The sequence below is a fragment of the Tenrec ecaudatus genome, chromosome 3 (assembly GCF_050624435.1).
Source record: "Tenrec ecaudatus isolate mTenEca1 chromosome 3, mTenEca1.hap1, whole genome shotgun sequence".
In the NCBI taxonomy this organism is placed as follows: domain Eukaryota; kingdom Metazoa; phylum Chordata; class Mammalia; order Afrosoricida; family Tenrecidae; genus Tenrec; species Tenrec ecaudatus.
In genome coordinates, this window is record NC_134532.1 from 40,138,182 (window position 1) to 40,210,270 (window position 72,089).

Genomic DNA, 72,089 nt, shown 5'->3' on the forward strand with positions numbered 1-72,089 from the left:
AGTAATTCCTCTTGGATACATTGCACTTGATCAAACGCCATCAGGCCTCTTGCGCCTTCCTCACCATCAAGTTTACATCACTTGTTGCTCTCCTATCCTGCTTTTGTTGGCTCCCCCTTTCTTTCCCCTGCCTCCCCATCTCCTGTGTCCCTTCCGGAACCATCAGTCCTGTTGTTTTCTCCTCAGGATTGTTTACCCCGCCTACCTTATCTACAAAGACATGCAAGAAAAATATTAAGTACAAAAAGAAACCAACAGCAAAAAAGAAAAGTCTATAAACAGTTCCCGGTTTGTTTGTTGACTTTTATGAGTGTTTGCCAGTTGAGTCTCATGGGATGTTACACCCTGGCTCCAAAGTCAATTTTTTGGATTCCTCAGGGACTTCATTGCTTTACTCCCCTTTTTGTTCTGTCGAACACCCTTAGTGTTTCTGCCCGGTATGGTGTGGTCACATTGGAGACAATGCTCACACCGTGTCTTCGGTGTTATGCCCTGTAGCGCTATGGGTCAGTGATGGAAATCGTGCCTCGTGCTGAGGCCAGCCCTATGGTCCTCTCTGTGCATTGGCTGCTCCAAGTAGGAATATCATCCTTGGGCTTGGTGGACCAAGGGTGTGTTCTACTCTCTCTTTCACTCATAGTTTGCTCCCATGTGCTCTGTTCAGAAGTGCTCCTCTCCCAGAGCTGTAGCTTCAGTGTTGTCCTTTGTAGTCCATTTTCTTTCAGTGCTCTCCATCAGTCACCCTGGGAACCATCAGACTGATGATTCTTCAGGCAGGGGGGCTGGACATGTAGCTGGGATTGGGGCTTCCCCTGAAGACCTCTCTATTGGATGGCTGCATCATGTTGGTATGTTGAATTCATGTCTTGGCACACCAGGTTGAGGTCTGGTCCCTCTCTCTCACTCCTGTGGAGATTTAAACAATACCCTCCCCATGGATGTATTAGTGTCCTGTTCCCCTACTACCCATGCCTCCCCCACTTTTCTTGCTTTCCCCCTCCTTTTTCATTGACTGTCATATGTATCCCTGGATTGGGTCTGGCCCCTGCCATACTAACCCGGACTTCACCCCAGGAATGTATGCATATAGTAACTTTCCCCCTATATCTCTTTTGCCTTTTAAGCTTACATAAGTGGACTTATGGTTTACTTCTCCTTTTACCCTTTGCTTATTTCACTTCACATAATTTCCTCCAATTTTTCCCATGTGGCAATGTGCTTCATGCATTCATCACTGCTTTTCAGGGACGTGTAGTACTCCAGTGTATGCATGCACCACAGTTTTTAAATCCATTCATCTGTTGATGGAATTTTGGGTTGTTTCCAACTTCTTGCGATTGTGAACTACGCCATGATGAGCATTGGGGCACAGATATCTGACTGTGGTTCATTTATTGCCTCTTCTGAGGATATGCCAAATAGGGGAATTGCTAGGTCCTATGGTAGCTTGATTTCTATCTCTTTTACACTTCACCAAATCTAATTCCATAATGGCTGTACATACATACAAGTCCACCAGCAACGGACCAATGTTCATATCTCACCACAGCCACTCCAATACTTGTTACTCTCTGATTTTGTGAATTGATAGAATTCTGGCTATCTTTGAGGGTGTTAGGTGGTATCTCACAGTTGTTCTAATTGGTATTTCTCTGATGGCTAATGATCAGGAACATTTTCTCATATTTACTGGGTATTCAGATTTCTGCCCTTGTGAAATTTCTGTTCAGGTTCTTTGCCCATCTCCTCAGTGGGTAATTAGGTGTTTTGTTTTTTTTAAGCTAGCAGAGTGTTATATATTTTAATAAGGCGTTTGTCTGATGTGTCATTACTAAAGATGTTTTCCCAGTCTGTCAGCACTCTCATCACTCTCTTGCTGAATTCATTAGATGTACACAGGCATTTTATCTTCGGTATACCCCTCTTGCCAATTAGTGACTCAACTGTATTTGTGTCCTTACCTATATCCAATAGCCTAGATATTCCCTGCACCAAAGTTCTCAGGTTGGTCGCAATTCCCTCATTGATTGTCATAATAGTTTGGGCTTTTACCACAAGGTCCATGATCCACCTTGAGTTTAATCTTGTGCGTAGAGTGAGATAAGGGTCTTGATTCATTTTTCTGCAGATAGATATCCATTCTTTCAAGCACCACTTGTTGAAGAGGGCATCTGCTTCTAATTTGATATCTTTTGGTCCTTGTCAAAGATCAGTTGTCTGTATGCTGATGATTTTATTTCTCGGGTTTTAGTTCCTTTCCAATGTGTGTTAGGGTCTCATCCAGCAAGACCCTCACGCGGTGACTTGGAGAGGCAACGAACCTGGATGGCAAAAAGACACAGAGACGTGGGGCAAGACAAGTGCTGATCAAGCCCCTTTATTTTGCCAAAACTCTGGGTATATATTCACAACAGAGAAGGTAGTGGGAGGCACATATTCCAATGAAGCACACTGTGTAACAACCGCACACTGTACAACAACTAATCAGCCACATGTTCCCAAAAAGGTACAAAGGGTGCGCAACAGTACTCAAAGACGTCCATGGTGACGTCCCCATGCAAATCAAGGCTTACCGGGTGAACTTATCATGATGTCCCTAATATGGTATATCTGCAGTTCAATGGGTGCTCAGTACTTTGACTAATGGCAACAAGGTCAGTTATCGCAATTGCTCATGCGACTGAGCACGTAGTTTGGAATGTGGAGGCGAAGTTGGGCAGGAAACAAAGCCTTGCTGTTAGAAAGCGGCCAAGTTTCTGCTGCGTGTCTGAGGCCAGGGTCTCAATGGCTATCGGCACCCAACAAATGTGATAGGATTTTATCCTCTCCCCATACGTATTAAATGTATATTCTGACCAAATGATCTGACATGCTGGAATTATTTTGAAGGAAAATGTGGCATCAGGTTTGGGAAAAAATCATATTAACAACCTTCCATATGCAAGTGACAAAACCTTGCTTGATTGAAGATTGGCTTGAAACATTTGCTGATAAAGGTCAAATACTGCAGCCTTCAGCATGGACTACAACTCATTATAAAGAAGACCAAATTCCTCATAAGTGGACTAATAAGTAATATAATCTGAAATCAATAATATATTGGTATTGTCAATAATTTCATCTGGCTGGCATGCACAATAAGTGCTCATGGAAGTGAGACATACTAGTGTTAGCCACTGACATGCCATCTTTTGACTGCCGGATGACCTGCTCCGTCCTCCTCTCATCTGGGAAAGTCCCGCTAGAGAATAATTTTGGAATGCACTCATGTTCTCCGGGTCAGAACGTTGTAATTAATAATATTTTTGCTTTTAATGTTGTAACCAGTAGATTCCTATTTTTATGTTATTAAACAGAATGTTATAATCCATGCTATACTGTGTAATGCTCACTAGCTTTAAAGAATAATAACATTAATATTGCTTTCTGCTTCTGTCCATGCTTGCATAAGTCCTAGACAAATGATAAATGAGTTTTTGCCTTTATAGATGGACTGAAATGTCTACTCGGGACTCCAATCAAAGAATCGCTTTTAAATTCTAGCAGTCCGGTTATAACCGAATAAAGCCTCTTTTAAATTATCGTAACATTATAGTGGCTGTCATTCATTTCAAACCACAACAGGAGCAAAAGTCAAGAAATCAAGTGAACCATTGGATTGGATGACTCTGCTGCATAAGACTTCTTGAAAGTGTTGAATAAAAGGATGTTACCTTGAGGATCCTAAGGTACACCTGCCAGAGATTTGTTATTTTCTGTTTCTTGTTTACCCCCTCAAACTCTTTTATTAGGACATAATCCAGACACATCATTCAATAGTTGTCATGTCATGTGACTAACAAAATCAGCTTCAAGCATTTTCTTCCTTCTTTTATTTGATATCAACTCCCCACTAGCTCCCAGATCCCATGTTGTGCCTTCCAGGACCCCTAATGTAGTTATAGTTTCTACAGAGTCACCCACCCTGGGTTCTATATAGCAAAACTACATAGAAAAATATATAAAAGAGTCAAGATGGCTGCTAACTATAACAACAAGGACAAACTGCAATTCAAAAAGCAAAAACAGAAAGTATAGAAAAACAAGATTAAGATCAAAGAGTACTGAAAGGGAGAGCAAATGATGTTTTTAATTATTCAAGTCAGAGTTTTTATTTCAATCTACTATTATCATCTCTGACTGATAGCCAGGTTATTCCTATCCCTTAATTATGGTCAGACAGAAATCACAGAGACTTATTGCATGTATAAATCCTGCAAATGTGTTTTGGTCTTTGACTGTCATCCATAGCCCTCTTAAAATCAGTGTTTAAAACTTGGTAGGGCGTGGTCAAGGGTAGTGCAACCAAGAGGAATTACTGAAACCCAAATGAAGACTGAGCATGATAGTCGGACAAGAGGAAAGTCAAAGGAAATAGAGGAAAGAGCTAGGAGGCAAAGGGCATTTATAGAGGTCTAAATAAAGGCATGTAAATATTTATATATACATTTATATATGATAATGGGGAAATACATCTCTGTGCATATATTTATAGGTTTAGTACTAAGGTAGCAGATGGACATTGGGTCTCCACTCAAATACTCCCTCAATGCAAGAATATTTTGTTCTATTAAACTAACATTCAATGAAACTCACCCTCTTGACACAATCACTGAACACAAAGCGGGTGAATAAGTGAATGTGATGAAGAAAGCTGATGGTGCACAGCTATCAAAAGATACAGTGCCTGGGGTCTTAAAGGCTTGAAGGTAAACAAGCAGCCATCTAGCTCAGAAGCAACAAAGCCCACATAGAAGAAGCACACCAGTCTGCGTGATCATGAGGTGCCGAATGGATCAGTTATCAGGCATCAAAGAATAAAAAATCATATCATTCTGTGCTCACCTCCATGATATGATCGCTGAAGACAAATTGGTGCATAATCATATGTGGTGAAGAAAACTGATGGTGCCTGGCGATCAAAAGATATAGTGTCTGGGGTCTTAAAGCTTGAAGGTAAACAAGCAGCCATCTAGCTCAGAAGCAACAAACCCCACATAGAAGAAGCACACCAACCTGTGTGATCATGAGGTGTTGAAGGGATCAGTTATCAGGCATTATCAGAACAAAAAAAATCATATCACTGTGAATGCCGGGGGGAGGGGAGGAGTGCAGACTGGAGACCCAAAGCCCATTTGTAGGCCACTGGACAACCCCTTACATTGTCTCAGGGAGGAGATGAGCCAGACAGGATGTCGTGCAGCAACAATGGAGCATAGTTCCTAAGTGATCCCCAGACCCCCATACACACTATCATGATCCCAATTCTACCTTACAAATCTGGCTAGAACAGAGGGTGTACACTGGTACAAATAGGAACTGGAAACACAGGGAATCCAGGGAAGATTATTCCCATCAGGACCAGTGGTGTGAGTGGTGATACCGAGAGGGTGGAGGCAGGGTGGTTTGGGAAGGGGGAACCAATTATAAGGATCTACATATAACCTCCTCCTATGGGGACAGACAACAGAAACGTGCGTGAAGACAGACGTTGGACCGTGCAAAATATGACAAAATAGTGATTTCTAAATTATCAAGGGGTCATGAGGGAGTGGTGAGGGAGGGGATAAATAAGGGACTGATGCCAGGGGCTTAGGTGAAGAGTTAATGTTTTGAGAATAATGAGGGCAATGAATGTAGAAATTGCTTTACACAATTGATGCACGTGTGGATTTTGATAAGAGTTGTATGAGCCCCTAATAAAATGATTTTATAAAGAGGCACAGACAATGGTTATTAGAAAAAAAAAATTGAGCTCTGATACCATTCTCTCCTGCAGAATTGGATGTTACTATTGACAATCCTTGGATCAAATATGTTGGTGTTATTCTTCCATGTGGGCTTAGTTGATGGTACACCTAGATCACTGCTTATTTGAAAACAAGACTTAAGATTCCAGACACTATTCTTTCTGATAGATACCATTTAATTTCTTCACCACACTTTGCTGTAGCAACTACATCTTCTGTATTTCCTTCAAAAGGGAATTTTGTAAGAATTAACTGTTCTTAGAATGTAGCTAGGGTTAAGTATGAGCTCCACATCCATCCCTTACTCTGTTTATTCTATTCACCTCTGTTTCACCTTAGAGACATCTTGTTATTTTATGGCAGAGAACTTTATCAATCATCTCTTTGAAGCATAAGGTAATTTTGTTTATAGTGTCATTGATTCAGCCCAGGATAATATATTTAAAACACAATTAAGAAAGTGTAATTGAAGAAATGTACAGCCTTAGTATTTTCAATTGCCTTTGAAAAGTGAATGTGAAAGTTGAACATTCTTCAGTGCATACAAAGGAAGACTGAAGAAGAATCAACGTATTATAATATAGTAAAGGCAAAAGAACATTAAAAGTACCATGGACTGCCAAAAGTTAAAACAAATGTGCCATTGAAGAAACATGGCTACAGTGCTCCTTAAAGGCAAAGATGGCGGTATTTTGCTTATGTACTTTGGACATGTTATCAGGAGAGACCAGTCCCTAAAGAAAGACATCACATTGGGGAAATTAGGGCAAGTGAATGATAAAGAAATCTCCTCAATGAGATGGACTGATGCAGGAGCTGCAAAAAATGGGCTCAAACATGAGAACATTGTCAGAATGGCAAAGGACTGAGTCATGTCCCTTTTTGTTAGACACAGGTTTGCTATGAGCTAGAACTGACTCAGTGACACCTATGAAAAATCAACTACATTTGTGACAAATTATTGGTTTACAACATAAGCTCTTCCCTGTTGGACCATTACATAAGTGTCAGAGTATATTCATAATCTATAGCAGAAATTAAACACTCATCTTTGTGTTCTTTAATGACTTACATCTACCACACGGGACTAAGAAGACCTCTCTAGGACTTCCAATGCTCTAACTTTTAAAGGGAGGTGAGTTTTATCTTTCTCTGCTAGAGAGATCACATATTCAAACCTATCAGTTGATTGGTGGGGCTTGATGATGTCATCCACTCCTGGAAAGATGGCCAGTCCAAAGAGGTATTTGGAAGTCCTACGTGGGACTTATATTCTTTTTCATAAGTTTGAAGAGGCACAGAGGGTATAAGCTTGAACTATGGAAAATGAGCTACACAGATAAATATCCACAATGACTGAACCAGATTTCATATATGAGCATCTGGGTGATAAAATCATTTCTTAACCAATTGCTTAATTCACTCTCACCCTCCAACACATTCCTCACAATTTTTTATATTCTTTGAATCACAGTGGGTAAGGTGTGATGACTGAAACTTTGTGTAACATGGCTGAGTCAGGATTCTAAGGCATTGGTTCATGATGATGGAATCCGCCTGGTTGATAAGAGTTCATAGAATGCCATCTCTTTCATGATGAGACCTACTGTGAGCAGCCAATGAGGAGGAAGATAGCTTCCTTGTGGGTGTGCTCTTATCATTTAAAATGATTCTCTGAATGGTCTTTAGCTTTGTTCTGGACCTGGACACTTCATCTGATCTGAAGGTTTGGGGACTTGAGACAAAATCCTGCAATTATTCTTGTGTTTCTGGAAGTTGTCGGTCTCAAGTTGCTTGAGAAAGAAGTCTGCCATCTTACCTCCCATCTTGCATTCATCAGCCACTGGATATACTTGATCTAGGATAAGAGTCAAGACAGGAATCTGAGCCTTGTCAGCCTCTGCAACTGTGAGCTGAAATATGGAGTAACATGAAAACTGTCTACATTAGTGGGTCTCACCCTGTGGATTGCCACCCCTTTGGGGGTAGAATGACACATTCACAGGAGTCGTCTGATTCATAACAGTAGTAAAATTATAGTTATAATGTACCAATGGAAATAATTGTACGGTTGGAGGAACTGTATTAAATGGTCATGGTATTAAGAAGATTGAGAACCACTGTTCTAAATGGTCCTGAGAAGCTAAGTTTGGAGGGGCCAAGAAGTTGAAGGCCTGGGTCCTTAAACTTGGCTCTCCTTGAGGCCATTGTGAATTGAGGTCACTCTATTTTGCATTATGAACATATGGATATACTTGCTCTACTCATTATAAACAGAGTAACCAGATTAGGGTGTCCTGTTTACCCTCAATCTCTTTAACACCTCAATACCTATTCAGGGACTTGGTGTGTCTTACTATCTTTTCTTTGTGTAATTCTTCATTATGTGTATCAACTTGCTGGGGTTGAGGTTATCTGTAGTGTGGCAGGCATGTAAGTATGTCAGTTTTGGAGCTGTGCTCCAGTGTGGGCTTATTCCTCCATTTATCATGAGCTGGAGGCTTCAAAACCACCAGCTTCTGCAATTCAGAGAAATAACAGTTGGCTCCCCTAGAGACATAGAGCAGTGTTTCCCAAGGTACATGGTACTGCCCACTGAAGCAAAATGGAAATGTCCATTCAGTGTAAAAGTGATACCAATGTTTTTTAGAGGGGAGAAAGATGGGGCTTACTACTCCCATTAAGGATTGCAGTCTTGGATGATTACATAAGACTGGCTAGGTCTGTTGTGGGATACACAATTTCTCTCTGGCTCCATACACTTGAAGAGGTCCTGGAACCCACAATGGTTGGCCAGCTGAAGATGGAGCCCGAAATGGGCAAGGGGAAGGCCATTTTCTGAAACTACACTTGTGGCCCGATGCTGGACCTCGTCTTTGCCAGCTACAGACTCATGCACACACACGAGGCGGTGGACTTCATCAGAGGGAAGCACGCCCACTTCGGAACCTGCTCCTCCAAGGAGATGACAGTCCTGGAGGCCATAGACCTGCTGGACCAGCTGGTGGATGAGTCGGACCCGGATGTGGACGTCCCTACCTCCTCCCATGCCTTCCAGCCTGTGGAGGGCATCCGGAGGGCACATCCCCACAAGGACTGGTTGTACCTGGTGGGGATGCTGCATAACCTGGGGAAGGTGCTGCCCCTGGCCAGGGAGCCCCAGTGGGCCGTAGTTAGAAACAACTATCCTGTGGGCTGCTGGCCCCAGGCCTCTGTGGTCTTCTGCGACTCAACTTTCCAAGACAATCCAGGCCTCAGCGATCCTCTATACAGCTCTGAGCTTGGGATGTACCAGCCTCACTGCAGCCTGGGGAATGTCCTCATGTCCTGGGGCCATGATGAGTATATGTACCAAGTGATGAGGTTCAACAAATTTCCTCTAGTTCCACTCCTTCTATGCGTGGCACACCGGTGGTGACTACCGGCAGTTGTGTAGCCCTGAACATGCCGCCCCGGGTTCAGGAGTTCAACAAGTTTGAACTCTACATCAAATGCCCAGACCTGCCTGATGTGGACATACTGCACCCCTATTACCAGGGGCTCATTGGCAAGTACTTCCCCAGAGTCCTCAGTTGGTGACCATCCTGCATGCCCAAGACAACCTTGTGATCATGGAGACAGGCCTGACCCACCCCACTTCCTTGATAGACCCCACCCACCTGACTGTGCTCAGGTTTGCATCAATAAAGACCTTAAAGTGTCAAAAAAAAGTACAATCTTGGAAACCCATAAGGGCAGTATACTCTGTCCTACATGGTTGCCATTCATCAGCATTGACAGTGACAATAAGCTATTTTTATACATCATTGGGGACTATAGGCTTTATTACAAAAGTTTTCAATTACCAGCAAGGGTGTAAGTTTTCTGTTTTTCTAAGAAGGGGCCTCAATCTAGGGACAAGAAGTGAAGAAACCAATGATATATAACGTTGATTAACTTCGAGAGCAGTTAAAATTTGCTCTACAGGATGGCAATGAGGGGAATAGGACTAAATGAAATGGGGCTTGATTTACTTCATTTTAAATGACACAATGTGGCATCCTTGAATGGATCTAGTATGATGGGTCTCTTTCAACAGTCAAGAGTGCCTGTATTTCTGGAGATCTTCATGAATCTTGGCATCCAAGTTTCACTGGGTCTAGAAGATTCCAAGGGCAGGGACCTTGGTTTCCAAGAACATGCTTTGCTCCTGCCTGTTATTATATGAGGGTACTAGAATCCTATCTGTCTGCTGGCCTCTATTCTCATATTGTGTAGAAGAGAGAAATTAAGCTAGCAAGGTGGATTGGGGTAAAGCTGTTGATGTCAGATGCATCCTGTAATCTTGGCCTCCAAATGGCCACATTATCATACCAAAGATAACTTCATCCTCATGAACCTAATCCAAAACAATCCCATATGCATCACAAACATGAATGTCTTAAAAATGACAGAAACACAGAAGCAGAGGTTATGAGTTAGGAAACATGGTAAAGAAGAAATGACATTAGCTACCTATGTGTGTGATGATTGCATCCCAAGGTCCATTAGGATGGCTGTGAGCAAAATGTACAGTCAGAAATATGGTGGTTGCTCATTGAATCAAATAATCAGATGGCTTACTACGCAGGATAGACGAATACAAGAGGAATGACTGTTCACTCATCAAATGGAAATGTTGAGAACTATATTGAACCACAATGCTCCCTGTGATGGAATATCTGTGCAAATACAAGAAAATCTTGCCAATGCAGTGAAGAGTCAAATTTACCCACCAATCACTAATGAAGAAATTAAAGAATTCTTCCAACCACTTCAGTATGAAATTGACCTACCATGCAGTCAAGTAGCATAGATAATTATTGGTAAGTGGAATGAGAGATTAGGAAACAGAGGAAAGAAAAGCAGTTGGAAAACATGGTCCTTCTGATAGAAATTTGGAAATCACATATACCTTTGTAAAAACCACAAATGGCTGCTATACATATAGACTTATACCAATGTAATTCACTGAAGTAAAATCAAGTACGTCTGTGGAAAATGTTTTAGAGTACAAAAGATACCCCAGTCCCAAATATAAATTAAGGACTACATTTACTCAGCCATAAGGACAAAAAGATGACACAAAACCACAGATACATAATGTAGATGAGGAATGCTATTAGCACAAAGTCATAAGAGCATTAAATATTCACAGTCAGGTTGTTACATCACTAAGACACAGAATACAGGAAACTTTCAAATTCATGAGTAACTGAAAGTTCATTAATCACAATAGAATGGGGGATTATAGAAGCCCAAAGAGGAGCAAAATGTCAACACATGCTTAGAAGATTAGCCCTTCCAAACAAGGCAGTCTGGGAAAGATGGCTAGGTTACAACTTTTGTGTATACAACCTCGAGTACTGTACTATCCGTCAAGGACACACACTCAATCTGCTAAGGGACTGCTCTATAATGCCTTGACTGTATAGAGGGTAGAGGTAATACACTCTCTAATGTACTCTACCTGAGGGCAAGATTATTTACTTCATTGTGACATCATCTCAAGGAATTCATTGATGTGAGTTTGTTTTTTGGTTTTTGACTTTGTATGTTATGTATACCCTGACCAAAGTGAAATTATAAAATGTAAGGCCAAACATAATAGAGATTTTGGAGGAGCTTGTTATCTTCAGTCAAAATCAAGCTGGGACCATGAAGCTGAAGACACGAGTCAAAGACATGAGAGCACAAATATAACCTTTGGTACATCACACATGAATATCAAGACCATCTCGCGTACAGATATGATTAATTGAACGCGAACAACAGGAAACTGGATCAGCTGTAAAATGTCATCAATAGCATTATGTATGAAGAAAGCAACATCATTGCCAAGACAGAAAAGAAAGAATGATCGAGGCGAACATCAAGGAGACTGATACCTACCACTGGTAGAAATGTAGGTAAAGCAAACGGAAGAAATGATGAAGGAAGAGCTGAACAGAATATTTTAAAGAGCAACTTAAGAAGACATTGAAGTATTGAACTGAAACACGTTACTCATGGGGAAAACCATCAACGTTATCATAGTGAGAACAAGGAGAATTTCATTCAGTATATGTGGTAGAGAAAAGAGAGGTGGGAATAGGCGCACCCCAAATAATCTAAAGAAAAATATTGGCAGAGCCATTTATAAACTGAATTGTTTGTGGCTTTCTTTCACCAGAGAACCTAAACATATAGTCATTTCTGCAAAGCTCTTTATTAATAGCTCTGTAATCAAGAGTGGATATTTTCATCCATCTGGTCAGAATTGAGGACAGGGGACTAAGCTCGCTCTCTTTAAATGTCTACAGGGGAACTCCCTTAAGTCTACCCTCCTTAAAATCTCTTCTTTTGGGGGTTGAGATGAAAGGGTTGGGGACTAAGCCTTAAACTTGCTCTTCAGACATGCGACTTTTGGCAGAAGTGTTGTGGCATCAAATAAATGATGAACACTATAATGCCTTGATAATTTAGAAGAGACTATTTGGTTATCACTGGACTGCTAGAATCTAAAAGTGACTCTTTGATTGCAGTTCTAAGTGGATATTTCAGTCAATCTTTAAAGGCAAAAGCTCATTTATCATTTGTTTAGGGCTTAAGCCAGCATGGACAAAAGCAGAAAGTAAAACTAATGTTATTCTTCTTTAAAATGAGTGAGTCCTACGGGTTACAGGATTGATGATAACATCCTGGTTAATAAAATAAAAATAGCAATATCCTGGTTACAACATCAAATTCAACAATATTATTAATTACAATTTCCTGATCTCCAGAACATAAGAGTCCATTTTAAAATCAAACACTGGTGAGACTTTCTGAGATGGGAGGGTGAAGGATGAAGATCATTCATTCAAAAAGATGGCGTGATTGTGACTAGTGATAGCCTGTCTCAGAAGAACAGATAATAATTTTAAAATGTTTAAAATTCTGTTGTGAAATAATTCTTTATTGTGACTTATGTGTGGATTTTGTTTGGGCCGAGTCCGAACCAAGGCAGCCACCTGTACCAGCTTCTCGAGAAGACAAATGACCTGGCTGAAATGGAAAGCATCTGCCTCCAGCAGTTCAAAAAGCTTACCTCCTGGGGCAGAACACAGCCTCTTCTCCCCAGTGTTCCAGGAAGCAAGTTTTCTGAGAACAAGATTATTTACTCACAGACCCCATCCTGGCTCAAATCCTGCAGCTACAGCACTAAAACCTCCCTTCCCCTTATCAACGCATATGTCCTTGGCTTGGACCCTATTTAAGTCCCACTGCCTCACTACCAGGTGCTATTTCCCTGACCTAATATGTTTGGTCTCAGAACCTTCCCAGGGGCTCAAGATGCCCCCATCCCTTTCTCTGCTCTCCCTTCCCTCCTGGGAGTTCTTTCCATGCCTCAATAAAATCTTTCTCAACTTCACATTCCTGGCTAAATTCTATCTCTGTTCTGCACCTCTGTTAAACCTCTAATATTTATTCATCAGTTTCATATTCAGTAATTTAAGTTATTTTCCAAATCGGCAATTGCTTGTAACTATCCATAGCCTATAACCCCTCCTGAGATATTAATGTGCTACCATTAGCAGGAACGCAGGATGCTAAGGCAAGGGACTTCAAGGGGGTCAGCAAACACATGAGCAGCTGCATGCATGTATAAGTGTTCTTTCACAGAAATTATCATCGGGGTCCTTTTGGCTGGTTCATTGTAATGTTCCTCAAAGAAAGCAGATAAGGTAGGCCATACGTACATTTTATTTTCAACCAATTATTATTTTTTTTGCCAAAGCTGACATTTCATGTGGAATGATTGTATCTTCTCAGACAATTCGAAGCATGTTACATTTGGTCCTTGCAGGGATCAATTGAACTCATTCATGATGACAAACACATCAACCAAGTAAGCTATATCTGCAGTTCACTTTTATCACTGAAAGGTGCTTCGAACTACGGTCTTGCTATCTGATTGAGAAACACTTTGAGTTCATCATGAAGCTCAAAAACACGTTTTAAAACTCCTCCTCTTGACTACCATCTCACTTCAGTGGGAAATAACAGACCATAACTCGGCATATCTAACTTGTTACACAGTTGGGAAAACAGTCGACTGTTTAAAGTGCTTGTCATTACAAAATTGACAGAAATTATGACGCTTTTCATCACTTCTTGTAACTCTTGTGGCAGCATCTTCATTGCTAATATTTGCCAATGAATCATACAGTGAGTCCTGATGAATTCTGGTGACTCATTCAGTACCAAACGTTGAAATCCAGATTGACATACTAGCATAACTGGAGCCCCATCTGTGAAAACACCACAAACCTTTCCCCAAGAGATCGTATGTTCTTTCAGAAACGAACCAAATGTATCAAATACTTCAAGTGCAGCAGTTGTCATTTCAAGAGGTTTACAAAAAAGAAACGCATCTTTAAAGTTGTCATTCATACACCTCACGTAAAAGAGTAACTTTGAACAGTTTGCAAGGTCTGTAGATTCATCAAGCTGGATACTAAATATTGGAATTGGAGCAGATTTAATTTCTTGGATTATCTGATCAAGAATATCAGCAGACATGTCAGCTATTCTCTGGGGACATTGTCATTAGGTGAGGAAATTTGTAACAAATTCATTTCCGATCAGAACCCAACAATAACTTTGGCCGCTGGCAACAATAAATTCTCAGCAATGGTGTGAGGTTTCATAGCTCTGGCGATTCTGAGTGCCACCAAATATGAAGATTCAACGGCTGCTACTTTTTCTTTGTGGTACTTGCTACCAATATCAAGTCTGGCTTTCTTGAGTCCATCAGCTTTGCTTATGAAATAGTTGGTATCCTTGCTGGCAAAGCTCCAATGCTTGTTATCAAAAAGGCATTTTAGTTTGTTTGGCTTCATGGATTTGGCTGATAGGACTTCACAACAAATACCATATTGCGGTTTCTCAATTCCTGCTGCAATGATTGAGGTAAAAACATACTGCAAAAAATTCCTACTGTATTTTCTTAATGTTCTTTTCTACATGATCCATTGTCATGTAATGGTTTGCTAGCGAAAATAATGTATAACAATAGTTTTAATAATACAAAAGATGATAGATGGCATAGTTCAGTCAATACAGTTCATTAAAGTTTCCTATGATTACGATTCTGTGTTGTTTTCTTTACATACCTGTTACCATCACAAGGGGGCAGTATTCACATCAACCACAGCTGAATATAAAAAGACCGATCAGCATCTAGATTAAGTTCCCATGGTACATATGTATATATATTTGTAGTTGTTGGTGATTTTACATTTACCCAGTAATTATAATTCATGAAATGTTGTTTTACCTTCCATACTGCTGCTTTCAACACAGGCGATGCTTTTAACAGAGTAGCTGCTTTCAACACAGCAGCTGCTTTCTACAGAGTAACTGCTCTCTGCACAGTAGCTGCTCTCTATACATGTATGACTGATCCATATAAGTACATTATGGTGCCAAAACTGTCATATACACCTGTATTTGTACATGATGTATGTAATAGGGTTGGCAAGATGATGTAATCACGCCGGGTACTGGTATGTGGGTGTATCTGCATGTGGGCAGTCCTGCCTGGAGACAGAGGAGCTGTCTCTTGGTTCCTAAGAACATTGGAAATATGTGTTTTCCAATGGTCTTAGACCACAACTGTGAAAGTGCCGTTTGATCCCCAAATAGGTCGTGACCCACAGGTTGAGAACCTCAGCTCTAGCATTATATAGGCTTCCTATTATTTATCACAGATGTAGACCAGAAATACATTCATGAATGTGAATTATATCTACAACCAAGTGCCCTATGGAGTTGAAAGCTGAAGCCATCTCCCCTGAGGAAGCATTAAGCAAGGACAGTACCATCTAGGTTGCTCCTAAACCACTGATAACAGAGTGCACTCATGAAGGAGTAACTGTGGGGTTTCATTCTCCTATTGACAGTCACCTTAGGTAAGATAACATATGGGGATGGAGAGACTACTGTGGCAGCTCCAGAGCCCTCACCTTCTGGTTTACTTCCTCACAGGTGTGCATGTGCCTTCTGGTTTACTTCGTCACTGGTGTGCATGCCCAGATGCAGTTAGTGCAGTCTGGGCGTAGGGGGGAAGTTTGGAGATTGGCAAAGTTATCCTGTAAGACTTCTGGAAACACCTTCGCCAGCTACAGTATGAATAGAAATTGACAAGCTCCCATAAAAGAACGCCTTCCGTGGATGGGATGGATCAACACCTACACTGGGGAGTCAATATATGTCCAGGGCTTTACACAGGGCTATGTCTTCTCCTTGAATGCCTATGTCAGCACAGCTCATCTATAGATTATCAGCCTGAAGCGTAAGGACACTGCCACCTATTCCTGTGTGAGACACACGCTGTGAAACCCACATCCTGAGAGCGTCAGGAAACCTGGGGATATGGCAGCTGTGCTCACTGAGGCAGTGACTTCGAATATTTCGCTGAATCCTTTATTTACCAGTAATGCACTTAGAAATCACAGACAAAGAAAATTACTTCCTGAGATTGGCCTTACTTTCCTGTGACATTAAATCACCCCTCAAGAGAGGAGTATAAAAGTACCTTGGTATGTAGCCTTTGTTCATATCCCTGTGTAAACACTGCCATTGCAGCACTAAGAACAATGCAGACTCTGTGAAGGGCTGATTCAACATCCCCAGAGACAATGACAAGAACACAGGTCATCTGCAAATGGAAGGTTAGAAAATAGAAGACAAGACCCTCTGTTACTCTGTGAGAACTTGAGAGGAAGTCAGTATGATCCCAGACACAAACTCCCTGCTGGGAGAGAGCTGGGCAACAGGGGGCGCTCAGGACCCACAGATCACAGGACACACTCAGGGGCAGGTGCAGAGGGACCGTTTCAGGGCTGGTTTCCTGTTGTGGTCTGGGGATGCTTCTCCATCTCGCTGTTTCCCCCAAGGGATTTCGCTATTTTTATGACATAGGAATACAATATAAGAAATATGTAAAATCAAACCTATTGCATGTGGGATGTATAATAATGGAATTGAGATCTCAACAGCAGAAAGTGGGGAGGGAGGAGCAAATTAAAATATTTTTTATTCGTATTATACATTACTTATTGATATGCTAAACTTGGCGGCAATTGCATTGTTCAAGTAATGTTTGATAATAGTTGTATTGATTGGATTTCCTTGAAGGCAGATATAATCCTTTCAAAGACTGTACTGTGTTTCGTGATGGGTTTAGTAAGATGCTTTCTGACAATGAATGCCATGCCATTCTCTTGACTGTGCTGTTCCGGCATAGTAAATCCTATGATTTTATGATTCACATTGGCCAATACCAGTCATTCCATTTATGCTCACTAATGCCTAGAATACCAATCAATATCATGCATCTCATTTATTTTTGACCACTTCCAAATTCCCTAAATTTGTAGTATGCAAATTCCAGGTTCTGGTCCTTAGAAGACTTTCTCAGTTGTTTCTCTCTACCTCGAGTCATGCTCCATCAGTAAATGAAGATGCTGAGGGCTCCACTCGCAGAGGATTTACCCAAATCATGTCCTCATGGCCATCTCCACTCCAAGAAATCAGCCTCTCTTCGGTCACATTTTAGGGCCCTCGAACTTGAGTAGTTTAAAAAATTTCCTACTTTCTTTGCTTAGGCTGTCAGTATTCAACAATGCTTCAAAGGTTTGAATAAGATTTTAGCAGCTTCTTCCTCTGAAGAGGGGAGAGGGGTCCTGTATTGTCTGTTCTTAGTCTGGAAGCTTTGTTGAAATCTGCTCCTTTTGGGTGACCCTGCTGGCATTACATATAACACTGACGTATATTCCAGCATGCCAGCAAAGCACAGGCCACCACAGTATGATGAGCTACCAGACAGGTGGAGAGAATATAACATTATTTCTTCAGAATATATAAAATAAGTTCTAGCTAATATTTTAAATACAATAAATAAGTAACAGCATAATGCAACCAAATAGTGGAGTATTTCAATTCACCATTTTCAATTATGGACTTAACATTGAAATAGACAGCCATAGTCTCAGGACTTCCACAAGTCTACCCAACCAGGAAGCCTAGTCTTTTTATTTTTCTTTTCTTTGTGTGTGTGTGTGTGTCCACTTTTTTATCCCGCTCTACCCCAAGACCTTCTAATGCTGTCTTTTCCAAACAAGTGAGTACTAATAGCAAGGAATCATCTATTTCTTCTGGTCTTAGAATTCAGGAGCTTCATATCCATGATTCATTACAGCATTGGATGAATGGTTTCCATGTGTCTTCAATGATCATCACTCTGGAAAGGGAGAGACAATTAGCTGCACCTCATGTGGTTTAAAGTCCCCAGTCACTACACTCAAAAACCAGATGTAGGACATTGTCTTCGTGGGCTGTTATGGCAGCGGTTCTTTGTGTTTCCTGAACCTCAAAGCCTCCTCAGAGAGAGAAAAGTTAACACACTGATGATTTTATTTAGTTTAGATCAGAGCATTTCAGAGAAACATTTAGGGACTAATTATGAAACTGGTGAAGGTGAAATATTCTCTTTATTGGATTTTTAACTTTTTTTCTGAACGGAGCTACAATGTCAGGGAGGCGGTAACAAGGGCCACGTTGACCATGAGTATTCAGAGTGATACACTCATCTTTGGCTTTAATCTGCACAGATTTGTCTGACACTCCGAGTAAAGCTGACATTCCCTGAGATTTTCCTCTCCTCAGGCAGCAGGAAGCGCAGGGCAGACCTGGGCGCTAGGACACACCTGAGAGTCTGTCAAAAGGTGACATTTGGGAGATCAGATTCTTCAAAGTCTTCACTAAGGAGACAGAGGTAATTTCTATCCTGGACATAATTCCCACAGACAATAAGGAGGGACTGTCTGCGAGGGCCCCAGGCTACTTGAGCTGCAGATTCACAATGGGTTTGAAACCATTACTCCCCGGGTGTGCACTGACAGTGGAGAGCCACCGTTCAAAACTCTCTGTGGGTGGCTGCCAGTGTGTGTGTGTGCATGTGCGTGTGTGTGTGTTGTGTTGTGTGTGTGTTGTGTGATGTTAGTAGGATCAGGTTCTGTCCTTCCTAGACGTGCCAAGACCCGCACCTCCCCTGCTTTGGGTTTCCAGGGTTATAAGGCTGGAGGAGTCTGACATGGAGGGCAGGGCAGAAATATGCAAAGTGGAAGACATCCATTTTAGACCCACAGGCTACCTCCACAGGGGAAGCCCCCTCATCACCCAGCTGGGGGCCACCGTGTGATTGCTTTCCATTTTTCTTGAAAGATGGGGTCTTTCACCCTAGATCACCTCACTGCTCTTCTGCCAGGTCAGGATCGCCACAGGGTTTGAATGGAGGGGTGGTAGGTGGTGGTGGTGGTGGTGGTGGTGGTGTGTGTGTGTAATCTCTGATCTCTGAATCCTATCTCCACAGGTGTCTGTGCTCAGGTGCAGCTGGTGCAGTCTGGGGCAGAGGTGAAGAGACCCTGGGAGTCTTTGAGAATCTCCTGTAAGATATATGAGTACAGCTTTACTGGAAGTTGGATCCACTGGATTAGGCAGCCACCTGGAAAGGGCTTGGAATGGATAGGAATGATTTATCCTAATAACGCTGACACCAGGTACAACCCATCTTTCCAAGGAAAAGTTACCATCTCCACAGACAACTCCATCAGCACCATGTCCCTGCAGTGGGGCAGCCTGAAGGACTCAAAACGGCCATGTATTACTGTGCTAGACACACAGTGAGAGAACCCCCTTCCTGAGAGGGGCAGAAATCCTCAGCCTGATGTAGCTGCAGAGCAGGAGTCTCAGAGCATCTCTCAGTCCAGCACCAGAGGACACAGTGTCTGCTGTCTCCTAAAGCGTGAGAACATGAACACAGGCCACTGACACGACAGGGAGACATCTTCCCACGTGGGGCACTGATGCCTCTTACTTGATTTGGTTTCTCTGGAGCAGCCCACTCTGACTTCTGAATAACAGCAGGGCTATAGAGCAGATGAGGTCAGCTTTCTTCATAAAATTCTGTGTTCAGCCCTTGCTGCCCTTGAAGAATGAGCGGGTGCGTTGTCGTAATAGGAAAATCCTCAGGTCAAATTTCCTGGCCTTTTTCTTACGAAAGACATTCCCAATATTGCTAGAAAATTTCCCCAATAAGTAGCCATGATATCCGTGTATATTCATTTGCTTCCTTTCTTACTTGACTCACCTGCCTGCATTCAACTTGATTTGGGAAACAGCTTTGTAGAAATCTCCAGGTGGAACCCTGGTGCTTTGACATGAGCAAAGTGCTCATGGGTCCCAACCTTTGACTGGTGAGTTACACTCATGAAAATGCTTGGTATAGTTTCCTGGGTAAAAGTGGCCTTACTAGGAGGAGACTCCGGAGCCTGCTCAGCCAGGGCGACTCAGTTCAGAAATGTCTATCTCCTTCCTTCCCATCTTTCTCCTGAAGGTGCTGGTTGTACCATGTGGTCAGTGTCAGAGAGAGGATAATTGGAATCGGATAAGGCAGCACCCAAGGAGAGCCCATGGTGTATGGAGATCTCCTACTATTGGTTAATGAGGTAGTGACCTTGACTCTTCCAAAAAGCAGTTCTCCCTACCTCTGACCTCTGAGGGCACTGAGGACACATTCGTGTGTTACAGTGCAGGTGGACACAGACAGAGAAGTCAGGGTGGCCCTCACATACACTATCCTGCAGGACAGCCTAAGTGCTGGGACCAGCAGGGGGTGCTCAGCACTAACAGCACAGCTCCAGGAGCAGGAGCAGGAGCAGGAGCAGGTGCAAGGCTGTGCTCAGATGCAGCTTTCTGCTTTGACGTCAGTTGCTTTTGTTCCCAACGCTCTCAAAGGTTCTGAGGGATCGCTATTTACAACCGCAGGAAGTGTACTAGTGTCTCCTAAATTGTAACAAGAAACTCTCACCGCCATCCAGTTGATTGCGACCCAAAGTGATCTTCTCAGACAGGCTTGAACTACTCCTGTAAAAGGTATTTGCATGGTAGTGGTCGTTCTTACGAAATTCTGTCGTGTGATCTGCAGGGTTTTTTTTCTTAGTTTCAACTTAATTTCTTGAAAATATAGAAAATGTGATGTTCACCATATGAATAAACCGGCAGTTGGATTCCCTGGCCCTTTGTGACACTGCAGTTTTCTGAAATGAGGGAGTCATTCTCTGGCCTGACAGACTCTTGATAGATTTTCATGAAGATAATGTGGTCTTTTTTTTTTCTTAGCATACACATAGATTGTTGGGATATATTTCTTCTATTGGCTACATTGATGGGCATTTCTCAACATAGTGTGATAACTTTTATATTTATCGTACATTTTGCCATGAATGTTGTTTTTTTTTTAACTCAGAAGATAACATAAGTATTTTTATTTCTTAATTTATTTTGCAATGTTCAATATAGGATGGACAATTCTGTTTTCCACAGAAAGTGAACACACTTTCTCTTAACAAACACCTTCATAATTACTTGTGTGCTAGTCACACCACTCCTTATCTGTTGAAATCTATTACACCATTACTTTTGCTTGAGAATAAATATAAATGTAAGACAAGTGTATAGTGCACAAAAAAGCTGAAAATAATGAAGTCATTTTTAGGAAAGTCACAGAAAGCATGCTCATCCGTTATTCCTGCTTGTAGCTCAGACGTGAGGTTAAAACTTCTCAGCCCCGATTAGGAGGGTGATGGGGTTGAGAAGGGAAAACAGTTGCTTACAATAAAAAAATACTTACATGTTAATAAAATATTTTTTAAAAAATTTGGGGTTTTCCCTATATTTGCAGGTTATAAAATAGAAATCCCTGTGACTCAAATTTTAAAATCATGTAGGCTATTTGAAAGGTGAGACATTACCACCCTTCACCTGGTCCCTGTGCACACAAAAATTGACCAGCTGTGTCCACACAGATTACAGTCCAGAGAACCATCTGCGTCCAGTTCTAGTCAGTAGTAAAGAGTGACCTTGAGTCAAAATGGTCTCCACACACACAAAAACAATGTGTCACCATCTATATTAAGGTTAACGTTTCCTCCAATTTTGGAAGTAAAGTTAACTATGACAATGGCAACTACCTAATAAGAAGTGTTCTGAATTAATATTGGCGTTGACTTCATTCACACATTACACAGAATGGACTATATGCCAAACAAGTAATTCACAACGTAGGTCTAGAGAGACTGACCTAGGTGTGCCTGGAGGAGTTGGGTCCAGGAGCAAGGAACTTCCCAGCCATGCTCAAGTAGGATGCAGTCTGGATTCTCCCTAAATGATATTACTCTCATGCCTCTTTTCAGATGCTCAGTATTCTGAATTCTAGTCTTAGTCAACTGTTTTGGATAATGACAAATTTGCTCTTTATGATACTGCTTATGTATCATAAGTAATCTTCATTTTGTCTTTAAAACTTGACAGATTGTACTCAGGCATCTCCCTTCAGGTATTTCTTTCATTATATTTTGAAATAAACGAATTGTTCTTTAGGTTTGCTTTATTCACTGCTGCACTGACTTACTTTCTATTAGAATGCGAGCATCTCTTTAGTCTTCTCACTGTTTGCAGACCAGTGTGCTCTGCAGAGCGTTTAGTCCCACGGTCTCCTCTTTGATGATGAAGGAAACTTTCATACATCACTCCATCCAGAACAACGTGTCCTGTACACTTCAGCTGGACAATCTATAGCAATGTGTTAAAAATGTTGATTGCTTGTGTGACTGAAAAAATACTAAATTCAGTTTTCAATATAAAATGACACATGAAAACCTTCAAAAAGTTAAATTAAATTTGAGATGCCACAATGCTACACAGACTAAAAACTAACTGCGCAGAAAGGACATGATCAAATGGGATTGATGTATTCAGATAAATGAGAATTTCATCTTATTTACTCTTTCTGTGAGGTAGAAACATTTACTACCCTTGGTCTCAGAGCTAAGTCTTGTGAGGATTTATGCTAACCTGGCAAGAGTTGCACCATATTAATGTTTGCTATTTTTTTTCCTCCTCAGAGGGGCAGATTCTTTCCTTTCTAAATCATAATCCACACTTGTTATGCTGGGAATTTGCATGGTGTTGAAGTGAGAAAACAGGGAGTTTTCTGTGTGATCTTCTGATTGAGTCTGAACATCTTATAGGACCTGGGTGGTGGGGCTCTGACCTTCTCGCCTGTGCTGTAGTTTATATATTCCCTGGTCCATGTTCCTTTCCTTATCAGCAGGATCCACATGCTTTAACTTTGGACTGTTTTTCCCTGTTGACTATGCCTCTCACTCCCCGCCCCCACTTAGTGTCATGGGTAAGATGTGAGATATGGATGTGTGTTTGATAGGGGAAATATTTCACCTCCAGTTATGAAAAGTTAATAAAAAGGACCTTCCTGTGGTGAGAAATCTTTCAGCTTGAGAATGGTCTTCCTCTCCAGGGCCAGAAACAAGAGGACTTGTTTTGAATGTTCACTCAAAAATCTGGAGGGGTTTTACAGTTAATGCCCATAGAACATGGGGCTCCAATAATGGCCGGTCCCAGTGGTTTCTCACAATCTCAGTAATCAATACTCAGCCTCTAGAAATTGATCACATTTTAATCTACATATATATTTTTCAAATACACGGTTTCAGTTGTTTCTGATCGAGGTAAGCAGATTTCTGCTGTGCCTCTCTGAATGTCCCTCTCTCTAGATTTTGGGTGGCATTTTGATATGTCCGTCCATGTCAGTTCTCTGATGCGTGCATGCAGGGACTCCCAGCACCAGTGCATCCAGGTCTCACATTGCAGAATAAGGAGCTTCATGCCTGACTCAGAGGAGGATGAGACAGGCCAAGACAGAGAGCGCAGGGATCCACAGTGGAAATGGAGTTGCAGGGCTTCACAGAGGACACAAAATGGTTACATAGGCACAGAGTTGTGGTAATCTTCATGTAAATAGATGTTATAGGGGGATGTGTGCAAAGGATGCCTCATGGCCCAACATCAAGAAAACCTGATCTATATTTTATCACCCCTCTGCTCTGTAACCAGATTCTTCTTGCTGAAACCGGAGAAACCAATGTCCTGGCCTTTTAAATGAAGAACATTCAAAGGTTAGTGTGTTCTCACGAGCCCTAAGCTCTTGGATAGTTATAGGACCATTCATAAAAGGAAGTATTTTTTATGAACATGTGTGCTCTACTCTTGATATTTTCCCAAATTGGCAGTGATATATCCTGATCTTATGGTTTCTCTCTCTCAATCTCTCTCTCTCTCTCTCTCTCTCTCTCTCTCTCTCTCTCTCTCTCCCTCTCTCTCTCTTTCTCTCCCTCTCTCTTTTACAGCACTGATATTATTTTTAATTTAAGTCTACAACTTTGGTTAATCCTGTTAACATCACTTTAATATATATTGTAAACTAATTGAATTTATGTATGGACTACGATTAGACTTATGGTGATAAAGATAATATTTTCCTATATTTTAAATATTGTATTCCTTTGATTTGGATGTTTTTTAAGCGTTTACAGACTTTTATATTATAAAATTGGTTGCTTTTCAATTTTTTTTCACTGTGCTTTGTGGACTGGTTTTTATGTGAGTAGTAGAAATTAGCAAAATTTATGCCTTTAAAGTGATATTTTTGTTTCAATTCTTTTAAATGAGTAAGTTTAGGTGGCTATTTATGAAAACACACTCATTAGTGTAAGAGGGAGAATGATACAGCAACATGAGTAAGACAACCCCCCACCCCTCAGTAAATCACTAAACCTCATCACAACCAAGAGGAATGGTCCCGGTGCAGTTACATAATTTCATGTTAACTTGATAAATAAACATAGGGGTGGAGTCTAGCCTGTCAGCTAGGTCATAGTCTGAAGATGCTTGCTTATGGGTGTGACCTTCTCATGAGGCTTCAGGAATTTCCTCTCTTTCTCCTGGGAGGCAGGCCACACACTCTCTCTGCTTCACCTTCCTGTTGAGGAGACACACTTAGAGAGCTGGCAGAACCACAGGGAGACTTGCACCAGGCCTGAGATACTTCAGTACTACTGGATCCACAATACTTTTCAACAACATTCCTGTGAGCGTCCTACATTTGGCATCTTTGCTGCGTAAGTCTGAAAAGAAATTTCTGGACTAGGATCAAATCTATGGGCTAATATGGATTTGATCTGGACTGCACTGGGATGTTTTCTCAATATACAATTGCTCTTTGATATGAAGCTCTTTCTTACACACATATGAGTGTCAGGATTTGTTTCTCTAGTCAACCCAGACTAACACAGCCCCCTTGAATGGTCAAAATTACTTCTTGAATAGTTGATTCTGTCACACCTCACCTATGAAGTCAGTGAAATTATAAGAGTCATGTGTAAGTGGGTACATCTGTACCAGCCATGACTAGCTGTCAGCTCACTTGGTGAGATGCACCTACCATTAGGCATCAGGAGTCCAGAATACACTTGAGATCTGCAGCTGCTCTGTCCTCCGTGTGATTAGAGCAGTGCTTCTCCAACTTTCATTCCATTCCTCATGTCGTGGTGACCCCCCACCCAACCATAAAATGATTTTCGTTGCTACTGCATAGCTGTAATTTTGCTAGTTATGAATCAGGTGACCCCTGTGAAAGGGTCGTTTGGCCCCCAAAGGGGGCGCAACCCACAGATTGAGAACCCCTGCTCTAGAGTTATCTAGGCTTCCTATTATTTATTCCTAATGTAGAGCAGAACTACGTTCATGAATGTGATACTCATGCACACATAAATGTCTTAGAGAGTTGAAAGCTGAAGCCATCACCCCTCATTCAGCAATAAGCAAGGACATTGCCATATAGGTTGCACCTGACCCACTGACAATAAAGTGCACTCATCAAGGGGTGACTATGCGGCTTCATTTTCCTATTGGCAGCCGCCCTGGGTAAGATCAGACATGGGGCTGGAGAGAACACTGTGGCAGCTCCAGAGCCCTCACCTTCTGGTTTACTTCCTCACAGGTGTGCATGGCCAGATGCAGTTAGTGCAGGCTGAGGCCGAGGTGCAGAAGCCAGGAGAGTAGGTGAAGGTGTCCTGCCGGACTTCCGGATACACCTTCTCCAGCTATGGTACGAATCAGGTGTGACAAGCACCAGGATAAAGCCTTTAGTGGATGGGCTGGATCAACACCCACGCTGGGAAGTCAACATATGTCCAGGGCTTCACACAGGGCTATGTCTTCTTGGATGGCTCAGTCAGCACAGCTTAGCTACAGATTGGCAGCCTGAAGTCCGAGGACACCGCATTGATTCCTGTGTGCGACACACGCTGTGAAAACTCACATCCTGATACTGTCAGAAAACCTGGGGGGTGGGTGAAAGCTGTGCTCAGAATATTGACCTGAATCCTTATTTACCGGTTTTGCACTTAGTGATGAGAAACCAAGACAATAACTTCCAATGAAATGAACAAAACTTTCCTGTGAAATGAAATCATCCCCTCAAGAGGGGAGGTTAAATTACCTTGGTATCTAGTCTTTGTGTGTAAGTACTTCCATCATCATCTGCAGAGACAGTGACAAGAACACAGTTATCCGCAAACGGACAGTTACAAAATAGAATACATGGCTGTCTACTACTCTGTGAGAAAGAGAGTGAGAGGAAGTCAATGTGATCCCAACACAAAACTCCCTGCTGGGAAAGAGTTAAGCTGCAGGGGCGCTCAGCTTCCACAGATCACAGGATATGCCCTGAAGCAGGTGCAGATGGACAGTTTCAGGACTGGTTCCGGTTGGGGTCTGGGGACACTTCTCCATGTCACTGTTTTCCCCAAGGAATTTCTCTAATTGTATGGCTCCTGGTCTACCATTGATATCTATGAAGCAAAAAGTTGTAACAGGAGAAACTATTGCCCAATGCAAAGAACCAGTGTTTGATGAACCTTAGGAAATCAGGGATACATTTCCAAACTCATCGAGGGCACCTGGAGGCACTTGATGGTGAAAACAGTGAAGCACTGGAATACTAGTTGAAAGCTAGAAAACTGTTCTGTTGACCTGCTTCGGAAACAGCAGACTCGCTGTAGAGATCTCATTGTTTTACTCCAACTAGCACACTCTTGGAGTTACTGGCGGGAGTCAATAATGTGTAGTTAAGGGTCTGTAAGAGGTCAGAAAAGACTGACATTCACATCTGACCCTCTTCCCTTTAACACAGATGGGTCGTTGCTGGAGTCAACTATGACCTGGCATCCCTTTTTATCCTAGTCGGTTTTCTGTCTAGTTCAGCTGTGTTATCTCCTTTACGTTTGTTACACACTTTATGGTTCATGCTCTCAATGTAGACACATTCAAATTATCAAGACATCTGTACACATACACACACACAAATACTGTATGCTACTCTGAGTTGTTCCAGTTCAAACAGCACGGTATATTGTTTGTTTGTTTCAGTTTGTACTATTGTTGTTAGATGCCATCAAGTGGCTTCTGTGCATCAGAACAATGTACTGCCTGGACCTGGGCCATCTTCACCATCTGTGTTTGAGTCTGTTGTGGCAGCTACTGTGTCAATCCATCCCACTGGGGGCCTTATATTTCTTCACCACCGTATAGTTCACCAGTCATATGACATTCTCCAAGGACTGTTCGCTCTTGATCACATGTCCAAAGTACCGTATATACTTGAGTACCAGCCAAGCTTTACAGCACATTTTCAATGCAGTTTTTGTGGTAAAATTAGATGCATCCATGAATATTCGGGTCGGATTATACTCGAGTATATACATGGTACATTGGATGATGTCCTGCCATGCTCACCTCTACAGAGAATTCTGGCTGCACTAGTTCCAACACCAGTATGATTGTTTTTTCTAGGAATCTACTAGGTATTAAGTATTCATCACCATAATCATAATTCAAAGGTATCAAATATTTTCAGTTTTAACAATTTAAGGACAAGCAAAGACTTTTGCAGATGTATATCATTTAAAATACTATGGCTGTGTCAGGTGCACATTATTCCTAAAGGTGACATCTTTATAATTTACACTGTAAAGATATCTTTTACAGTAGATTTACCAAATGCAATGTGCTTTCTAATTAAATTCCTTGTGGGCCACAGTAAAATCAAATCTTGAAGGACTTCATGGTTTGCTTTCTAGTGGCTGCATGAGTACACATATAAGTCACTGGAAATTCTAGTGTGGGAGGTGTTCTTTACCTCATTTGTTTTATTCATTCAATCATTTACTTATATGAAAGGCCTCGGAAATATTGATTTTTACACTTCACATTATAAAACAAAACTATGTTGTGTTTTGTTATTCGTTAAAGTTGTCCAACATTTTGTTGTATTGAGAACATTTGATTCCATTTCTCATTGGGCGTTTTCATTTATATAGTTTTCAATTATATTGTACATGTGCAATGATTTCATATTTTGAGCCTTATAGCCATAGAAAAGGAATTTGTAAGGCAGAGAGCATGGTGCTGTGTGCACTTATGTTGGCTTTAGGTTTACAGTCTTTGGTCACCTTAGAGTTATGTATGTTAGCATGGTGTCCCTGCCAACTTCAGAGAGTTGTCTCATACATATTTAATAATATCATTTTAAATTTGATTTCTATTGTAAGATCCCTAAGCTTTTATTTTTATTTTTCCAAAGCTAAGGCTGACTCATTATGTTGTGAAATTTTCAGTGCTTTTATGAATCAAAATGTCATATTTATGCTATGGTGGTAACAAGTAGAAAGATTTTGGTACTGCAAAAAAGTGCCTATGCCTCCCCGATTGAACACCATATTTCCTAATTACTGACAGTCACTGATCTGTTTGTCATACCTGTATAGGATTCTCTTTTTAACAATTTTATTTCAAAGCCATATGACAAATTCTGTTTTTTAAGGTCTACTTCAAGTTAAGATTTATCTAAACATTTCCATGGGTTGAAAGCTCTTTAAAATAACATTATTTGTATTTATTGTATCACAGACTGTTTATTTATTTATATGCTGAAGGCCACGCTGGTCATTTCAATCTGGGTTCACTGTGTATAGAGCTGCTATAATTCATTAGTGCACGGTTTCAGGGGGACATGTATTTTCAACTCATCGAGGCAACCACCTGGGAGCATGTTTCAGGATAAAATGGTAAAGCAATGAGAGGCTTTGTAAGAAACTGTCTGATTGTCTCTCAAAGTAGCTGAACCACTTTACATTCCAGCAAATGAGTCACGAGAATCCCTTGTCCTGTGCTCACTTGCGAGAAAATGACTTTGTAAGGTTTGGAGATGGAAAACATTTTATTTATTAGGTCAGTAAAATAATCTTCTTGTTTCATTTTGAATTTTCCAAAATGAAATTATTTGAATTTGAGTAATATGCCCATGTATTTATTTTTAGTTAAATTCTTCTTGGTTTGCATATTTGATCAGATATTCTGGATATTTTATTTTTATTTTAAAAACGTATTTACATAAAAATAATTTGCCATATTAAATTAAAGTTAATTGACACAGATTCTACAAACCTTTACCAAGTATGTTGCATGCTTTTCATTCTCTTTTAAGGGACTTTTTTCGCCACAGTTAGAATTTTTTAAATCTTGATCTACCCTCGTGATCAATCTTTTATTATGTGTCCGTGTTCTCATTGTGATGTATCTAAAAAAAACCCTCTCATTACAAAGTGTAAACTCATTCATATTTTCTAATTTTATAGTCTTATTTACATTTTGGTAAGTGGTCCATATTATTTTATTAGTATTATTGCTATTGTTATTATAGATGCTGTGAGGTATGTGCAGGACCTCATATTGTTGTTGGACTGGAAAGGGTGTGGGGCAGGCTGTCATAAGCAGAGACCAGGTTGATTTGAGACATTCTAGGTTTATTCCTGCTAGGGCTTACAGAAGGAAACGCCCAGTGGACTGCTTCACAAATCCAGTGAGAATCAAATAAGTTATAGACCCCAAACTTCCTTTCAGGTTGCAGTGCGGGTTGGTTTACAAGTTTACAGTCATCAGAGGATAAAACGGAGCAAAGTTCACAGAAAGAATTTACATTTCCCCAAGGGATTACAACAGCATCAATTTCTGTCTTCATTACTCCAGGGACTGTCACACCATTACCCCCTAAGGTTTCAGTCTCCTTGCTCCTCTAAATGGTCATGCTTCCCCTTCCTGAATTAGGAGTATCTGGAATAATGAACAGGCTTTTAACTAAGTTTAAAAGGAATTTAATGGAGGGGAAGGAGCTGTTATGTTCTTGATCCCTTTTAACAAACTAAATCTCAACCAATTATGATACATTTTCACTGTTGATTAACAACATGCTACCACTTCCCCTTTCCTATATCAAGAGGGATTTAATTGCTCCAACTGTTCCATTCAGGAGAAGATGTGGAAGAGTGCGTATGCTCATTGTGCCTCATTTTGTACCCAAACCATTATACCACAATTGCATTGAGTTCAGTGTGTATTTAGTGATAATAATGTCAACCCAGGTATTCTGTCATGACCTTACTAAGAAATTAATCCTGCTTTTAAAACACAGAACCTGTAATTCATTTTCTGATAAAGTGATATTATGCCTTTTATTATTCACCTCTATGTCATTTTAATGCTCTCCCTGGTAATTAACATATCTAAAGTGCACAAGTGAATTTGTATAGCTCAATAAATTTTAGCTCTGTATACACGTAAGCTTTCTACTCCTATGAAGATTTACAGTCTTGGAAACTCACAGGGGCAGTTCCACCTTGTCCCATTGGGTCACTATGAGACAAAATTGACTCGATGACAGAGAGTTATTTTTTTTATTAGCATGTATACAGTTCAGCACACACGGTCCCCATGCGTGTTTGACCACTCTCCACAACCTTACCCCATCCTGATTATCTTCATCTGATAATGGTATTAATCAAGCTCAGGGTGGAGTTACCTCACCTTACCACCTGTGGCAATGACCAGGTCACAACCCATGGGTGGATGATCTACATGAGCACCCCTAGCTGGCCACACCGGGGGATCCCTCTTCTTACTTATGAACTTTTGAGCAGAAGGAAGAACATTAACAAGGGTAGAAAATCGAATTAACCCAGAATTCTATTGAAGTTGAAGATGTTTGCTAATTTTCAAACACAACCTGTGAGTGGAACTCAGAGTGAGCCCAACACGAAGTTCCCATGCAGACAGGGCAAGTCTGGAGGGTGGTTATGATGCTTGAAGTATAGGAACCCACCTAACCGAGGGTGCAGAGGGCAAGATCACTATTATTGTTCATTGATACAGGGTTATTCTCACATAGCAAGGATTAACATAGAGCAGTGATTCCATTCCTATTTATTCCTTGAGTTTTCATAACTTGTATCCAATGATATTGAATTACATTTTATTAATTAAGATACCGTGCTTTCTCAAGCAAAACAATATTCTGGTTGTTAGTTTTCATTAAATCGGTTGTGAATAATAGTCTCTCTGTACAATACACTGAAACAGCGGTTTGTCCAGCACCATCCTCATAGTCTTTCCCATGTGTGAGAGCATTGTTGTAATCACAGTCAATCCATCTTGATGGCCCTGTCCTTTCCCAATATTAGTGCCTCCTGATAATATATCCAAAGTTTGTGTGACAAACTTGTCATCTTAACTTCCAATGAGAATTCCGGATGTGCTGCTTCTGAGACAGGCTTTTTTTAAATGATAGAAAATGAACTCTGATCATATGAGAAGGCTGCTTTGTAAAAAGAGGGACACACCTTGCTCCCTCCCCTGCTCCACTCAGAAATATACTATTTAACATGCTCATTGTTGTATGAATCTTACCATACAGATTGGCGACACTTTTGAAGACATTGGAGTCTATTGTATTCTGTTTAGCATGCTAATCCAGAGACCAGAAATATGGGTTTATTTACAAGTTCAGCCCTTTTGCATGCCTGGGAATACTTAACAGTCTGACTTTAGGCGAACACAAGGGGGTGATGATTCTGCTAGCATATACATATAACTTATATTAGGTTCGTTTAAATAATAAAATTAAAAAACCATGAAAGGAAGGTCATCAGATGCCCCAATACTCTCAATATATCTTCAATTCTTTTTTTTCATTCATCTACATTCCTTGTATGAATATACTGTATTATACTGTGCCAGAACTTTGTATGAATTTGTGTAAGTATAAGTTTTCCAAGATGTTGTCTCCTGGGTATTATGTGTGTTGCAGTTGTTGTTTTATTGTTAGGTGCTGTTCATTCAGGTCCAACTCATAACAATCATAGACACAAAAGAACAAAACACTGCCCAATTATGTGTCATCCTCAATATAATTCTTAAGTTTGACCCCATTATTACAGCCACTATGTCAGGCCATCTCAACGAGGGCCTTACTTTTTATCACTGTCCTCTACTTTGCCAAGTATGATATGTTATCTCACTCCCTTTTCCAAGGACTGGGTTCTCTTGATATCCTGTCCAAAGGGAGTGAGGTAACATATCACCATCCTTGTTTCTAAGGAGCATTCTTGATTCATTCTTCCAAGAAAGATTTATTGGTTTCTTTGGCCAAATCAAAAGCAAACTCACTGCCATCATGTTAATGCTGACTCATAGCAAGTCCCTGTGGGTCCTTGTGGATATCCAAGACTGTAACTCTTTATAGGAGTAGAAAGTCCAGTCTTTCTCTTAAGGAGCCATTGCTGGTGGTGCAGGCGCACTGGTTAAGCATTAGGCTAAGATCACATGGTCGGTTCCTTTGACAGACCATGGTAATGCCAATATTCCTTGACAGCACCACAATTCAAATGCAATGTTTATAAATCCTATTTAGTCAAGGTTCAATTTTCATATGCATATGAAGCAATTGAAAATACCAAATACCATCATCTGAGTTATTCTTGGTATGATGATACCTAGCAGTACATTTGTTTTTGGCAAAGACATGTTTACCAAATATAGTAATATTTTTGGTCATTTGGAGGTTGTGTGACAACAATGGTATATTCACATGTGTAAATATAGACTAATGTAGGTGTCATGAATCAGAAGAGTTATGGCCTGGTTTGTAGTGAATATTTTAATTTATTATCTATTTATATACCTATTTATCCTCCTGTGGGTCCTACATGGTTTGTCTATCTCTCCCTCTCTTTGGATATCTCTATCTATCTATCACTGGAAATAAGAGTCCTTGATCTGTGGCTGCATAATGCTCCCTGAACAGAATGTATCCGGGTGAAACGAAGAGCTCAGGGAGAGGAAGTTATCATAAGGGCACTGCCAGCATCATTGTTTGAGTGAGAGGAGCAGGCCTAGGGACCTCACTTTATCCTGTAGGCCTTTATGTACAAATGCACTTCCCACATGCAAATACCTCTTAGGCAGCCAGATGAAACCACAGCATGAACACACTTAAATTCTGACTCCTTCTCACCCTGGTGCGTGTTCCCTGGGTATCATGGATCTTATGGACATGAAGGTCAATCATGTGTGGGTTCTCCTATTTATCGTGGCAACTCCGGAAGGTGAGTGCTTCAGGGACTCATACATGAAGTCTGGGGATGCAGCATCTGACACATGACTCACTGGGATTCTCTTTATCCCCAGGTGTCCTGGCCCAGTTGCAGCTACAAGAGTCAAGCCCTGGACTGGTGAAGCCCTCACAGACCCTGTCTCTCACCTGTGTTGTCTCTGGATTTTCCTTAACAAGCAATGCAGTGAACTGGATCCGCCAGGCTCCAGGAAAGGGACTGGAGTGGGTCGGTGATATATGGAGTGGTGGGAGCACACACTATAATCCAGCTCTCCAGTCCCGAGTCAGCATCACCAGGGAAACCTCCAAAGGCCATGTTTATTTAAAACTGAGCTCCGTGAATCCTGAGGACACAGCCATGTATTACTGTGCTAGAGACACAGTGATGGGAAGTCAGTGTGAGCCCAGACACAAACCTCCTTGCAACAGGCCATGGTTTCAGCAGATGCAGGCAAATGAAGTGTTTTTCTCAGGATGCTTTCCTCTCAGAAGCTGTGGTTTCCCCACCTTGTCAGCACCTCTCTTGGGATCACCATGCACAGTGATTCTAGGGAACCTTCATATATCTGGACATGCCTTCTCTTCATTGGAATGGGCTTTGTCTATCTTTGAACATCTATCCAAAATCAGAGTGCACAGTAATATGGCTTGATGATATCTATTTTCAATTGACTATATTAACCAGTATCATTTATTATCAAAGCTAAAAATATTCCAAATATCAAAACTCATTATTCCTCTGTGGGTTTCTGAGACTGTAACTGTTACAGGAGTAAAAAGCCCCTTCTTTCTTCTGCGGTGCAGCTGGTGGTTTCTAACTGCTGACATGCAGCCCTCATCCCAAAGCATAACCACTCCATCACCAGTGATCCTTGTGGAAATATTAATGCAGGAAAATATTCTCATGTGATTCCAGATTTTTCTCCAAGCCATCAGATAGCTGGCCAATGTATCATTCCAGGGAATGCTCACAAATACACATTTATGTAACAATCTTAACTTAGAACTAGATACTCTTGCCCATGTTGGTATTGTTTGGTACCCTTGAGTTGGTTTCAACTCCCAGAGAGCCTATGTACCACAGGATGAAATACTGCCCAGAAGTGCACTATCCTCACAGTCATTCCTCTGTTGCACCCATCATTGCAGCCTGAGTGACAATCCACCTCCTTGAAAGTCTCTCCCTTGCTCATTGTCATTCTGCTTTACCAAGCACAAGACCATTCTCTGGGTACCAGGTCCTCATGATGACATCCCGCAATAAGTGAGATAAAGTCTTACGTGAATGCAAGAAATATTCAAGATGTGCTTAATCCAAGACAGACCTGCTTGTGCTTTAGGCAGCCCGTGATATATTTAATATTATTCTCTAACACCGTAACCCAAACGAACCAATTCTTGGATATTGCTTATAGGGTGTTTGGCCATTATTGGAGTCACTCTTAGTTTCCAGAACCACGGAAGGTGTTTCTGGTACTACAGACAGTGCCCTGGGTTGCTATTAAAATTTCACATCCAGGATTACTTTGAGTCTCTAACAGCCATCCTGTGCCCTAACCATGGATGCTTACAACTCTATAAATAGGTGACAAGACTTTTACTACCAATAATTAGCCAAGACACAGAGAACTTCAACATAAGAACGCTGATAAAAACAGTGTATTATGATATACATTTCCTTTTGCTAGGTGTGTTTCCCTCATAAAACATATACCCTAACCCCTTGCACTGTCATTCCACCTGGGAAGAATGCCATGTGTTATTTATTCATTTTTGATGGTGTTAAGTGATTCAGTTCTCGGTGATTCAATGGAGAACAGAACTAAATAATACCTAGTTCAGCCACATAATCACCATTAATATTTTGAGCTCCTTATTACAGCCACTGAGTCAATCCATCTCATGATGTGCCTCCTTCGTCACTGATTCCCCTGCTTTATCGTGGATGAAGTCTTTCTCAAGGGACTGGTGTCATGACAGCATGTCCGAAGTACAGGAAACAAGATCTCACTGTCCTTAATTCTGAGGGACTCTCTGCCTCTACTCCCTTCACAACAGATCTGTGTGTTTTATTGTCAGCCCACCCAGGCACTTTCAACATTCTTTGCAAGCACCATAAGTTAAAAGCTACCATTGTTTTCTATGGCCCTTATTATTCTTATTCCAGAGTTTATATTCATATAATAATATGGAAAACATCATGATGTGGGTTCTCAAAGTTATATTAAAAAAAAACCCTGTCATGTACGACTCTTGGTGTAGAAATAGAAAGAGACGTGATGCTGTGGCGGAAAAAGTATTATGTTGCTCAACACAAGATCCGGAATTCAATCCAGGCAATGGTTCCTCCTCAGTCAGGTGAGGTTGTCTATTCCTGTAAATATTTCCAGTCAGAGAAAGCCTAAGGAGCAGTTCTAATGAGCCTTATAGAGGTCCTGTGAGTCACAGTAGATGCACTTGCAGTGAGTTTCACTTTTGAGGATAAGACTGCCCATATTTCTATCTCAGTTGCTTGATTTACTAATTTTCCCTCAGTGTTGAAGAATATGTGGTCTGTTAATAGCTCTCAGACCTCACAATGAATAAATTAATGTGTGAATTAGTGGATGCATTTGTTCAAATTAAACAATGCAGGCACACTTTAACCTTGGTGATTTTATTATTGCAAATGTTGGATTCTGGGGAGGCTACAAATTCAATGTATACCTGTGGGTCAGACACATCACTCCCATCTTTGACATCTGAGTGTCATCAAACTTGTTCAAGTACAGTCTTTGGGGACTCTTCCTTGTGGACCTGTGGATCATGCCCATTAACATGCTATTCAGTCCCCACCTCTTATACACCCCCTTTTGCCCCCAAATCACGGGATCAGAACCTACTGAATCAGGGACTCTTTGGCACAGAAATGTCTGCCTCTTTTCTCCTTTACCTTCTGATGATGCCGAGTGTCCCATCTGGCTGTGTCCTAAAGTTTCAATCCATTCATTTTCAAAGGGACAATATTTTTGAAATTGTCTTCTGAGATCTTTGACCTTGGATTAATTAAGTAGACTCTGTTGTCTGACCATTGACTGTGTATATAGATAAATCAATTCTGGTATCTTCTCTTGAAACTGGCTAATTCACACCCAGAAAACCTAAAACATAAGTGAGTCTTTGTTCTGGTGGACATATCTGGAGGAGTGTCTTAGGGATTCAGAGACAAAAGTCTAGAGATAATCCACTTGAAAATATGGCTCAGGATGATTGTCCTTTGTCCCATAGATTGATCTCAGGTGCAGTTATAGGGACTCCCCACCCATGCCACCAGTTCTCAAACATTCAACTTCCTGCTGTTGAGTCGATTAAGACTCATAGCAGCCACCCAGGACAAATCATAACTGCCCCTTTGGATTTCTGAGAATACAACTTTTCAGCATAACAAAGCTGCATCTGTCTCCAGAGGAGTAGATGGTTGTCTTGAACTGTAGAACTTGCAATTAATAGTGTACTGTGCAATCCCCTACACAACAGTATCTCCAAGATATGGAGGGGTAGTTTTGACCGTGCTTATTCTGGGTCTATTTCATTTCTTTTAAAACTTGATGGGCAATTTATTTAAAAACTTAGAGAGTAATTACTATGTACTTAAAGAAAGGTGCTGGGATCTGAACCAGAATTCCATCACAATTATGGATCACTTTGGGTGTGTTTTTTTTTTTCTCACAAAGTTAAGAATTCCTGTTCATGAACATGACCCCTTTTTCTAATTAGGTGTGTATGTTTTGGTATCTTATAGTACTGCTTTTTTAATAGTTCTATTTGTATAATATTCTTGCTTCTATGCTTAGGTTTATTCCTATTTATTTTACTTATAGTTGGCTATTGTAAATGGTAGCATTCTTGATAACCTTTTGAGAGCTTTCTCTATAGGTATGTGGGAATCAAACTTATTTTTCTATGCTGACTTTATAACCTGTGAAATTGCTTAACCTTTCAATTAGTTCCAATAATTTTCTACTAGGACTTTTGGGTTTTCTATGTTTAGAGTAATATAGTCAGCAATTATAGAGAGTTTTACTTCTTTGCTGCCATTTTGGATGCCTTTATTTTATATTATATGATTGATAGCTGTAGTTAAGGGTTATAGTACCATATGAAACAAGATTGGTATTAAATGGTATCCTTATATGGTTCCAATTTGAAAGGTGAATGCTTTTGTTTCCTCTCCATTGAGTGAAATGTTTGTCATTGACATTTCACTTTGCTGTTTTGAGTCCTATTAAATCTGCCTGAAATCACAGCAACACTAGAGAAAACAGAAAGGAGCATAGGTCTTACTTCATCCTCACAGTTGTCATGTATGAGGCCTTTGTTACAGTTACTGTGCCACTCTATGATATTAAAGGTCATCCTTATGCATTATCAAGCACAATATCTGGAAACATGTTCAAAGTCTTGAGATGAAGTAATCACACTCTTACTAGTTAGAATTAAGCATTATAATGTCAAACATTACGCTCACTGTCATGGGATTCACTTGGAATATCATGGCTTTCACACTCAGAGATGGAGGTGAGCTGGACTAGTGTGCAGCTGCATCATGATGTGAAACTTAAATTGGTCTGCTAACCTGCAGTAATGAGATAACTTTGTTCTGGAATGATCACGCTCAAGTAATGCCATACCCATCTGCATGCAAAACTGAACTAATTCAAGGAACTCCCATGGCAAAATATTAGCTTGTCATGTGCTTGAATTCCTGGATCATATGGAAAATCAAGAATCATTTTTGAAAAAGCTTATTCTCCTCAGCAAATTCTGGCCCAGAGAGGTCAAGTGACCACCTACTTGTGCTTGAATTTCCCCCATTGACATATGCAGTTTAACCATACAGTAAATGAGTGGTGTCAACTCTAAGAATGGAGAAAAATGTTTGTGATCTTTGATATCAATGAGAACGAAATCTGAATGGGCATAACACTTTTAACATGTATAACTAGAGATAGTGCTAGTGATTTTATGGGCAATAATATGAAAAATATTCCAAATTCAGAAAATATGTGAGTGTCTGTAATAAATTCAAGGTTGTGATCCCTGAGCAGTTTGTGGGGAATCATAACTAAAGCATAAATAGAGAGGAAGACTTTAGTTGTATGTGCTCAAATTTCAGGTGACCCAGAGTCCTTGGGTAAGGGACATTTAAAAATGGCTGTGCTTATTCCACAAATTTTGAGGACCTGTATGGACTTCATTTAATCCAGAGTGCCTTTAGGTCTCAACTCAACATATTTTGGTTCAAGATATGAAATACTGTCCTTGGCTCATATCCTTACTTTGCCCTATTAAACAATTATTTCCCACTCCCTTCTCTGATGTAACTTTTTACTTTAAGTCATGGCACTTGACAGGTTTTACACTCTTTGGAATTCTCATTGCCAAACAAAGGGTCTCTCTTCAGAATCTTGCAGTTCTTATAGAGTACAGAGTTACAACCTTGTCTTTTCTGGGGCTCAACTTTTCTGGGTAGCAGCTTCTTCTTACACTGAGGTTTTCCTTAGCCATCAGGCAGTGGGATGTAGTGATAGTGGTGCTTGTAAGAGCGGTGGGGTTTGTGATGATCATGGCCCAAATCTGGAAAAGACCTTGCTAATTCACATCAGTAGGAGGCCAATGCCTACTGGAGACATCCTGCCAGAGTCTCAGGACATCTGTGCCTTAATAAAATAGAGTCCGAAGTGGAGGACATCTTCTAGACCCCGCATCTGGCTTATGACCACCTGACCTTAGGGATATGGACTGAAGTACACCCACCAACACTTGAGCATTTCCTCAAGCATTCAAGGGGTTTTGTTGGATGTTGTTGCAATTTACATTCAAGAAACACAAGGAAATATATGTAGGCAAGGAATAGGTGGGAAATGGTGCTGAATGACATCATGGAAGAGTTGGATATTTGAGGCATCATCAACCCCCAACTCCTTGGAATTGGTCTGGTATTAATATTACTAAAACATTTTATTACCACATAGGAAAATTGCCAAGGACTTTGAGGAGGTTGATTAAAAGTCATCTGTGCATAAAGAAAAATTGGGTTTTGTTGAGTGTGAGGTAATGGGAGATACTCTGGGGTGTACCTGCTGGTTCCAAGGAAACCTATACTGCCCAATCTCCAATGTACAGGATATATAAGAGCCTCAGTCAGGGCAGGAGCAATGAAGGGCTGGAGGGAGAGAATACTGGGCTCAGAAATGCTGGGATTTCCTTTGTCCATTCGCACATACCTTTTAGGTGAAGTGCTCTCTCATTGCAGACTAACACACAGATGAGTTCAAAAGAAGAATTACCCTACAATGGCTCAGAAGAAAAAAAGGAGCCTCTATTTATAAGCACAAGTCTCCCTGCTATGCAAATCATTCTTCAGGCACACGGTTAAAATCCCACAACTTGGGCACTGAAAGCTATCAGTTCTCTTCTGACAGGGCTGTCGATCTCTTGGGAAAGCACAGCTGAGGGCAAAAGATGCTGTTGCTATGTGTTCTCCTGTGCCTGGTGACAGTTCCCCAAGGTGAGGGTCTCAGATGTCGGTGTTGAGTCTATGGGGATGGTTGTGACTGCAAGTGACTGACAGAGATCAATTATCTTTATTTACAGAAGTCCTATCAGAGATGCAGCTTAAGGATTCAGGTCGAGGACTGGTGAAGCCCTCCCAGAAGCTGTCCCTCATTTGCACTGTCTCTGGTGTCTCCATCACAAGTAGGAGTTATGACTGGAGCTGGATCCACCAGACTCCTGGGAAGAGGCTGCAGTGGATGGGAAGCTTATGGTATAATGGTGGTACAAAATATAACCCGTCTTTCCAAAGCTGACTCTCCATCACCAGAGACACATCGAAGAATCAGTTCTTCCTGCAGCTGAGTTCTGTGGCTGCTGAGGACATGGCCCTTTATTACTGTACAAGGAACACAGTGAAGTGAAGTCAGTGTGAGCCCAAACACAAAACTCCCCTGCAGGGAAGACACTGGGCAGTAGGGGGCGTGTAACCCACTGAACATGGACACCCTGCCCTAGAGAAGCAGGCAGAGGTGAATGAAGGAGGATTTCCTGTTGGAATTAGGGCTTCCTCGCTCAGCTTTCAGCATCCCCAGAACAGGTTTCTCTTTTTTTCCCCCCTAAATGTTCTTCTCACTAAAGGCTTCGAAAGAGGAACTAGAATTCTCTGTTTGCAGTACAAATATTAAAAGTGACAATGATCCTCCATTGTCATCCTATGTGATTCATTTTCCTTCTTGACAAGCAGATTATCGTGGTCATTCTCACCTTGTTAGTCAAAGTATGTTGACGATGAAATACAGACATTTATAGATTCATGAGTAAAATGCATGATTTTAAAAGACCTGAGCTCATTGCTCTATTAAAGCCCAGGATAACACATCTCTGGATGTGTCTCTCTGCAATGTGCACTGTGGATACTGATTGATTAATATTCTTATGTCTGAGAAAATAATTGTAGTGACTTCTGATGCTAAACTTGTGACATGACTTTTGTGAAATTACTCTTTGGGGTCATAATGAAGTGAATATTCAATGGAAGGACAACTTTGATTCCAAAATAAAATAGCAGATGTGTCACAAGAAGAGGAAATGGCAGACCAATATCTCAGAATGCTCTTTAGAATTGAGAATAATGAGACTATTCACATATTTTGAACATGTTTTCAGGGCAACCAGTTCCTAGAGAAGAACATCCTCTATTGTAGAGTGTCAGCAAAATAGAAGAATACCCTGAATTAGATGCACAGACGGGGGTGGCTGCAAAAATGGTCTCAGACTTAGGATCCAATGAGGACGGTTCAGGACTTCTCAGTTTATGTATTTGTGCTGTTGTACACGGAGGCACGGAGCATAAAACTTACTCAAAAGTGATCAACAACATCCCTGATAATGAGTTGCAGGAATTGAGATAATTCTGTTAGCCAAGTGTGAATACCTAAAATATTACTATAATACACCTTTTCATATTTACTATTTAATATTTGATACATATACCATTCCTTATTAAGTTTACCTATACGTAGTTTAATATTTCCATTTTGATACACTTTTGCTTATTCTGGGTTTTAATACTTTCTGGATTTTTTTTCATGTAGGGGTTTATACCTGTTGTATTTTGTCATTGTTGGTAGCCTTTTTGATTCCCTCTTATGTCTTTTTCTGTTTTTTGATTTATGAAACCCAAGATGGGTAAATCTACAGAGATAATAACTAGAATAAGGGTTCCCGGGGCCACAGTAAGGGAAATGGTGGTAAAATGGAGTGTGATTGGTAGATTTATGTGCCAACCTGGCCAATAGGAACATGTGGTATTAATAAGGTTGCAGTTTGATTGGAGAGCAAAGAGATAAATGGCTCAGAAAGGTCGCTGGTATCTCTCTTGCTTTCTGGTGATCAGACCAGTGTGTGGCTGCCTTAGCTTGTTCTCTTCCTCAACTCCTAAGCTACACTGCCTGTGGGGCTGACAACCTGTAGATCATGTCGCTAGAGCTTGAGTTTCCTTTGAGACTAGCTTCGCCACGTTGCTGTTGTAGACATCACTTGAGCTTGGGACTGTTGGAACTTGTCATCCTGATGATTGTTGTTCACCCACCCTGCTGTTTGCTGCCTGTGGCCAGACTGTCTGCATTGCTCTATGGAAGACTCAGCTCTCTGCTTCCTTGATCCTGGACCCAGTGGTCGTTGTGAGTTGAAGGCCTTCCAGTATATTATTTTTCCCATGGAAATGAATTGAACTGAGCCCTCTACACTGCTGTGTGGCCTAATTAACTGTTATATTCATACACACACACACACACACAATCATAAGTATCCTGGTTTTGTTTCTCTAGAGAACCCTGTCTAACACAGGGAGCTAATGTAAAGGATTTCAAGAAGGAAGAAAATGTTTTCAAACAGGTTGTGGTAGCAATTGTGAACACAGCTTGATAAGATTGAACGACAGAATGGTATGATGTCTAGATTTGATTCTAATAAAATGGTTTGAATGAGGGGAAAAAAAGAAAAGGTTTAAGGATCTTAGTTGCTGACAAAATGATTTAAAAGGTTTTTATTTTGTATACTTCTGAAAATAACTTCTTAAAATATTTCATATGAAAAATGTACTTAATATTGATAACATGCTGTTTCTAATACATATTTCATAATAAATTTTGCCAATTTCTCAGTTTAAAAAAGGCAGTGTCTGAAAAGGAGGAGCAGCTCTATTCTGTCCTAGAGGGTCGCTATGAGTCAGAATTCACTCGCTGCTAGTGTGTTATGGTAATTGAGTTTCTCAATTTGTATCTTATTTTGGTTGCTGATCTCCATTAGTTTTTTTTCTGTGTATTCTGTATTTTGTCTAATCATAGTTAATATTATTGTCAGGAATTGCTCAATTCTTTCCATTATCCTGGTCTCCAAAGAAATTATTACATTCTGTTTTTATTTTAATTATGCCCTTTTTTCTGTAACATCATTTATACTATTATTTATAATATTTTAATAACATGTTAATGGTTTTCCTTTTAAATATACATTTTATTGGTTGTTCTTCAATTTTTTATGTAACTTTATACAAATAAACTTATTTATCCTTCCAGTTGATTTATTCCTTTTTATATATCATTTTATTGGGGTCTTGAACAGCTCTTATAACAATCTATACATATATCCATTGTGTCAAGCACCTTTGTCCATATATTGCCATCATCATTTTCAAAACATATTCTTTCTACTTGAACCTTTGGTATCAGCTCATTTCCCACCCACTCCCACCCTCCCTCATGAAAACTTGATAGTTTATAATATTTTTTCATGCCTTACACCTAACGCTGTTTCCCTTCACCCACTTTTCTGCTTTTCGTCCCCCTGGGAGGGGATTATATGTAGATCATTGTGATCAGTCCCTCTTTCTCCGCCCCACCTCCCTGCTATCCTCCTGTGTCCCTACTCTTATTATTGGTCCTCAGGGTTTTATCTGTCTTGGATTCCCTGTGTTGTGAGCTCTTATCTGTAGCAGTGTACATGTTTTGGTCTACCAGGATTTGTAAGGTAGAACTGGGGTCATAATAGTGGGAGGGGAGAGCATTAAATAACTAGAGGAAAGTTCTATGTTTCATCGGAGCTATACTGCACCCTGACTGGGTCATCTCTTCCTTGTGAACCTGTGAGGGGATGTCCAATCTGTAGACAATTGGACATTCCCTTATTTTGTAATGTAAGGTCATCATAACAGTATATTTCTGTTGAACCAATTGAGAAGTCACCAGCAAAAGCACAGTTTACACAGAGGCGTTGGATGCAACAGTAGTTTGCTCTCACAGAGAAGAGATAGAGCTAGCTCCTCATCGGGAGTGGGCACAAATCTCCACAGTCAGTGGTTTCACCCTGGGGCCAGTGCAGGGATGGAGGTTTGCAAGCATCCCTCTTTTGTGCTGCAGTTGAAGAACTGTGTTCCCTCCACAACAGCAAAGATAAAGAAATGGGTTTATGCTATGAGCTCAAATCTTCAGGAAATAGTGAGTTTGTTTTGTTGTTGCTGCTGTTTTGTGTGTTCCATGTAATGTGCATAACAATCAGTTTGGGGACTGTTAGCATGGGTTCAGCCGAAGGTAGAGGGGGTAGGCTGTAGGACACCAGACACTAAGGAGTGTTTTTGAATACAGAAGCCCTGGAAAGGCAGTTATCCAGCAAGGTCATCATATCCCAGTAGCCAGACTGACAATTTGATGCTAATCATGTCTGGTTCTGTCATGGACTCCAGAGAAGGAGGCAACAGATTGTCAGCTTCCCCAATTTCCAATTCCTATTGGAGTTTATCTCAGGTATATTTTGTTGTTGCAGGTAACATTCTTGAATTTTTGTTTTATGTTTTTCTGTTTTACAGTAGATAAAACTTGGGATTGATAAACTTATAGAGAAAGCAAGTAGATTAAGGGTTTCGGTGGGTGGTGGCATGGGAGGACATAAACGGGAACTGAAGTCAAGGAATTCAAGAAGGAAGATGATGTTTTGAAACTGATTGTGGTAGCAATTGTACAATACTGCTTGATGTGAGTGAACTGTGGAATGATATGATATCTCTATTAGTACCCAATAAAATGGTTAGGGGGAAAATTAAATAAAGATTATTTATTACATTGCTAGAAGTTTTTTGTAAATTCAAGTTCCTGGCTTATATCAAAATCTCTTTTACTGTTCATTATTTAAATGTTTGTTTGTTTGTTTTTTGAATGTTGTTATACTGGGATGAATTTCCATCAGTTTATGATTATGTGTGACTATCTGTCACTTATTTTTTCATGATACATATATGTAACAAAAGGCCATTTGCAAAATTCTTCTCATGCATAATTCAGTGACATTAGATTATCATTGTGTTAAACAATTACCAATATTTGCAAAGTTCCCTATCATACATATAACACAAACCCAGACAAAAGAATTCTGGCTTGATAATTTCCTCCTTAACATGGAATAAATAGCTATAAATCTAATACTTCAATTACTTTAAATAAAAGTCTGCTTCAAAAACTTTCCCTCCGCCTTTGGAAAGAATAAAGCCTAAACTCTCTTCAATGTCTTTCAGTCAGATATCTTTTTTAATGAATACTTTGTTGTGGCATATCAAATCTATATAAATATCGATATCTATAGATCATACTTCCTTCCACTGCAACCAACTCAACCAATTCAGAGTGCTTGCAACCTTCAGTCCTTCACAAAGCTTTCACTGTGTGGGAGAGTCAGTGTGAGACCGGGCCTAAAACTAACCTCAAGAAGAAAGCTGTCCTGCAGGGGTGTTAGAGACCCACCCCCTCCTGGAGCAAGTGAAGAAAGAAGTGAGGACAGGAGACTGGGTAAGGACTGCAGTGGCTGGTCAGCGAAAACTGCTGTGCTGAGCACTTTGGTAGCTCTACTGCCCATGGCAGGAAACTGGCTGAGAGAACTCCAGGGAACACCTCTGACAATGAGCACGAATGCTTTGGATCAGAGAAAATGTTTCTCTGTGGTCCCCAAAAGGTGGAAGACAGTGTAAGCTCATCGAATACCTATCCTGTGTGTGTGATGGGATGCTGTCAGCAGGGGGCTCTCAGAACACATCGAGCCCAACATACACCTGGGTACTACCATATATACTCGTCTATAAGCTGAGATTTTCAGCACAAAAATGTGCTGAAAACCTGGGGTTCGGCATATACATGGGTCAGTGGTACCCCAGTGAGGTGTAACACTTCGCTGCGCCCTTCACCCCCTGGTAACGGGATGAGCGCCCGTTATCGCGTGGGTGATTGCCGTTTGTCCACTGTTCATTCAAAGCCGCGCTGACACTGGTCTTTGAATGTTTGTTTACTCACATTTAACCAATCACAGCTGTCCTAAGATATGGACAGCTCCAATTGGCAGAAGCACCCATACTGATTCAATTTCGCTGGCAGCTGAACTGGTAAGGATGTTTCTGTGGCTGTGCTTTGTCTCTCCCCTCTGGTGTCTATGCTAATTTACATCCTGCATGCCCCATCTACACAGACTCCCTCCCGCCCCTCCTACCATCTAACACATCGTGCAGGGGGTGGGGGGCAATACCATGAAAAATATTTTTCAAAGTCTTGTTTTATTATCCTATTAGATATGGATACTCTTCAACCAAAACAAAAACGCCAGTCATATGAGCCTGGTTTCAAAATGAAGGTTGTGTGAAGAGCAGAAGAGAGCAATAACAGTATTGCAAGTAGTGAATTCTATGTTGATGAAAAGCAAGTAAGGGAGTGGAGGAAAATGAAGGCTGACTTGAAACAGATTCCAAAGCTAAAAAAAACTCATTGTGGTTTAATGTCTTTTTGTGGGGCTCTAGAGAGTGAATTGCATAAATGGATTATGGAGTATCATCAAAATGGTTACTGTGTAACACGCATGGAAATCCACATACATGTTCTACAGATGGCTAAGGATGACAAATATAAAGCACCAGGCATTGAAAAATTTGTTGCATCAGCAGGATGGTGTACCCACTTCATGAATAGGTTTGGCCTACTATGTTTGAGACAAAGAACAAAGATTTCCCAGAAATTGTCACAAGACCTTGAAGAAAAAATTATGTCATTCCAGTCATTTATTATAAAACAAAGAAGGATTTATAACTTTGACCTGGCAGATATTGGGAATGTGGATGAAACTGCCATAACTATTTATCTTCCAAGCAACAGAACTGTGGCAAGTTTAGGAGAAAAAAAGACATTTTTCTCAAAACCACAGGAAATGAAAAAACAAACAAACACTTTACAGTTGTTCTATCATGTTTGGCTAATGGAACTAAGCTCCACCCTGTCATTATTTTTAAAAGGAAGACCTTGCCTAAGAAGATCAATTTCCCACCAAGAATTACTGAGCATACACATGTTAAAGGCTGGATGGATGAAGACGGAACAAAAAAAAATGCCTGGAAGAAATTTGGAACCGATGACCAGGAGCAGCCTTAAAGAAAAAGCCATCACTACTTGTTTGGGATATGTTCAGAGCCCAACTATCGGATGACATTAAAAAAAATTGGCAAAATCTATTAAAGTTACTTTAGCTGTTATTCCAGGTGGGCTTACATCTGTACTGCAGCCTCTGGATGTATCTTTGAATAAGTCTTTTAAAGACCATGTGTGAAGGATGTGGCATGAATGGATGTCATCTGGCCAAACCTGACTAACAAAAGGAGGAAATCTCATGAAGCCTGACAGAGTTAAAAGCAAAGTGGGTTCTAGATGCATGGGAAGACATTCCAGAAGATATGGTGTGATGTGCCTTTCAGAAATGTAGTATTAGTAATGCTAATGGCAGTGAAGACTGTGTTTAGTGTGAAAATGACAGCAGTGATGGTGATGACGGCGATCTCAGTGAGGACAGCGTCTATGATGACCTCACACCAGCTGAAGCTCTGCATTAGGATACGGATGATGATGAGGAATCCAGTTTTGAAGGATTTTAACTCTTTACATTTTAGCTAGGTTGCTGATTGAGCTCAGGGAATAGTACCCTTAAGGTATCATTGTTCATACCTTATTGTTTTTGTTGAACCTATTTTCCACTTACTATGTTGGTTTACTAATATTAAATGACTTGTTGTCCTTTTATTTGTTTTTTATTTAAAATAAATATTTGAATACATTACCCCCACTGATGTCTCAGTTTTTAGTAATTTTATTTTCACTTGTTTTGATTATTGAAAGTCACCAATAGCTTCTGCATTTTCCAGCCTAGGCTTATACTCGAGTCAATCAGTTTTTCTGGTTTCCCAGGTAATTATTAGGTACCTCAGCTTATACTTGGGTCAGCTTATATTCGAGTATATACAGTAATTTTTCCTTTGGGGAGGAAAAATTACCGTATTTCTGTGGTTTCTTTTAACACCTTAATCAACCTTGTTGTTAGGGTTTTTTGTTTGTTTTAATTCAATCTCTAATTCTGGATGAAAACTTCGAAGTACCCTTTACTCCTTTCCAAATATTCTGCAATATCCTAGGGGAAAGGAGCTTTAGAGATGACAGACAGGTGTTTCCCTTTGTGTTCAGATGTGTGAAGAGATTCAGGAAAGCCCGGCCTTGATTCCATTATGTTGTGATTATGTTAGAAAGGGTTCTCTAGATGAAAAAACAAACAAACAAACCAGAACATATGATTATACATCAATATCTATCTATTTCTCTCTATTTATATAACATAAGAAATAAACAGTTAATCTATAAAGCAGTGCAAATGGCTCAGTGCAACTCACTTCCCTACTGGCAGTCCTTCAAGTCTTGAGGGCCACAGGGTAGTCCTCTGTAGAGCAATTCAGATTATCTTGGCACAGGCAGCAAACAGCAAGGCAGTTGACAGGATCCAACAGTCCCAAGCTCAAGCGTTATTACTCCAGTAGTGTGGTGAAGCAGTTTTGAAGGAAACTCAAACTACAGCAACACAGTCCACAGGTTAGGTGTCCCACAGGTAGTGTAGCTTATAAATTGAAGCAGAGAGCAAGCTATGGCAACCACACACTGATCTGATCATCACAAAGCAAGAGACAAGAAAGGTGAGGCTCACCAAGACATTTACCTCTCTGCCCTTCAATTAATCCCACGTGTGTTCATTGGCCATGTTGGCACAATAAACCTACCTATCACAATGAGGATTTTCTCTATAATTTCACTATAGCATCTGGGTAATTATGATAGTAATGGATGTAAAGCAACATTAAACATAAAATATGAACAAATGTTCATATGATTGGTAAAGTGAAAACCTGAGAGAGAGGACTGTGTTCTCCCAAAGACAATATCCCCATCACCATGTAATTCCCAGAGCCAGGGGCCTCCATTGATCCCTTTTCAACTTTACATAACTATGTGCCTCCCACATGCAAATACCTAATATACAGCCATGTGAAACCACAGCACATGTACTTAAATTTTTATTCCTTCTCACCCTGGAGAGCATTTTTCTGGGCGTCATGAATCTTATCCACATGAACATGAATTATGTGTGGACTTTACTTTTTCTGGTGGAGACTCTGGGAGGTGAGTGCTTCAGGGATTCACACAGGAAGTCTGGGGATGCAGCATCTGAACACATGACCTACTGTTGCTCTTTTTATCTACAGGTGTCCTGGCTCAGGTCTAGTGACAAGAGTCAGACCCTGGACTGGTAAAGCCTTCACAGACACTGGCTCTCACTTGTGCTGTCTCCAGATTCTCTTTAACCAGCTCCGATGTCAGCTGGATCCGCCATGATTTCGGAAAGGGACTGGAATGGGTTGGTGATATACTGAGGGGTACTAGCACACACTATAATCCAGCTCTCCAGTCTCAAGTCAGCATAACTAGGGACACCTCCAAAAGTAAAGTTTATTTAAAACTGAGCTCTGCGAATCCTGAGAACACAGCCGTGTATTACTGTACTAGAGGCACAGTGATGGGAATTCAGTGTGAGCCCAGACACAAACCTCCCAGCAACAGGCCATGGTTTCAGTAGATGCAAGGGCTGAGGTCAGTGATACTTTCCTCTCAGAAGCTGTGGTTTCCCCACCTTGTCAGCACCTCTCTAGGGACACCATGCACAGACTCAAGAGAAGCTTCATGCCTCTGAACATGATTTATTTTCCTTGGAATGGGCTTTGTCTCTCTTTCACCATCTTCCAAAGACAGATTTCACAGTAATAGTAATTGATGAGATATCACTTTACAACTAGTTAGTTCAGGCAGGAGTCCTCAAACTACAGCCTGCAGGCCACATGTGGCCCACCGAGGACATTTATGTGGCCTGCCAGGTGTTTTTGCCCCATTTGTTTTTGACTTCAAAATAAGATATGTGCAGTGTGCATAGGAATTTGTTCTTTTTTTTTTAAACTATGGTCCAGCCTTCCAACGAGTCTGAGGGACAGTGAACTGGCCCCCTGTTTAAAAAGTTTGAGGACTCCTGTTTCAGGGTACCAACTAGTGCCATTTGTTGTCAAAGCTATAAATATTTCATGTAGAAAAAAATTCTCATGTGGAGTCCCAAATTGTCTCTATACCCTCAGATTTATCTTGAACCTTCTTGTAGTAAATAATCACAAATGTAGTTTTATGCAATCATTTTGGCTTAGAAGGCCCTAGAAAATATTGTCTATCTGAATATTGTTGTTTGAAAGCAAATAATAAGAAGATCCTCAGAAAAAGAAAATAAACTCACCCAAAAGTGAAAGAATGAAAGAACGCATACAAAGCATATAAATAAATAAATAAATAAATAAATATATATATATATATATAAACATATAGACACGCATTCTAATATGACACAAGGATGGTGATACTTTATTCACATACTTTGGACATGTTGCCCAGAGAGGCCAGTCCCTGGAGAAGGCCATCATGAGGGCAGTGACAAGGAGGAAAGCCCTCCAGGAGATGGATTAACAATGGCTGCAACAATGAGATCAAACGTAAGAACAGTTGTGAGGACAGTGCAGGACTGGGCAGTGTTCTGTTCTTTGTGCTTAGGGATGCTTTGAGTAGGAACCAGCTTGATGGCACCTATCAACAACAAATTCATAAACTGTGCTAAGTACTCTAGAATGTCCACCTTTTTTAGATTTTAAATAGAGAGGCTATCTACAGAGAAATCTATCTACTATAAAGATCGATAGACTGTCAAAATCCTATACAGGGTTGCTATGAGTTGGAGTATACTTTAGGGCAGTGGATTAGATGTAAAAATATTGATAGACTGCCTTTTCCACTGAAAAGTAAATGTTATTTATTGGAAATCTATTAGGAGCCAGGTAATATTCTAGGCACCCTAGTCATCCAGGATGAAACAGTAAGTAAAGGGAAAAAAACTTCCTTTCCTCATGGATTGCCCATTGTAAATGCTCTTTATCACACTGAACATTATCAGTCCACTGTACAGCCCTCTAAGCTGCATAAAGTCTTAATTTTCAACCCAAATAAATTACTCAAGTTTGAAAACAAAACAAGAACAAATTATAAACCTAATATTTCCTGACAGTGTCCATTTATGTCTATGTAAGTCTCAAGTCAGTGTTTTCCTTTTTCGAACACTTTCTGAGGTACTCAAATCACATTCTTTTAAATGTTCTTTGCATTTGGGAGACAAAAGTAAGACTGAAGGAGTATATCAGGGGTGCAGAGTGCATGAAGTAAGCTTTCCTTACTTGCAGTCATTGGTACTTTCAATATCCTCCCCCCAAGCCATCATTTTCAGGTCATCGATTTTCCTGCAAACTTCCTACTCATTGTCTAGCTTTCACAGGCATATGAGGCAGTTGATCCTCAAGTGACATCACACAATATGTAACATAGGTTCTCAGAGCAGATGTATATATAAAGAAGACTTGGTGGTGAGTGGACTAAGCATTAGTTGCTAAACAAAAGGTTAGCGGTTCAAACCCAGCAGCTACTCCTTGGGAGTAAGTTTAAGTATTGTGTGCCAATAAATATGGAAAGTTCTGGAAACCTAAAGAACAGTTATATTCAGTTCTACGGGTTTGCTATGAGTCTGAATTGACACAATGGCGGTAGATTTACACTTTGAGGCAGAAGTTGTGTGTTTGCTTGATTGCTTGTGTGATTCATTCAGTGATTGTTTATTTTTTCTCCAGTGCAGAAAGTAATGGCATCCACCTTGATTCTCCTACCAACGATATCCCAGGTAAACACAGGCTAGAAATTGTGCATTTCTACTTGGTCTAGCATTTTAACTCAAGTAAATCAACCAACAAAAATGTGTAAGAATACAATTTAATAAATCCCCAATGTGAAATGTGAAGGCCCAAAGGTACACCAGTAGTGAATTTGCAGAAGGTCCTAAGTTGCTCTGGGTTTGTATCCTTGGTTTTCTTCTAGAATCACGTCCATGTGAAACACTGATATATGAGGTGCTAAAATCTAGGGGTCCGAGGTCTTTAAAAAGCCTGATCTGCAAAAGCAAAGTGGAGGAGAAATTAAAAAGTTGACGAAGAACGCTGAGGTCAGATGCCAAGATGAAAAAAAAACACACGATGAGTGAGACACATGCCAGTGGAGTGAAACAAAGAGGCAGCAGAAAGAAGGGTATGGAATGAACTGTTTTTTTGGGGGGAACAAAAGGCCAGGCAGGCAGGTCAGGAGGATCTGAAGCATGTCCATGCAGGGAGTGTCTCATCCAGATCAGGGGTCCCACATCCCAGCTCTACAAAGTGCCTTCAGCAGGTCAGGCACTCGGTGAGCATATTTTCACTGAATGAAACAGGAAAACTATAGTCCACGTGCTTTTGTGATACTCAAGAGCTACCAAGGCATTTGGAAAGGGAGACAAAGTGCCATTCCATTGCAACGTTGAAAAATGAAAAAACAGCACAGATGGTCACAGCAATGGGTGAGGGCTTGCAGCACAATATGACTTCTCTCCCACTGTGCATACGCATAGGGCTCTAACTCTACATTTTCCACTAGAAATATCAGACTACAGTGAATCTGATGCCACCCATCAATGCTGCATTTTCTGGAATCCAATGAAGCTCCCTCTGTCGTTATTCCATGTCAATGCAGAAAAACACACAGTGCCATTGATAAACTTTCCATCAGATTTATTATGTTGCACTTTTATTTTTCAACTTTTAGAAGGTAGAGAACAAAAATACACAGATGCTGCATTAGGCCAACTTGGGTTCAGGTGTTGTACTGTGGGCGCACACCTTGTAAAGGGAGAGCAGCTATGACAAAAGGTACTTGCTGACCAGATGTGTTGCCTCAACACACAACTGTGTCTACCTCTCTGGCTCAGCTGGTTCATTCCCATGACCTCTTACCACCACGTTAGTGAGGTAGCATGCCTTCTTCACTCTCACTGCTCCCTTCAAAAACCTAGAACCCCTGAAAGTGCTCTCTTTCTGAAAGACATCTGCCTCAAGGACGCATGGTGCAAAGAGTTACAAATTATTGCAACGAGGAGAACTTGGAGTAACTAAAGTAACCTTACAGTATTTATAAACACAAGGGGCACATCATTTACTTATGTTATAATTGTAGTGATTGCCTACTACCCCCTGAATCCTCTTCATTGTCTTCCGATGAGTCATCCGATGAGCCACCAGTTAGCTTGCTGTCACTGGTCCTACTGCGCCACAGCAGGTTGCACTGCTCCCATGCAGCAGCCTCTTGGTTCTTTCCATGTGTTTTTGATTCCAATGATTTTAACCTTGTTAACTTGGCCAATGTGTTTGGTACTGGATTGCCAATATCCGGGCCAGCCAGGTGAAGGAAGATCATGCAGTGGTTAGTGGAGTCACTCTCATACACTTGGCCTGTGGTTGGCTTTTTACTCTCCGTGGATGCTAACTGAAACTCAGAAGAGCCCCTTCTCGGTTCCATCAATGAGTAAGGCATTGAAGAAAGAACTGTACAGTCTACAACACCATCTTTAGGAACTCAGGGGCTCAGTTTTACAGAGCCATCTCCCTCCTTTACTATCTCTTGTTTGGATGATCTGAGTAGCACTTCAGATTCCAGGAAGTCTTGGACTTTCCTGCACTGCCTCCTCCATCTTCACTTCAGAATTGAGTTACATCGTAGAGCAGAGTCCAGGGAACTACAAAAAAGATGCAACAGGAAAGCCGCCTGCTCTTTGCTCTGGCATCGCCCTGTCCCTTCTGCACAGAACTGCCCCTTTAGGGTAAGAACTACCGCCCTGGTCTCAATTCTCTTGGCTACAGTGACCAGAGACTGGACTTGGAGGCTACCTTTACGCTCTCTTCCTCTGCAGATTCCCCTGTAGTGAGCGAGGAACACCATCGGAGCCTGCCAAAGAAAATCCTGCCACGTCCACTGACTTCACCACCACCAAGTCTCTTCACTCATCCACTCCGTCTGGAGAAATGTTCGTCATGGATTTTGTCTTCCTTGGATCCACAATCAAAGCTCATGGAAGCAGAAGTCAAGAGATCAAAATATATATTAAATGTGGTGAATATTCAATATTCTTCAGAGTATTGAAGAGCCAGAACCTCACTTTAAAGACTAAGGTGCACCTGAACTCCCCCAAAAGATTAGATAAAATAACTAATTCAGCATTCTATTGAAGTTGAAGTACATGTGATAATTCTTCAAACACCACTAGTGAATATTATTCAGGGTGAACCTAATACTCACCTTCGATGAAGAAGGGCCAGGTCTGTAGGGAGTTTTTAGGCTATTAGAAGAAAAAGGAAACCATCTAGCCTCAGGTGCAGTGGACAATTGTTGATTGCTCATGGAAAGTCATGGTAACCACTCACATAACAAGGGTTGACCTAAGGCAGTGATTCAATTCAATTGCTCCTCCAGGACTTCATTTCTGAATCTTCATTTTTTTTTCAAAATACCTACCATGACAGTCTTATTGATTAGGAATCACATTTCCTCAATACAAATGCTATTGTTACTATTGTCAGGTTTCATTGGTTTGGTTATAAATCATAGTGTTGCCATGTACAATAGAACAACACACTGCCTATTCCAGTGTCATCCTCACAGTCCTTGCTATACTCGATCTCATTGCTGCAATCACGGTGACAAGCCATCTAACAGTTAGAATCTGTACGCTACACAGCAGGCTGGGTTTTTTCTGTGTGCATTCGTCTATTGGTGTTAGAGCCTCTCTGTGGGTTTCTCAAAATAGCCTGTTACGAATGGGTGTCTACTCTTTGTCCTCACTGCCCGTTTACTATTTCCCTGTCCCTAGTTGTTCTGCTCCATTCCAGCTGCAGGAAGCCCTCTGAGGACTGGCAAAACCTCCCAGATCCTCTCCCTAACCTGTACCGACTTCTCCACACACACCACGATCACTTAATATTACTGGAGCTGGAACAGCAGATACCTTTTGAAGGAGTCAGACTGACTGTTAACAATAGACCTTGGTTGTCGGAAGAAACTTCACTTCATTCCTGAAGAATTGACCCTCGATATCCAGAAGTGAGCCCACAAACTCCTTCTCTCTATAGTTAAAGTCTGTGACCACTGAAGACAAGACACTTTTACTGTATGGGATAGCGGAAGTCAGTGGTATCCAGACACAGACTACTGTAAGGAATAGGGCAGGGCTATACCAGAAAGGTGTGTGTACAGTGCACAGGACAAGTGACTCCCCTATGGCAGAAATAAGAGAGGAGATGTCACTTTGTAGTGAATGGGTGACTGGGTGCTAAAAAGTTAAAGATGGCATTCTTTTTATTTTAACATTTTATTAGGGGCTCATACAACTCTTATCACAGTCCATACATATATATACATCAATTGTATAAAGCACATCTGTACAGTCTTTGCCCTAATCATTTTAAAGATGGCATTCTTAATGAACAACTCTGTAAAAAATTCATCAATGTCAAATAAAGGAGGACATATCTTGGAAGACCATGATAAGGATAATAATGTTCACCAACAAGAAACAGACACCAGAGCTATCTGTCATCATGTTCACATGAGGAGTAACCATCTGTGCGTCCACACTGAGGAGGAAGGATACATTCTGAACTCTCATGCCACAGAGGTTCTATTTTATGTATAATACTGTTTAAAAATGTAAAACATTGATATCAAACATTGATAGCTTTTAACTATAGCAGCAGCAGTGCTTCTGAATCACGTGTATAAGCAGTCTTTATAAAAACCTCCATTTTCCTGTGAGGGTGCATCTGTTTCTTGGGTCATATGGAGAACCCCAACAAAGGTAGTCCACTCCTCTGCTACTAAGTGAAGGGCCACATGCTAATAGAGCTCTCTCTGTGTGCCAGTGAAACCTGTCCTGCTCCTTTCCTGGGAGCTCTGGGCATGAAGCCCCAGTACATTGGGCGTCTGCTCTTTCCATTTTCAGCTAACTCAGAGGACACATCATGAATTTTGGACAAAGTTGTGTTTATGTTTTGGCCATTCTACGTGGTAATAATTGAGGACAATGCTGTGTGGTTTTGTGTAGAATATTGGATGGGGTAGGCAGGGCAGTGACCTTATCACACTGTCTTTGTGATTGCAGGTGTCCAGTGTAAAGTGCAGCTGGTGAAATCTGGAGGTGACCTGAGAAAGCCTGGGGAATCTCTGAGACACTCCTGTGCAACTTCTGGATTCACCTTCAGTGACTATTAAATTAGTTGGATCCAGCAGTGTCCAGGACAGAGACTGGAACAGGTTGGTTTTATTAAAACTGCAACCAATGGTCAAACAACAGAGGATGCTTCATCTGTGAAAGGCAGATGATTCACTGTTTCTCTCCCCCCGCCCCATGATAGCATGTGCACCTCAGCCTCACTTGGTCTTCCACAGGGAGAGAGAGAGACCAGAGTTAAGGAGAGAAGGGAGGGGAAGGACGAAAAGGGGAAGGGGAACAGGGGAGTGAGGACCAGGGGAGGGGAAGGGGGTGCAGAGAGAGCTTTTATATTGCTAATCAAGTCTTATATATCTTTGGGGACATGCAAGCCTCCTAATTGCAGGTAAAGACCTATGTCACATGAAGGGGTTGCACTAATTGGACTACAGTAATGAATGGGGGGACGATCTAGGGGTAGCCACAAAATACGACGGGGAGGTATTGGGAGTACACATGTGACAAGATGGGTGGATCTTAGATTCAGAGAACCAGCTTAATTTTGGTTATCACTGAGCCAGTTTGACCTGTTCTCTTGCTCACTATTGAAACCATTATCAGTGGGGTGTGAACCCCACCAACAATGGAGCAGACTGCAGCCTGACTGCCTTCAGGGGGAATATCTCTGAGCATCTGACCTCCCACCATATGCTGGCAAATAGCCTCTAATGTATGGCTTTCCAACTGAAGAGAATAAATGACAATTTATGAAAATGATACTTATGACACACTACCTTGACCAAATCAAACTAGAACCCTTAAAGTTTTATAAATACATAGATGGTATTAATAAATGCACAGTTGTATTTGTCCACACATCCATACATATTTCAGTGTAGCCAAGAAGAGGTATAGTTTATACAAGTGTTAGTAAAATAAATTCCACATTCTTGTGTTTATTCCAAATAAAACATGCTTAAACACTTCTCTGCTATCATTGGCTGTCTGTTGGCCATATTTTCTCAGTAACACACTTAACTTGGTTTCATTGGGTTGACTTAAAATACATCTGTTTGTGTGAGTCAGGAAACAAAGAAAGAAAGAGAAAGAAATAATGTAGGCCAACAGAAATTCTGTCTTCTGCACACTAGATACTTTTTAATTGGATCAAGCATCATAAAGAATATACTGAAAACTTCACAGGTGAGTCAAAGAGGGGGAAAAGTCAATTGGTACAAATGAAGAATCTGGATGACATGAAGTACTGGTGGAAGAAGTCTGTCGAGTTGCCATTGAGGAGATAACTAAGGAAGTTGGAATTTCACATGGTTCAGCATTTTCAATTATTTAGTCACAATTTTGGTTTCTTGATTGGTGCCAAAAAGCAATGCACAGGGATTGATGAGCTAAAAAATTGCTCCTGAAGAGCTGCTTTGTAGGAAATTGAAGTTAATGAAGCCAGTTTTGTGGAATGAAACTTAAGTATTGATAATTCTTTAATGTATCAAAATGATCCAGAGAGAGAGTTCCAATGAAAACAGTTAGATCTATAGGAATCATCTAGGTTGATATTCAAAGAATAATGGTCAATTCAGAATGTATGACAGTGATTTTGTGGATTCTAAAGGGCTAGTCTGGAATGAAATTCTCATAGAACAGAGAAAATCAAAAAGTATTATTATGAATAAGCTTCAAGAAAATGTAACATGGTATTAGTGAGAAAATGTCCTAGAATGTTGCACAAAGGATCTGTTTTTCTATCTATAATGACAATACACCAGCTCATTCTTCAAGAGTAAGAATGGTTGTCCATTGAGGATTTTGTTTAGAAACTTAACAGTGGTTCTCAACTTTCTTAATGCCATGACCCTTTAATATAGTTCCTCACGTTGTAGTGATCCCCCAACCATAAAATTATTTTCGTTTTTACTTCATACTATAACTTTGCTACTCTTATGAATTGGCTGACCCCTATGAAAGGTCGCCCAACCCCAAAGGGATCCCGACCCTCAGGTTGAGAAATGCTGCCTTACACCATCCACATTAAAGAGCTGATCTTCCCCCTGCATATTTCTGTATTTTCCCAAAAGTCAGAGAACATCCCTTGAGTATTGTGGAACTTTCAGCATGACGTTCTGTAAATCAAGGAGCATAGAATATTTGGGGAAGGTTCATAACAATAGCTTTACATTTTGATTATTTTTTGTTTAGTGAAAATATCTAAGATAGTGGAGAAATGTATTTAACTACATTTGCGTATATGCATATATATGTATGCAATACCTATATCTTGGAGGAAGAACAAGATGGTGACCAAGCAGTACACATGGGAAGGACTCCACAAAGACCAGCGGAAAAGAACCAGGAGAGGGATATGCTACACTTCCAGAATGCAGGATTTTCAGCAGAAAGTTACATAACACAAATTTAATAAAAGATCAGCAACATTTGCTGATAGACTCCCCTTTGTCACCGGCCCTCAACAATAACCAACTGTGTGAAGATTCCCAAATTGCTAGAATTAATTTTCCTAGTCCAGGAGCTAGCTAGGATGGTGGAACTGCTGAGCTTCAGAAACATAGCTCTATGGAACTAGCTTGAGACCAACATAAGCACAAGTAGACTTGGCTTTCAACACAAGTCAATGGAGGTCTGGTCGGATGCCCTAGATGTCCTAAATCCCCAATAACCGAGATAGCACAACCTAACAGTGTAGTTACATAATCTGGTGTCACCTTTAGTCTAATAAGAGGAAAGAGGTGGAATTTAGCTTGTCAAATATGTCTCAGTTTGATGTCCTCATTTGGAGGGGCTATGGAGATAAACAGCTCACTAGAGGCCAGACACACTCTCTGCTTTGTCTTCCTGCAAGCAAGACATATGGAACCATGCTGATGGAGCAAGAGCGCTGAAGCTGGAGAAGCCATGTGGAGACCCATGCCAGTGCTGAGATGCTTCCACCACCACTGGATCCACAAGAATTTCTACCCACTGGCCTGGGATCTCCCTGCATTCAGTAACATTGCATGGATTCATAAGTCTAAAGAGGAATTTATGGACTAGTACTAAAATATGGGTTAATATCAGACTTATGGACTTGTTCTGAACTGGGCGGGGATGTTTTCTTAATGTACAATTGCTCTTTGATATAAAATTCTCTCTTACATGCATAGGAATGCTTCTGCATTTGTTTCTCTAGTCAACCCGGACTAACACAATACCCAAGAAGTGTGGCAATAACTCTACAGGGCAGCCTGCAATAGTCATAGATAGTGAATATACTAACTCTCAGAAGCTGGGGAAGTTACAACTATTCCTCTTTCCAGGAGATACAGCTCTGCCCCTCCCTCCCCATCTTAAGATGCCGACCAAAAAAGCATGGATTAAAAAAATATTTCTATAGCAGTTAATACACACCTGGTTGATTAACAAGGTATTGTCCTCACAATACAAATAGAAATTGCAACAGTGGGTTTTAAAAGTATGGGCAGGGAATTTGGGCATATGACAAAGACCAAAAGGTTTAGGGCCAAGAAACTTCTCCTTGTTCACATACCTAGCTATTCATCAGTTGTCCCATAACTCCATCCCTGGTCAGCACCCCAAGCCACTCAGATAAACAACCTGCCCTTTGATTCGGTGTGGTAGTTACATAACCTGGTGTCAATTTTGTACTTGAGAGTATTAAGAGGGAAGGGTGGATTCTAGTCTGCCTAACATGTCATAGCCAATGAGGCCTCTGTGTGGGCAAGGCCTTCTCCTGAGGATTCTGGGAACTCCTGGATTTCATCTTTGAAGATGGGAGACATTCTCTCTCTCTTCACTCCCTGGGAAACAGCAGCTGACAAGATACATGAACTATGCTAGTGCCCTATGCTGCAGAAGCCGTGTGGACACTCGTGCCAGTTCAGAGATTCTCACAATGTCATTGAATCCGCAAGATTTCACACCCACTGGCCTGCTATCTTCTTGCATTCGGCATCATTACATGTGTTTCCCGAGTCTGAAGAGGACGTTATAGACTGGTATCTGACATATGGGCTAATGTTGGACTTATGTACATATTCTGAACTGGGTTAAACCTCTTTCTTATACACATATGAGTGTCTATAAATTTGTTTCTTTAGTCTACCTGGATGAAAACAGTAGGCTATTGCTTCATTCCTCCCTACTAGACCAGCTAAGCAGGTGAAGGGTATAAAAGGCCCCCAAATGGATTTTTTAAGCTATGTATTTAATTTTTTTTTAAATTTTTTTTACAAAACAACCTTATCACCTTCAAACTACTTGCCATTACACTTAATATATTTGTCAAATCTGATTCCATTTTTGGAAATACTTTTCAAATTTGTCCGTTGGGATTTCTGATACACCTCCCTCATATTTTTCTTCACCTCTTCTATGTCATCAAATCGCTGCCCTCCTCAACTACCAACTAGGATTTTTTTTTCCCTTGGGATCACATGTTATGCAATCTTTTCAAAACCTCTAAATAGAAAGGGTAATTAAAGTCTGATCTGTTGGAATGAACTCCAAATGCACTATCCACCTCACAGTAAACAACAACAACAAATTTGATTTCACTTGATGAGCTTTCTTTGGTGTCTTCCACTGGTTCATATATCCTGATCAGGAAACATAATTTCAAAGCCACACACTGTACTCTTAAATTGGCCATCACAAATTCGAGGTTCAAGCAAAATTGCTTTCACGACAAAACTCACTGTGACCAGAAGGAATCTTCCCAGGAGACATCACTGGGTGAACTAACTCAATGCTTGCCTAATGGGGAAAAAAGTGCATATTACAAAAACTTTTCCCAGTGGAGCTTTTCCCGTTTCTTTTGGTTGTGTTTTGGGGTTTTTTTGGGGGGGAGGTACCCCCACAGACCCGTTCTTCCAGCCCTATTTAGTCATGTACATCATCCAGAAAAGAGAGAACCCCAACTACTCTGATCTTGTTTACTAGAGGTCTGTCATCTTTAGATATTTAACCTAAATCATAAAAATTCCGGAGTCTCAGCCATACCAGGTACCAAAACCATTTCACTAGTCTTAATATCAACCCTACTCTTACATGTTATAACATCATCACACTACCAGACACTGTCCCCAACTGCTCAAAAACTCCTGATCCACACACCCTTAGCTTCCCCAAGGACAAGGTTTAGACAGCAGATGTTCTTTTGCTGGCATTGTTGTTGCTCTGTGTTCTATCATTCCTATAATCCCTCCAAATTTAAAACAAATTGTGCACTCTTCTTATAATTCATCCTTAATCAGGACTTCATTATGTGCTGGTATACGTAAGAACTGGGGGCGGGGGGTAATGTTAATTTACCTTTTTGCATTCACTTAAATTTTTTTTCCAGTTTTTGAACCCATCATCAATCCAGAAGTTAGCACCCACATCAGAGACAATGCTCCTGGGCAAAACTTAGAGCCCAAACAAACATATATAAAGAGTTCTCACGATTCTTACTCTAGTATCATTTTTTCTATTATTTTTTAAAACTTTACTTTTACCCTTTCCTTCTTTAATATTTAAATGTTGATTTCTTATCCCTTTTAACCTATCTTTTATTTGTCCCTTTCTTTTATTCCCTTCCAACATTTTCTTTCTATCTCATTCTAATGAAAATAAAATCTAACTCTATTCTTACAATTTATTATCTTTCCCCCTGATCTATTAGCATTACCCATTTTCTGGTCATAGCAACAAGTACATTTGGGAGACCTAATTTCCTTTCATTTAACCTACAAAATAACACTACAGGATCTCTCACTTTTTTTGCTTACTTTTTCTTTGTTTCTCCCTCCTCCAACACTTCGTCTTCTACTTTTTAATCTACCCAAATAAAACCTAATCTAACACTCTCCCTCATACTGTTCATACTGTCCACTGCCCCTCTACTGTACTATCTAACAGAGTTAAACACACACACACACACACAAGAAAGAGAAACAAACAACCAAATTCCAAACAGAACTAAATGCAATGTCTGAAATTGAACAGGCTATGGAATTACCAGAGAAATATATTAAAAGAATAATGATAGCACTCATACAACAGATGAAGGGAGAGACTGAGAGGAAAAGTAAAACAATAGAAAAAAGCTTGTAAGTTCACTATATACCACAGAATAAAAAATCAAACAAAATTAAACAATACAATAGCAGCATTACAAAACACTCTAAAAAGGAAGCAGAAGAGAAGAGAGAGAAACCTGAGTTAGTGGGCTTGAAGATAAATCTGTCGACTCCAAGTAAAATAAAATGCAAAAGAGAAATAGAAAAACTTTAAGAACAATGTAGGATGCAATCAAGAGGAACAACATATCTAATGGGAATCCAGAACAGGAAGGAAAAAATACATACAAACAAGGAATAGTATTAGAATTCCCTTAAGAAAATATTCCTCAATGTCTAAAGGATGAAATGATAATTATTCAGGAAGCCAAAAGAATTACAATCAGGAGAAACCCCAAATGGAAAACTACCCTGCACAATGTATTCACTATGTCTAATATCAATTGGTAAGAGAAGAAAATGTAAGTGAAGATAGCAACAACAACAAAAAAGAACAATTATATACAATGGGTCAAAATAGCATAACTTCAGATTTCTCAATGGAAACTATGCAGGCAAGAAGAAAATAGAGAAAAACTGTGAACTTACAATATTTTACCCAGCAAAAATATCACTCAAAGATGATGGAGAAATAAAAGCATTGTAAGAGAAGAAGAAATTCAAAAATTCACATATAGATTGTGATAAGAGTTGTATGAATCCCTAGTAAAATGATATTTAAAAGAATTTAAAAGAATTCACAAGAACAAGACCACCACTCTGTTAAAAAAACAAACAAACCCAAAATCCAGTGAAATACTATGGCCATCAATAACACCATCACATTTATTTGAAACCAACATAAAGACAATTCCTAACAAAAATAAACATACCCAGAGCGACACTGAAAGCAATAAATTAATGTAGGAAAAACAATGAAACTATGAAAATACACATTAAAGACTCACACAAAACATTAACAAATGTAAAGAAAAATGTCGGTAACAAATATATACATGTCAAGAATCTCACTGAATGTCAATGGACTAAATTCACCCTTAAATGCATGTAAACCCCAAAGCTATCCACATCATCGATGAGAAAGCTGTAACAAATATAAGTATTCTATTGCAGCTCATGCAGAGACCACTAAGTACAATGAAAGAGGAACACACAGAGGAAGACAAGATAGATGACTAGAACATCTAGAATTACATCACTTATGCATAGTGAAATATTTTATCAGCAGATTAAAATGAGAGCCCACAAACTGGCATGGGGGTAAGGGGTTGCCAACAACATATCACACAAAGATATAATCTTCAAAATGTACAGAACTCTACAACAACTCAATAAGAAAATAACAAACTAACTAATTAAGAAGTGGGGAAAAGACATAAGTAGACATTTCTCCAAAATGAAGTACAGATGCTAACAAACACAAAAAATGGTTGTGATGACTAGTCATCAGGAAGATGCAAATTAAAACCTCAACAAGATACCACTTTATACCCATAATACTAGCCCAATTAAACAATAAGAAAACAAAACCCACAGGAAACAACAAATGCGGGAGATGTGTAGACGTTGGAACTAGTATTCAGTATAGTGGACTAGTAAATAAAGCACCATGGAAAATGATATGGCAGTATATACACAACTGGGAACGGAAATTCCATATGCCCCATCAATACTACTATTAAGTATATACCCCAACGAAATGAGACACAATATGTGTAATTGTATGCTTTCCCATATTCAAAGCAGCACAATTCACAATAGCAAAAACTGGAAGCAGACAAATGTCCCATAGTGGAAGCATGAATTAAGAAACTATGGTGTGTACACATAATGGAAAACAATGCATTCCTAAAAACAACAACAAAAACCAAAATAGTGCAAGGACAAGGAAGGACCTGGAAACAATTATGCTGAGCGATGTTGATCAATCACAAAAGGACAAATGTTGTATGAACCCAGTAATATAAGGAGAAATCCCAATTCAAAATATCTTAGAGATCAATTCCTAAACAAAAGTGCAGAAAGTTACCTACCAGCCATGAACCATACATCATCGCCCTTGTGTGCACTTTGTAAGAATCACCTCAAACAAAGAGACCTCACATTGGCTGGGTCACTCTGTCAAGAAAGGGGAAAAGGGGAAAGATTTTCCATTTGATGCTGTACAACAGTGAGAGAAGGCTCTGACAAATGAGCAGCCCCCCCACAGGAATGAAGGGAGAACCTTACCGGAACATCAAAGTAAGACCAGGGGACGGGGGCAACTACATTTGAAAGGAGGTGTTGATATTTTTGTTGCTGGGTTTGGTTGGTAAATGAGGAGGAGCAACCTCACTTAGTGAGGGATGCTAAACAATAATTGTTGGGAACCTAAGTGGTCAATAAACCTGATTTTATGTTCCAGGGTTGACACTAATAATATGTTTCTACCCAACCCTGGATGAACTATGCTATGGAGTAAACACTATGATGACTGTAGATGTTGGCCTTACAGGCCAAGGGCCACATCAGGAGGACTCAGAGTAGAAGCCCTACTGAATGCACTGAGCCATACCCCAAATCTACCTGTACCCTTGATTAAGGATTGAACTATTTTTAAGGCAGAGGAGGGAAAAACTGTGGAAATGTTGGTCATTGGACATCCCTGCTTAGTGGGTGTCCAATGCAGTGACACCGAGAACCACCAAATATTTAATACCTCAATGCGTTCCTTGCAATAATATGAACAGTTTTAATCTGATAGGCAAGTACCTGCACTTGTAACAATTGATAAAAGTAAATTTTCCCTAACACCAAGAATCATGCTCAGTGTAAGCAGAGGTCATTCAATTAAGAAATCTCTCTGTACAAAGCAACAACTCGTGGATAGCAACTCAAAGTTATATACTTGCATAAACCCCTCATATCAACAGTATCTTAAATTCTATGTCATTAGATAAATTATTGATGCTATCACATCTGAGGGGGCTTTGTTTTACGCCTTTTTGTTGTTGTTGTTATTGGTGGTGGTGGTGGTGGTGGTGGTGGTGGTAGTGGTGGTGGTCTTTTTGTCATAATATGACCACCAAAGTAAACCAGAGCAGATGGATTATAGGCTCCCACTTAACTCTATTCCCAATCCAAGAACAGTTAGTTCTGATAACAGGGCCTGCTCAATACTGACCTTAATGAAACAATCACTGAAGGTAAGGGAGCTACAGCAGTGTGGTGAAGAAAGCACATGGCGCCCAGCTATCAATTGTAATAGTGTCTGGGGTCTTAAAGGTTTGTATTCAAACAATCACTAATCTAAGTGAGGTGTCAACTAAGTCCACATGGATGAAGCACATGTGTGATGCAAAGATAACAAAATCCAAATATGGTGAGGGAAAAATAGCAAAGTTTAATTGTGAAAAACAAAACAAAAAAAATTATAGGAAAGTATGTAGGACAGTGGGGACCCCAAATCCATCTGTAAACCATCTAGTGAGAGTAAATCTCTGGCATATCCTCTTTAAACACAGGAAAGGGTCTAAAACAGTTTTACTATCAGCCAGAGATCATTGTAATCTTGATTATGGTCAATCAAACCATAGTACAATATGATACTTTTTCAGTTAACCTCTCTCTTGACTCAACATGAATTTGTGGTAGCTTCAAGTATTCCTCACTTTATCCACTACAGTAATTTCTTCTCTGGCTTTTAAGATTTTTTTGGGGGGGAGGGGCTTTTAAGATATTGTTGGTGGTATTTTCTTTATTAATCTTTATTTTTATCTTTATATTCTTTGTTTTGGTTTCTGTTGGGTTTCCCAGACTGTGAAGCACAGGAGTAGATGCATAGAAACAATAGGTAATGCAATGATTTAGGGGGGATGTGTGAAGGGGAGGCGGGGACAATGAGGGAATTGGGGGAGCATACAGTAAGTACAGGAGGGGGGAAGAAGCACTTGTAATGATTGTGATGATGTCTATGTAACTCATTTTAAAAGCAATTTATCTCTACATAGAAGCGTGTGATATTTGAATACTGTATGAAGAATATTGCTACTAAAACAAACAGATAGAAGCCAAACTTGACCAATGATTACCGTGGTTGAAAGAGAAAGCAATGTTGCTTAGGGATCATTGAGTTTAATGGTTGTGGATGAATTTGGAAAAGGATACGAATAATCATTGTACAACCTGAAACATTTTAATTAATGGCACTGAATTATACATATAGAAGTTGTGTAATTGGAGAATGTTTTGTTGTGTATATTTTTGCTACAATTACAAAACTTAATTCATGAATATTAATGAGTACAAGGAAGAAGAAAATGTTCTAAAATTGAAAGCGGTGATAACTTCACAACTATTCTTGACATGATTGAATTATTGAATTTTATGACATGTGGATGACATACTAATAAAACTGCTAGAATATTTATCCCTATCAATATCTGTCATATCTATCTATCTATCATTTATCTATCACTATCAGTATGGTAGTTACATAATTTCAGGTCAAATTGAAAATATATAATGTGGTGAAATCTAGCCTGTCACTGAGGTCACAGATTGATGGTACCTCTTTGTGGGCATGGTTTTCTCATAGGAAGGAACATTGGAACCCACCCACACCCCCAACTCTGTGTCTTCATCTTTATGCTGTAGAGACATTGGATCCACAAGAGTTTGCACCTACCATCATGTGATATTCCTGCATTCAGCATCATTGCATGTGGCTGCATGAGTCCAAAGAAGAACTATGGAATAGTATCGTACTCATGGACTTGAGTTGGACTGGGCTGGGATGTTTCTGTCAATATGTAATTACTTCTTCATATAAAGCTATTTCTTACACATATTTGAGTGACTGGTTTGAATTCTCTAGACAACCAGGCCTAACACAAGCAATCTCTCTGTCAATTTGTCAATCTATCGTCTATCTACCTAGCACTTATGCCTTAACAGAAAAAACAAGTGTGCACCATACTGTTAGAGATTACGGGAATCAAGAACATTACAAAGATTATAAATGATAGGTAATCATCACAGCAACCAAATAGCTTCAACATTAAAAATAGTACCTAAAAACAATTAGTCTCCTGTCACTTTTATTTATTGAGTTTTAAGAACTTGGTTCATATTTTGTATATAAGGCCATTATCTCAGTTGGTTTCTACAAATATACCCTTTCCATGACTTTTGCTTTATATTTCTTAGAAGTGTCTTTCATAGAGCCCATAACCCAATGTCATTGAGTCTCTTCTGACTCATAGCCATGCTCTACAAATTTTGTGACTGTAATTATTTATGGGAAGAGAACAGAAAAACTTGATTTATCACACGGACAGTTTTTCAGTTAGCAGTCCAATGACTATGACACACAGATGACACCAATATGAAGATATATTGAGCACTCACTGATGGATACAAATGATTAGAGCCTTCAATGTGGTTTATATTTCATTATATAGAAATATTTAGTCCTCTCAAGTAGTTCCAAAAAATGTCATGAAAAAACAAGAAAATACTGCAGTCACAGAATTCATTTCACCTAAATTCACAATCAATATCAATATAAGAAGCAGGCAAGAAATACAAGGTAAAAGAAATTTCTTAAAAAAATCATTAAATATTTTAATGTCATTGTTGGGACTACGGTATGTCTTACCCCAGCCATGTCATTCTCTATCACCTAATATGGAAAATAAATCTTGACAATGAATTTTAAAAGACCAATGAAAACTTAATGTATATTTGAATGATGGTATTGGCAAAGATTACTGAATACACCGTAGGTTTCAAGAACTAGCAAATCTGTTTTGTACTCCTGAGAATTTCCATAGAAGTAAAGATGAAGATAATTTGTTTGGTTTACTTTTGTTTTAGAGGAATAGGGTCCCCAATTTTTTTACAGAATTTATAGACCTGTGGAGATAAAACTATCTGCTTTTATGACTCCCATGTTCACAGCTCAACATGGTGAATTTATGTCACATAGTTCAACAACTAATCATTTCCCTTATGTCAATAGTTCTATCATTTTAAGTAGATTATAAAGGTATAGAGAGTATATATACACAGGCACACACACTTAATCTAATTCTTCGGAAATCTTCTGGTATGTGACATTTCTTAATAGTTCATCAGCTTCTATTGCAAGTTGGCACTTCAGAGAACACAAAGGTCAGTTTGAGAAACTATTTAAACACTGAAATTTGTGCGTGTAGTATAGTTTAAATGAAATATATATATCATTTAAACAATGTATATAATTTAAACTAACTTTCATTTTGTTCCTTGTCTTTCTCAAGGTGCACAGAAGCTACATTGGGAGGACACTCAGGAGAAAAAGCAGTGGTCCAGGTGTGCTGGAACAAGATTTTTGGCTTTAGTTATCACTTAGCTCTCATGCTACAGCCTCGAGTAGCAAGAGAGGTGAATGTATGAGAGTACCATCTTCACTCATCCATTAGATTCTCATGGAGACACTGAATGTGGACAGGGATGAGACTGTCTTCTTCACATAATGTCTTAATCACAGTCATGAAATAACCAAGTAGGTATACTTTTAAGCTGTAAAGAATTATTCATGATTTCTCTACAATAGTAGAAAAGTGGAATAAATATGATTGCCCTTTCATTGGGCCCATATTACTCTACAAATTCCAAATTGGAAAGTACTGAGAGCAACTGGATTAAATGACTGACCAAATATCACCCTGTGGCTTGGGGCAGTGGGAAAGAAATCCATGCCATTGAGTGTAAAGCTCAAGGTGTTGATTTCCATAGTCCAGGGAGAACTTTTCAGCTTATTAAGAATATTTGTAGCCCCCAGAGGAATTTATTTCAGTGGACAGCACTGAAGCTGCAGGTCAAGAAGGACATGTCTGAGCAGAGAACACAGGAGCAAATTAAGGGGGAGGAAGAGAGATAGTGGAACACATCCTGGCCCACCAGGTCTGGAGGACAATATTCCCGCTCAGAGCAGCCAATCCACAGAGAAGACCATATGTCTGGCCCCACTATGAGACACAACATCCCTCACAGACTCATAGCCCTACAGGGGACAACACTGGAGACACAGTGTGGGAATTTCACCCAATCTGGTCCCCCAACAAACAGAGGCAAAACACTAAGGTTGTGTAACAGAACAGCAAGGGGAACAGAGCAACAAAGTGCCCAGGGAATACCAAAAACAGACTTTGGGGTCAGGGCTTGGCACCCCATCAGACTTGACCAGAAAATACTCCTAAAGGCCAACAAACAGTCCTTGAATTAACCACAGGCTTTCTTTTGTTGTTGTTTTGTCATTGGATATTTTATTGTTGTTGTTTGTTCTTTTGTTACTTTGTTTTGCTTTGTCTTGTTTTTGTGCATGTTTTTATCTCCACATGTCTGTCTAAATAAGATAGGCAGGATGAACAATCTGGTGGAGAAAACAATGGGACTGACAGTTCCAGGGGGACATGGAAGACGTGGAGGTGGGGGGAAAGGTATTGGGGTTAACAAATCCAGGGCAAAGGGAACAACAAAGTGATCCAAATTGGTGGTGAGGAGGGTGTCGGAAGCCTGGTAAGGCATGATTAAGGGTAATGTGGCTGAGAAGAATTATTGAAACCCAAATGAAGGCTGAGCATGATAGTGGGACAGGAGGAAAGTTAAAGAAAATAGAGGAAAGAGCTAGGAGGCAAAGGGCACTTCTAGAGGTCTAAATAAAGGCACATGCATATGTAAATATATTTTTATATGAGGATAGGAAATTACATCTATGTGCATATATTTATAGGTTTAGTATTAAGGAGCAGATGGACATTGGGGCCTACACTCAAGTACTTCCTCAATGCAAGAATACTATGTTCTGTTAAACTGGCATTCCGTGATGCTCACCTTCTTGATATGATCACTGAAGACAAAGCAGGTGAATAAAAAAATGTGGTGAAGAAAGCTGATGGAGCGCGGCTATAAAAACATATAGCATCCAGGGTCTTAAAGACTTGGAGGTAAACAATCAGCCATCAAGATCAGAAGCAACAAATCCCACATGTAAGAAGCACCTCAGCCTGTATGATCATGAAGTGCCAAAGGGATCAGGTATCAGACATCAAAGAACAAAAAATCATACCACTGGGTGCTTACCTTCCCAGTATGATCACTGAAGACAAATGGGTGCATAAGCAAAAGTGGTGAAGAAAGATGATGGTGTCCATTTATCACAAGACACAGAATCTAGGCTCTTAAAGGCTTGAAAGTAAACAAGCTGCCATCTAGCTCAAAAGCAACAAAGCCCACATACAAGAAGCACACAAGCCTGTGTTATCACTAGGCGTCGTAGGGATCAGTTATCAGGCATCATCGGAACAAAAAAATCATATCATTATGAATGAGGGGGAGAGCGGAGTGGAAACCCAAAACCTATCTGTAGGCAATTGAACATCCCCTTATGGAAGGGTCACAGGGAGGAGAAGAGCCAGTCAGGGTGCAGTGTAGTAACAATGAAACATACAACTTTCCTCTAGTTCCTAAAAGTTTCCTTCCCCTACTCCCCTACCCCCACTATCATGATTCCAATTCTACCTTACAAATCTGGCTAGACCAGTAGATATACACTGGTACAGACAGGAATTACAAACACAGGGAATCCAGGACAGTTAATCCCTTCAGGACCAGTGTTGAGAGGTGATACTGGGAGGGTGGAGGGAAGGTGGGATGGAAAGGATTACAAGGATCTACATGTAACCTCCTCCCTGGTGACTAACAACCCTAACATAGGTTAAGGGAGACATAAGACAGTGTCAGATATGACTAAATAATTATAATTTACAAATTATTAAAGGTTCATGAGGGAGGGGGTAGAAGAGAGGGAGGGGAACAAAATGAGGAGCTGATACCAAGGGCTCAAGCAGAAAGCAAATGTCTTGAGAATGATGATGGCAACGTATGTACAATGTGATTGAAACAATGGATAGATGTATGGGTTGCTATAAGAGTTGTATTAGCCCCCAATAAAATGACTAAATAAATTAAATGTAATTAGGAAAAAAAAGAGTATTTTTAGCATGTGCAATAAGAACATAAAATTCAGAGGGATACTGTCATTAGGTTTACACTTCAGATTTCATGATCTCTGTCATGAACTTATCTGAGACAATCATGATCATCACATTTAGAGATGAAGGTGACCTGGACTAGTCGGCAGATACACATAGTCTGGGATTTAAGGTGGTCAGACAACCCCCAGCAGCAGATGGCATAAGATGGCACTTTGTTGAAAAGACCAGTATCAAGTGATGCCATTCCAGCCTATATGTGAAAAAAGAACCAAGCCTGCAATGTCTAAATGACACACACAAATATGACTGTGTTTAAGTATCTGGATATTGATAAAATATATGGCTCTTTCTGTCAAAGCAGTTACTTATTCCCCTCAACAGCATCTGGCTCAGAGAAGTCCAGGTGAATTTGGTTTAAATTTGGTTAGTTGTGATATAATACAGTGGTTATAACCAAGCAGAAAATGAGTTAGGGAGACCAACTCTAACTCTGGACCATTTTTGAGACCTAGGATATGAAAAAGAGAAATGAAAAGGGAAGCACTGTTGGAAATTAGCTTTAAAACGCTTGTTTTGAGTTGCTACTTCTTAATTGTCAATAATATGAACAATTTTCCATAAAGCTCAATCTGTGAGTTTGGGTAAGCAGCAATTAGAGTGCTGTGTCCAGAGCATAAATGGAGATACTGAATTTGGGGATGCTGACATTTCAGATGTACCAGCGTCACTTGGGTAAAGGGCATTTAAAACAGTGTCCACGGTCATTCTCCAAATGCTGAGGCCCTGTTGCCTGTGGGAAGTTCAGGCCTACATTAGAATCCAGAGTCTCTATTCAGTCTTCAGCAGGTGTCTTTCCATTGAAGATGTGACTTACTGTTTTGGGTCCTCATTCCTACTCTGCCCCTTCTGAGAGAGATGCTGGCCGCAGTACCCGCCTCCTATGAAGGCATGAAAGGGCTGGGGCCACACAGGGTGCTGAGGGAGATTCCAGCTGGAACACCTGCCTCCTATGCTGGCTACAAGGGCTGGGGTGGCAGGCTTAAAAGCTGGCACTGGTGACCGCACAGGGCACCCCATGCTTTGATTGGAGAGATGGCTCTTGTGGGGATCCCAAAACCGTGTCCTAGTCTCCCTAGGAGGAGGG

General features: G+C 40.3%; 1 pseudogene; it reads left to right on the forward strand.

Moving 5' to 3' along the window:
- Nucleotides 1–502: 502 nt before the first annotated feature.
- LOC142442230 (inositol oxygenase pseudogene) lies at nt 503–9,368 on the forward strand (annotated as a pseudogene).
- The last annotated feature ends 62,721 nt before the right edge of the window (nt 9,369–72,089 follow it).